General features: G+C 44.3%; 1 protein-coding gene and 1 long non-coding RNA gene across 4 annotated transcripts; one reads left to right on the forward strand and one right to left on the reverse strand.

Moving 5' to 3' along the window:
- The first annotated feature begins 15,867 nt into the window (after positions 1-15,867).
- Positions 15,868-46,181, forward strand: LOC142497881 (phospholipase A2 inhibitor and Ly6/PLAUR domain-containing protein-like). 2 transcript variants are annotated; one of them, XM_075606280.1, is made up of 5 exons: positions 15,868-15,994; positions 27,383-27,499; positions 27,863-28,009; positions 32,270-32,410; positions 44,981-46,181. In XM_075606280.1, exons 1-5 carry the CDS (start codon positions 15,943-15,945, stop codon positions 45,193-45,195), a joined length of 672 nt encoding a protein of 223 aa, XP_075462395.1. In that variant the 5' UTR covers positions 15,868-15,942; the 3' UTR covers positions 45,196-46,181. The 2 variants fall into 2 exon arrangements, with proteins under 2 accessions (XP_075462395.1, XP_075462396.1); XM_075606281.1 differs by lacking the exon at positions 44,981-46,181 and adding an exon at positions 32,694-33,458.
- Positions 37,084-52,904, reverse strand: LOC142497888 (uncharacterized). Of its 2 annotated transcripts, none has more exons than XR_012802346.1 (7): positions 52,021-52,904; positions 48,747-48,828; positions 47,160-47,407; positions 39,945-40,142; positions 39,289-39,433; positions 37,619-37,911; positions 37,084-37,290 (listed from the first exon to the last, which is right to left on the reverse strand). It is a non-coding gene; the product is annotated as an uncharacterized LOC142497888 (long non-coding RNA). The 2 variants fall into 2 exon arrangements; XR_012802345.1 differs by having other exon boundaries at positions 48,747-48,839.
- Between the last annotated feature and the right edge of the window lie 8,044 nt (positions 52,905-60,948).

The raw sequence follows: 60,948 nt of genomic DNA on the forward strand, positions 1-60,948 counted from the left end.
TACCAGCAGCTTACGCTTCACATGCCCATAGTCATCGGCATCCATGCCGGGAAGGTCCTGCACAGTTCTTTTGGCTTTGCCAGATAATAGTGGTCGTAGTTTGACCACCCAGTCCCTCTTTGGTATTCGGAACCGGCCACACTGATTCTCAAAATCGTTTAGAAATGAGTCCAAGTCATCCGTGCCATCAATGAACTTGCTAAAACTGTGGTGGTCCGGTCGGGCAAGGCCTTGTTCCCCGTTTACAAGGTGGGAGTGAGAGACCCTTCCAACTGCTACTGTGAGGAGCTGCAGCCTCTGTTCATAGCTGATCCCCTCTCCCCAGGTGGTGAGCAGTACACCGAGTCCAGTGGATGGCAGTCCGGCGGCTGCAGCCACGAACCCATCCGCACCCCCTGGCACCAAATCACCCACAACCAGGTGGTTACCTTCACCCTCCCCTTGTCCTTGCAGCCCCGGGGTTGGAGGGACCTCCTGCACTCCGGGCTGAGTACCATCCGCAGCCACAGCAGCTAATAGGGCTGCTCTGCCTCATACTCTTCTAAGTCCTCCTCCAGCTGACTCTTTGAATGACTGTCTGTCGTTAAGCCATATCCCGTACATCTCTCCATGACTTGCTCTCGGGTCCAGGAATGGAATCTCCCTGAGCGTTGACTCGTGGTGCCCTCAGGGTATGGGTCAAGAGACCAGTGAATTATCTCGTGCTTCTTTGGAAGTGTAAGTTGCCACTTGTCTGAGGAGCTCGCAAGCCAAGATGTCCTCACTATATTACAGAGGCCCGCAGGAAACTACAATATAGGCTCAATCAGTATCCCACATGCTGCCACTGTTACATACAAGCCTGTCACGATGGACTGACCTGATCAACAATTTTATATTTTGGGGAACTAGATTGAGCACACAAGTTGAGCAAAATAAACTGACATTTATTTCTTTAATAGACAGACACACGACAACCTTAGAATATACTTAACAAAACACTTACTGAGAGAGAACAGGATAAAATGTCCAGAAACGAAATAAAGCACCGGAATAATGTCTTTTAAAGTGCGGTCCTTTTGCAAGGTCCGCAAATTGCCAGCCCAATATGTCCTTGAATAGTGCAAAGTTCGTTCGGGTCCGTTGGGTTTCTTTTAGATAACCCCCAGCACTAACAAAAACCTTGAAGAAGAGTTATGTCCTTGGTTCCGATGAAATTAACTTGTTGCGTTCCGGGATCGCTGCTGCTGCTGTTCTTATCTGCTATTAGAACCGAGGTGGAAGTTCAATCACATTGTAAAAGAAAGACAAAGGGGATAGCTCGGGGGGCATGTATATAGAGTCTGATATCATATCTCCAACATACCCGCCCAATCCTCTTCGTGGGAAATTTCCCACTCACCAATCCCCAACTAGCCCACAGTTTGCAGAGTGGGCACTATAGGATTTCTGGTTGGTACACCTGACCTGGCTCACTAACCTGACAGCTTGGCTGCTTACCATATGGGTACTCCCCTTTTCCCTGGCGTCTCCCAGGCTGGGAGTTGTACTCAAGGTGTGAACTAGCTCCGATGACTAACAGGATATCCCATTTAGCAAGCACCCCGGCTAATTCACACTTTGGGGCTCTGGGGGCTTTCATATGCAACACTTCCCTATACCCATAGGCACTGCCTCAGCAGGGAGTCTCTGACCATTACACGCGGTATCCCCAGGCCTTCCCCACGAAAGATCAGAAAGCCATCACAGTGGCAAAAATATTATGGGAAAAGTACTTCATGCACTATGGTCTTCCCAACCGCCTTCACTCGGACCAAGGTCGAGACTTCGAGAGCACGTTGATACGAGAACTGCTCAAAATGCTGAACATCGCCAAATCACGAACGACCCCGTATCGCCCTGAAGGGGCTGCGCTTCCAGAACGATTTAATCGAACCTTACTGGACATGCTCGGAACTCTACAGAGTGCTCAGAAAACTGAATGGAGTCGACATGTAGAGGCCCTGGTGCATGCGTACAATTGTTCCCGACACGAGTCAACTGGATTCTCCCCATACTTCCTCATGTTTGGGCGAGAGGCGAGACTGCCAGTGTATGAACGTCTTAGAGTCTCGACGGATGGGATACACAATGCTACCCATTTCAAATATGTGCAAAGACTTAAAGACAGTTTGCAGCAGGCCTATCAACATGCTGAGAAGTCTACGGCTAATCTAAACGCTGGCAATAAAAGGCGATACGACCATAAGGTCAAATATCGGGAGTTTCGTCCTGGGGACTCTGTGTTGCTTCGGAATCTGGGAGTCCCGGGAAAACACAAATTGGAGAGACGGTGTATATGAAATAGAATCCCAGATGCCTGGCCTCCTGGTCTATCGCATCAAAGACACTGAAGGCCGAAGAAGGTATGGCACCGTAATCATCTTCTCCCCATTCCACAAGTGGGAGATGAGAAAGCAGAGATACTGGCCACACCGCTCAACGGTGAGTCCAACTTATCAGAGATGGGTCAAGAGACTGTCAATAACGAAACCCACTCTGAAACTCCTGAAGATCCTATGGAAGGACCCTCTCAAAGGGATTACTCCACAGAAGGGGCATCTCCCGGAGGAGCTATGGGTAAAGGGCCCTGTAGGCCAACGTCTACTAAGGTGGCACCAACATGCCAGCCTTTGGATCCAAAGAGCCCGTGCCTTGTGCCTAACAGAGACTGTTCAGAGACATTTCTCCCCTCAAGGGAAGAGGCTGAGCCTCAGGACTGTGTTTATTACTCCCCCCAGGGAGTCGCAGAAGAACAGCTCAGAAGGAGCCAAAGAGTCAGGTACCCTCCAACTCAGGTAACCTATTGTGACGGGAGCTTTGTGACAGGCTGTAATTTACACAAAATATATATAAATATTTATATACCTGGGTCTGAACTGGGACGAGACTTAGATATGATAAAAAATAATTTATTCCTTGATAAAGGTGAACACAACAAAATGTACAAATAACAGGCAAAATATGGACACTTACTTAAAGATGTGAAATGATGAAGCAGTCCCAGCTGGACTGGCAGTTCATACAGCAATCATCCCAAGACATTGCATAGCATTCCTCTCAGCAGTCAGGTAGCAATTCAGATGATATCAAGAAGACTTTGCATGAAGACAATGAGTAAGGGCTGACTCTGAATTATATATCATTTTAACCCTTCTCTTCCATTCATGGCGCCGAGCCATCTAGCAAAAGTCCTTTTGAAGCTCTTTGAAGCTGATTTTGGACTTCCAGTGTTTAGTGTGAAATCTCACACTTAAACTGGTCAGTTCCTTTGGTCCCTGGGCCAAGCATAAACAATTAGGCAATTTAGCCTTTGATGACCAGGCTATGTAAATTCTAGCCAGATGTCCTTCCTGCTCATTATCCTAACAGGGAGTTTGCAGTGTTCAGAAAACAACCAAAATTCCATAAAAACGGCAAATAACTTCATAACTTCAGTTCTACTTACTGGCAGGCGAATCATATTAATACATTGCGTCACACATGACGCTCCCACAGAAACTAAACATTACAATGTAATATTAAACTTAAGGGAGATATTAATATCTGGCTCTTAGTAGCTGGTAGATATGAAGTGTTTAGACTCACCAGGTGGGGCTTGGTGTCACGAATACACATATGTAACTCTTAGCATGTTCAGCCAAGGACATCTCATAATATTCTTATATTTAATAAGGTCACTCATTCTGATTTTCTCCTTGGGTAGCCCCACCCTTGCCCCATCAATAAACCCTTTGAAGCAGGGACCCCTGGGGGGGGGGGGGGGAATACCTTGGTTTGTAAGTGTGAGTTTTAACGCTCACAACCCACACAGTTCCTGGGTCCCGCATAAACAATTAGGTCATTAGCCTTTGATCAGGGCTATGTAAATTCTAGCAAGCTGTCCTGCTTGCATAGGCAATTGACCCAGCTCATAGGTGTCAAAACCATTTGGTCTGGTATGCATAACATTTGTTCCTCATGCATTACAAAGGGCAGGCAGAGACCCTAGCATCCTGCCTGTACACATTTTTTTTAAAACTGCAACAGAAAGGCACTTTATCAAAAATATATGTTTCCCTTATGACAAAGTTATATTTTTAATAGGTGTGTTCTTGGGGGGTTACCCTGAGGCTGCCCACCAAGAATCAGGGTGCTGGCTCACTCCGTTCCCAAATTACCAGTTTTCAGGGAACGGCTCCTGTTATTCAGTACTGCATATAATATTAACCCCTTAAGCCCCAGTGTGTGTGTTGCAGACACTGATATAACAATAAAACATGGGAGAACAGGGGAATATACATTTAGACGGTTGAAAAATGGAGCATGAAAAGGCGGGAAAAAGGGAACAACGGGCTATAATCACTATTTTAACATTAACCCTTTCCCTCCCGCAGCAACCCTAGTGTATGTGTGAGTGCAAACACCAGGATACCACAATACAGTTACACAGGGGGATAAGCATTTTCATGTCATAACAAGGGTTGAATCACATTTCTGGACCTCAGCCCAGTTAACCCCTTCTCTCTCTGGTGAGGTTAGAGGGTGGCCAATTGGGGTGTAACCCCTTTAATCCCAGGCCAAATCCTCACGAACGTCACACCTATGATCAAATTGGGGCACCCCATTGTGAGGCTCAGCAGTGGTCTCGGAGCAAGATCCAATCTGTGATTGTGATGCTCACAGAATTGTGCAATATCGTTTAGAGTCAATTCATGTGCTAAGTTATATGATTGAACTGCATTTTTATTATATAAATTCTGTACATGGTTGAGGTATGTATCCCAAGCAAGGTCGTTGGGGTTTTTACCAGGGGGAGGATGTAGCCAGGTCCCCTTGTCCCGCGACCCCCCCCCCCTCCTCTTACCTCCGCTGCCGAGGGTCACGCACAGACCCGTCGGCACTTCTGGAGGGTGGGGGCCAGTGCAGGGAGCTCTTTCGGCGTCTCAGAGTCCCCGGCGGCTCCCGAGCAGGGCGCCGTCATCTTCTATATAGTTGCGCATGCGCAACGGGTCGTAATAGCCGGCGGCCACTACAGAGGTTGGCGCATGCGCAAAGGAAGTGCGCGCGAGGCCCCCGCAAGGGAGAATAGCTCCCAAGAGTAGTCAGCCCCCAGGGTGCACAGGGGCAGAGTCAGGTGATGCCAGGTAGCCAATAGGGCTGTAGGATCTCCCTTCAAGGGAGATTGGATACATTTCGCGGGCTTGGAGCATGCTAGTCAGTTGGTGACCGGAGCAGCTAAGGGAAGGAGGTACAGTAGGGTGCAGGAGTCAGTGACTCCCTGCACTAGGCCAGCAGCCCCCTAGGCCCCAGATAAGCCCTGAGTCACCAGTAGCTGAGTGTTATAGGGACCGGCCCTAGGTTAGGGACCCTGCCCCATTAGCCGTTTGCTAGTTAGGGACACAGTGGACGCTGCGGTTCCTGCTGAGAGACTTGGGCTCAAGTCTTCGGCAATAAAGAGAGCTGCACTATCTTCAGGGTGGGATCGCCCCTGACGGATCACCACGTGGGTGGATCCTGGATGTCGTGCAGGAACTCGTCTGACCCTTTGTGAAATCCCGTTGCAGGCCCGAGCACTGGAGTGCTCGGCAGGTAACCCTTATCAACAAGTGCACCAATGATCCTATTAGCTTCACTAGTGACTGCGCAGTCACACATATCCTCTCTCTCTCTGAGTGCGGGACATTGTGTGGGAATTATTGGACACAGGGTGGGCTCACCCGGTGAAGGGGGGGGAGCGTCCTGCGAGACGCAGTAGTAGTGTCTCCTCTAGGGAGGGACACCTGTTGATGTTATATGCATAAGTACTTTCCTATACTCACCAGTAAAGTTATTAGTTGTTTTACATGCTGTTGGGTGATATATATATATATATATATATATATTGTCCTGCGAGGATCACTCCCCCTCTGGTGGGAGCCATCGCAGGTGGAGGCGCTGCACCGAGAACAAGGTTACTCCTATTATTATTATACGTGCCCCAGGCTCCCCGTGGCGGAGGCTTAGGCCCCCTGTGAGCCTACAGGTAAAGCACCACACCTGGTAACATTGGGTTCCCCGCACACTTATACTATATGCTCTTAGATGGGGTGGAATACCCGTTACATATTTGTTATAGAATTAGCACAGAAGCGGGAAACTAATAATAACATGCAGAAACATTTGGCAACGTGGTATTGCTTTGTTTGGTCACAGGTGCTATAGTGATATACAGTATAAGTCATGATAAGGGCCACCCCAGAACATACACTATACATCATGGCCATTTGATTATTTTTTAGGGACTGTCCACAATTGCCGACTATATTGATAGGGTGAAGCTTTCCCTTCCCCTTCATGTCCGGCTGCTTTAAATGACTTATCGTCACATTTAGTCTTACTGCATATATTCAATGGCTAATAATGATGTGATAAAGAAATGCAACAGGGGCATTTACATTAACATCACATACAGTAGCCACTAAAGTCTATAAAGGTTAATGCAGGGACTTAAGATTAGGCATTATTAGAGAACGAGAGAACTACCTCACTAAACACTAAACACTCCTCTATACAACACGGGGAGAGCTACCTGTGAAAACATCTGCTATAGAGATGAGGCCAGATTCATCTCCATCCTGCGCTGCACTTAGAGTGGTTTGGCCGCATCCCAAGTGCAGCCACGTGCCGCTCAGGGGGAATTTCCCATAAGGATTAAACACCACAGGGGTCCCTGCTTCTGAATGGGACTCTTGCTCTGTCAATTCTACTGGGTCACCTCCAGTATGAAAAACTGTACATAGTCTTTAATAGATGCAGAGGGTCTCAGGAGTTGAACCGCATTCATCGCAGGTATGGGGACCCCCTGATTCCCGAAGTACAGGTCTTTGTATTGGGTGCCAGTATCTCCTGTAAGTTTAAATGTCTCGCGACATGGCCCACCTTAAAGAGAAGGAAGCATCTGGTACCTGATACCTCCCTTTAAGGTGATGACATTTAATCACCTGAAATAGGGAAGGCATCACATGGTAAATCCACCAATTGGATTGGTGGATGTTCCATGTGATTCCATCAAGTTTCGTAGAGAGAAGCTCCCTGCCAAACTTAATGCCTAGATAGATGGTACACTCACCAATCGGATTGGTTGATGTACCATGTGTCTGTCAAATGTGACATTGCATGCCTTATATAAGGCCTATGTAATAGAAAAGCATCAGAGGGCACTGCAAATTTTTAACCTATTTATTAGCCGAATATTGGTACGACGTTTCGACCGACATTGGTCTTTATCAAGTGAGAAAGTGGCATGAAATCAACATCATATACTGTAGTTCTCTTTAGTAATTCACATAATCCCGATAATGCCCTCTGTTAATCATCCATTAATAAGCTCCATCCCTGCAGTTACTCATACTGAGCTGGATCCAATTTGAGATCTCTGCCTTCCGTTTTTTGGCTTTCCTGATTGGTCCATGTCTTGTCATGTGACGGCCATGTTCTCCTGATGTCACCATGTTGCTCGGCATTCTCGCGTTTTTTCCTTGGGATGTTTATCCATTGTCATGGTCACAGCTGCCTTGATTCCTTCTGTAAACAGACAAGACATGACCAATGACAAAACATGACGTGATAAGAACAATCAGACCAATCAAGAAGGTCAAAAAAAGGAAGGCAGAGAAATCAAATTGGATCCAGCTGATGTATGAGTAACTGCAGGGTGTGAGGTCTAGGGGAATACCTCCCTCTGGAGGGGTTCCCCCCGCGATGGGACTCACCGGCGCTCCTGGTGTGCCTCCACGTCGCCGCGGTGTGAGGTCCAGACGAGCACTTTCCCCTGGAGGGGTTTCCCCTGCGGCTATGATCACCGCCGCTCCTGCTGGGCCTCCACGCCGTCGCGGGCGGGATCTCCCCTCTCCTCCGCTTCCCGCGGCGGCTGCTGACTTCGCACATGCGCATGCACGGCAGGGGACCTTTGCATCCGCCCTCGGAGGTTGTTCCCGCCCCCAGCTGAGGCCGCGCACGTCTCTCCCGCGCAGCGCACACGCCTGATGCGCGTGCACTGCTCACAAGCTGCACATCTGATACACCTGTGGTAAGTCTCCCTACCAATCCCTACTGTATCTTCCCTGGGGCCGCTCCCTCGTTACTCCCCTTCTCCCTATTGGTCCTTCCTCCTACTTATACCTTGCTCAGCCATTCTTTCTTTGGCTGAGCATAGCTTTGTATGACCTGTATTTACCACGGTCGTGCCTGCCTCAGTTCCTGTCTCTTTGTCTCTTTAGTGTTCCCTTGTGTACCGACCGGCCTGGCTGTGGATCCACTTTCGTCTCCTGCCCTCGGCTTGTATCCTGACCTCCTGGACTTCTCTACCCTTCACCTTGGTTTACAGAATCCTACCTACTTCCCGGCTTTGGACCCCAGGCTCTCGGTACCACCTATCTTCTGGAACCTCCCTTCTCGTCTGGCGAGTATCTTACTTTACCTTATACTCCCAGACGGTTCCAGACGCCTATTTTCCAATTTCCAGGCGTGTCCCCGTAGCTGTGGGTGCAGTTTGTTACCCATCTCACCTCAGTTTCGGGGTCCCTCCTTGTCCGTGGTGAGCACAGCGTAACATTATGCTCAGCCCTACAGACATGGACAAAGAAGAGGTTTAGCAACCAAGCCCCTTGCAGCGCCTTCTCGAGCTAGAGGCGCAGCTTGCCTCCGTGACGCAGGAGATCGCTAGATTCTCCTCATCACAACTTTCCCCAGGCCCCTCTACCATGGCAGCTGCCGCATTTCCCTCTCCGGTTCTTCCCATGTCCATGGATCCTCATCTCCCGGCTCCCAACCGTTATGCAGGGGATCCCCACAAATGCAGAGGGTTCCTTAATCAATGCGAGGTGCAATTTGAACTATCTCCTTTGTGCTTCCCCACTGACCGTTTAAAGGTGACCTATATTATGTCTCGCTTGAGCAGAAAAGCTCTACCTGGACATCCCCCATTTGGAAGCGGGATCCTGCCATGGCGCATGATTATTCTCGCTTTCTTCGAGAATTCCGGTAAGTATTCGATACGCCTGGTCGTCAAATTACGGCAGATTCGTCTCTTTTTCATATTTCCCAGGGTTCCCGTCCTGTCACCGAGTATGCTTTGGACTTCCGGACCATCGCGGCGGAGACCTCCTGGAATGATGGCTCACTGTCGGCAGCCTTTTGGCAGGGACTATCAGAGGCCATCAAGGACCAGCTGGCCACTATGGAGAGACCCACCAGATTGGAGGATCTCATTGTGGTTTGCATCCGCGTGGACCAGCGGCTACGAGAGAGGAGACTTGAACGCGCTCTTCCTCGTACCAACTCCTTCCGGTCTCCCAGCCGCAGTCGTGCCCATTACGTTCCCCAGCCCGTGGATGAGCCCGAGCCTATGCAGCTCGGAAGTCATCAGTTATCCGCGGCTGAGAGACAGTGCCGACGAGAGGGTGGACTGTGCCATTACTTTGGTCACCCCGGTCATCTGCTGGTAACCTGCCCTTTGCGCCCGGGAAACGCCAGGACCCAATAAAGTATGAGAGGGTTTTGTTGGGTATAGTCTCTTCTCTTTCCACTCCAAAAGCACTGCCCACACGTATAATGCTGCCTATATCTCTATCCTGGAATAACTCCCTTATCCCCGCTTCTGCATTCATAGGTTCTGGGTCTCAGGGAAACTTCATTGACCAGAGTTTTGCCTATAGGAATGGGATTCCCTTCCGATCTAAGGCTGTTCCCGTTGGTCTGGAGGCCATAGACGGGCGTCCACTCCAACCAGCTTTTATTTCCCTGGAGATTTGTTCTTTATCCCTTTCCACGGAGGACGGTCACCAAGAAAGAATTATCTTGGACGTGATCCACACTCCATCGGTGGATGTGATTCTGGGACTTCCTTGGTTGCAACTACACAACCCACAACTGGATTGGGCTAATAAAGAACCCATACGATGGAGCCCCCAGTGTCTCAAGATGTCTTCCTCCCAAACAGATGTTAGCCGGAGTGGATTTATCCGCAGAGTACAAAACTTCTCTCCCAACGGTCTACTGGGACCAGGCGGACGTCTTCGATAAGGTACGTTCTGAGGTGTTACCTCCCCATACAGACTTTGATTGCCCTATTGACCTTCTTCCCGTGCTACCTTACCCAAGAGTCGTTCTTATCCCTATCCATACCAGAGTCCAAGGCCATGACTGCAATTTTTATCCACAATTCTTCATCTCCAGCTGGAGCTGGATTTTTTTTTGTTAAGAAAAAGGATGGTTCCTTGCGCCCCTTTATTGACTACAGAGGTCTTAACAAAATTACGATCAAGAATCGTTACCCCCTGCCACTCATCTCCGATCTCTTCGATCGTTTACAAGGGGCAACGATTTTTTCCAAAGTTGATCTCCGCGGAGCCTATGTCCTTGTCCACATCCGTCAGGGGGATCAGTGGAAAACCGCCTTTAACACCCGGGATGGGCATTATGAATACCTAGTCATGCCTTTCGGCCTGTGTAATGCCCCGGCGGTCTTCCAGGAGTTTGTCAACGAGATCTTCCGTGATCTCCTCGACAGCTTAGTTATCGTATACCTTGACAATATCCTTATTTTTTCCAAATCCCTCTCTGACTACATTCAGCACACCAAATTAGACCTGTCTCGCCTTCGGGAGAACAATCTCTATGCTAAGCTAGAGAAATGTTCTTTTCATCTTTCTTCCATTCCCTTTCTTGGATATATAATTTGCAGTACTGGCTTCACTATGGACCCAGTCAAACTCAAGGCTGTCTTAGAATGGCCACAACCCACTTCCCTGAAAGCCATACAGCGATTCTTGGGATTTGCGAATTATTATCGTAAATTCATCAAGAATTTTTCTTCCATCGTGGCCCCCTTTACTGCCCTTACCAAAAAGGGAGCTAACACAGCAGTTTGGTCTCCTGCCGCTCTCCAAGCCTTCGACTCTCTCAAAAAATCTTTTGCTTCTGCTCCTATTTTGCGTCATCTTGACCCCGGGCTTCCCTTTACTTTAGAGGTAGATGCATCCGATGTTGGTGCTGGTGCCATTCTCTCTCAGAGAAAGTCCCCACAGGCCAAACTTCATCCTTGTGGGTTCTTTTCAAAAAAAAAATATTCGGCAGAACGGAACTATGACGTCAGAAACAGAGAGCTCCTGGCCATTAAACTCGCCCTTCAGGAATGGAGACATCTCCTGGAGGGAACGGAGACCCCCATTTCGATCTTTACAGATCATAAAAACTTACTCTACATTGAGAGTGCACGTTGCCTTGGGGCACGTCAGGCTCGTTGGTCTCTTTTTTTTTCGAGATTTAATTATCTCATATCTTACATTCCGGGCTCAAAGAATCTAAAGGCAGACACACTTTCACGCCAATTCCTGTTTGAGGACAATTCCGAAGTTATTTCTGAGACAATCTTACCTTCCAAATATATAATTTCGGCTAACCCTTTTGATATCCTGGATCAGGTCATGGCAGCACAATCTAACCTCCCGAGGGGCCTTAAGGTGCCGATCGACCGTATGTATGCAGCTCCTCGATTCCGTAAGAAAATTCTTGAGTGGGGTCATTCTTCTAGGTCGGCCGGTCATCCAGGCATTAACAGAACTTCTGACCTAATTGGTCGTACCTTTTGGTGGCCAACCATGTTGCGGGACATTGCGGAGTATGTAAAGACTTGTCCAATATTGCCCGGGTTAAGACCATTCGTAAAAAGCCTTACGGTCTTCTACAACCCCTCCCTATACCTGAACGCCCATGGAGTCATCTCTCCATGGACTTTGTGGTGGAACTTCCAATCTCTAAAGGGATGAACACCATTTTGGTTGTTGTGGATCGTTTTTCCAAACAGGCCCATTTCGTCCCTCTCAAAGGCCTGCCCAATTCCACCACTCTGGCAGACATTTTTGTTAAGGAAATATTCCGCCTTCATGGAGTTCCTCTTTCCATCGTATCTGATCGAGGTACACAATTCGTCTCAAAATTTTGGCGGGCCTTCGCTCACAGGATGGATATCACCCTCCATTTTTCTTCCGGGTATCATCCCAAAACTAATGGGCAGACTGAGAGAACGAACCAGACTCTGGAGCAATACCTCCGATGCTTCATCGCAGACAGCCAGGACAATTGGGTGGATTTACTACCATGGGCAGAGTTCTCCCATAACTCTTTAAAGAACAGCTCCACGTTAAAATCCCCTTTTTTTCATTAATTATGGCTTTCACCCGGGTCAGTTGCCCATCACCCCAGTTTTTTCCAGGGTTCCAGCGGCCGATGACCGAATCAAGGATCTTCAGGAATCCTGGAAAAGGATCCAAGAGGCCTTGAGAAAGGCAACCCACAGACAAAAGGCACAGGCAGATCGTCATCGCCATCAGGCACCCGTCTTCAAACCAAGGGATAAGGTCTGGCTCTCCTCCAAGAACATTAGACTGAAGACTCCAAGCCACAAGCTGGCTCCCAGGTTCTTGGGACCATTCTCAGTAAAAGAACAGATCAATCCGGTGGCATATCGGCTGGAACTTCCTCCATCCATGAGGATACCCTCTGTGTTCCACGTGTCACTGCTGAAACCTGTGTTCCAGAGTTCACGGTTCCATAGGACACCGATTGACCCTGAACCAGTCATAGTTCAGGGGCAGGAGGAGTTTGAAGTCCAGTCCATTCTGGATTCCAGGAGGACCAGGGGTTCGGTGCAATACCTGATTCACTGGAAGGGTTTTGGGCCAGAGGAAAGATCTTGGGTACCCTACCATCAAATACATGCCCCCAGACTGCTGAGACTCTTTCACTCCAAATTTCCCCAAAAACCATATTGGAGTCGTCCTGAGTCTGCTCCTCAAGGGGGGGGTACTGTGAGGTCTAGGGGAATACCTTCCTCTTGAGGGGTTCCCCCCGCAACAGGACTCACCGCCGCTCCTGGTGTGCCTCCACGTCGCCACGGTTTGAGGTCCAGACGAGCACTTTCCCCTGGAGGGGTTTCCCCCGCGGCTATGATCACCGCCGCTACTGCTGGGCCTCCACGCCGTCGCGGGCGGGATCTCCCCTCTCCTCCGCTTCCCGCGGCGGCTGCTGACTTCGCACATACGTCCGCCCTCGGAGGTGTTCCCGCCCCCAGCTGAGACGCGCGGTGCACACGCCTGATGCGCGTGCAGCGCTCACAAGCTGCACATCTGATACACCTGTGGTAAGTCTCCCTACCAATCCCTATCTGCCCTGGGGCCGCTCCCTCGTTACTCCCTTCTCCCTATTGGTCCTTCCTCCTACTTATACCTTGCTCATTCATTCTTTGGCTGAGCTTAGCTTTGTATGACCTGTATATACCACGGTTGTGCCTGCCTCAGTTCCTGTCTCTTTGTCTCTTTAGTGTTCCCTTGTGTACCGACCGGCCTGGCTGTGGATCCACTTTCGTCTCCTGCCCTCGGCTTGTATCCTGACCTCCTGGACTTCTCTACCCCTTCACCTTGGTTTACAGAATCCTACCTACCTCCCGGCTCTGGACCCCAGGCTCTCGGTACCACCTATCTTCTGGAACCTCCCTTCTCATCTGGCGAGTATCTTACTTTACCTTATACTCCCAGACGGTTCCAGACACCTATTTTCCAATTTACAGGCGTGTCCCCGTAGCTGTGGGTGCAGTTTGTTACCCATCTCACCTCAGTTTCGGGGTCCCTCCTTGTCCGTGGTGAGCACAGCGTAACACAGGGATGGAGTTGATTAATGGATGATTAACATAGGACACTATGGGGATTATGTGGACTACTTAAGAGACACAATATGATGTTTATTTCAAGCCAATTTCTCACTTGATAAAGGCCTATGTAGGTCGAAACGTCGTAAAAATATTTGGGTAATACATACAGCCGCAGCCCCTTTTATTCTCCAACATCTCTGAATTTTTTCGGGGATTTTTTACGAATGCCACATACTTCACCGCATTCATGCCGCATTCACACCGCATTCACTCTCATGCATTCAATAATTCAAGCGCTAAAATACCGGAACATATTCCGGAACAAAAAAAATAAATACTGCATCTGCCGGCGGTTATCAGAGTTGCGCCAATACGGCCGCATTAGGATAAAGGCGGCCGCAGCTGTAGGTTAAAAATCCGCAGGGCACAGTGATGCTTTTCTATTTCATATACCTTGGATTACTTTTAGGATATCCCTGACTGCAGGAGCACCGGTAACTGTATTTCTTGACTTTTTATGGTGTGCAGCAAATTCCTCTATTTTGCCTATATAAGACTTGTCATGTCTCATTTGAGAGAAAGAAGATGGTGGGGCAACATTTGCTGGTCCTGTTTAAGAAAGAAGAGAAGAAAAGAAAGAAGATCTACTCATCGTGGCTCCTCTTCAAGAAATGGAGGATCGTGGAATTCTGCACAAATAGCTGCACTTCAAGCTGAGGATCATTGCTTCATGGGTCGAGTTGATTGGTGATACAGTTGAAAGAGAAGAATGAAAGCCTTCATCCCGGAAAGGGTAAGATACACATTCATTGTCTATAGGGTGCCCATTAATTGAGGGCATAGGTAACCACAGTGACAATTAATGGATTTATTGGCTAGTGTTTGGTTTTATTGTATTGTAATGTTAAAGCAAAACAGAGCAGAGAGGAAACAGTATATTTATAAGTAAAATATGAACAATCCCACAATGGGACTAAACAATACACAATAATGGTAAAAACGTATGCAGATACAACAATGAAACAAAGTACCTTGAAGACTTACCACTGGCTAGAAGTGTAAGAGTAGGGTAAGCAGATGATGATTGTTCCTTCGTCTGCAGAAAGCTACCGGGGAAATGTGTGAATTTAAGTCATTTGAATATACTTTGCTTATTTAAATTAGCACATTTTATGTATTGTATAAATTAGTGTTTTGGGAGGTATATGTCAATAAATAAATATTAAATAGACTATATGGGGCTTATGTACTATGGCAATTCTGGGATAAAAGTGTTGCGAATTGCATAATTGTGTTACTCAACTTTGCCCCAATTTATTAGGGGCTTTGCCCCAATTTATTAGGGGCTTTGCCCCAGAGTTACATTGAGAACTAATTATAATGAGAGGTATCAAATTCCCCACCAATGTGCGTCACAGTTTGTCCATTTTAAATTGTGCTAAAAATATCAGCCAGGTCGGGAGTCACTTAACTTTCTTACTTAAAACTCTGTGCCTTATGTAAGGAACTGGAGCAACATGTTTGAAACATATGAGGCAATTTTGGAGCAAAACTGGTTCAGTGCGTCCAAATAAGTTGTTCTATGCACTGATATATAGGCCCCAAGATCTCTCTTCCTCTCCGGAAGACGTCATTTTCCCGGGTCTGGATGGCAGTATGTCTAAGACATAACGGCACATTATTGGAAGCTAATATAATGCTATGTTACAATAACGTGACACTAAGCCCATCCATGCTAATAAGATATAGAACGTCTGTTGTTTTTGTATATTATTAGCTTTTGAGGGTACACCTTAACCTCAAGGGGGAAAATTGCTAGTGTTTTAGGTACTGTCCCGTTATGAGCCCTGATATAACGTAGCTTTGTGAATCTAACACTAAGCATGCAAGTTTTTTTCTCTCCACTAGTAAACCAGTTTTAAATAAGAATTTGTCTTCATTGGAACAAGGTAGATGTTTCCAAAGGTTTCTGCAAATGCTTATATCTAGCAAAAGATCTAAATTAATATCTAAATTTAAATGCAATCTCCTAATGGGTACTTGTTTTCTTGTCCAAGTTTAAGTTTCACAAGTTCATATTCATCATTTGTAACCTCCTCTGCATTTTTGTGGTCTCATTTGTGATCTCATTCCTCCCCCGCCTTATTTACCTAATGTATAAATAAAAGAACCTTTGACTAGAGTGTAACATTGAGGTCTCTGGCTGCATTAATATCACACCTATCTGCACTGACCTGTCCGGGAATCCTCTCACAATGAGATCCCTTCTGCAAGTTCTCTGTGTCCTCTCAGCTCTTGTAGCGACAGGTAAGTCTGTTTCTACTAAGAAGGGACATGCTACTGTGCCTGAATTTTCTTTCAAAGAGGATGAATTACTAGTAAGCAGTATATAAAATACGTAGTTAATCTCTTTGTTGTTGGAGCTGCACTTCAGAAGTATGGGTTGTGCTCCTTGCAACCATCAAGTTGGTGAGAACATTATTTTATAATCTGAGATTAGCATTTTCTGGCCTTATTGACAAGAGTAATATGTTATATGTAGGGAGCATTGAACAGCCGTGGCTAACACATTCCCTCCATTACAATGTATAGGAGATAATTATACATGAGTGTGCATAAAGGCAGATAATATATAACTGTGTATAGTGTATCTCAGGATGCAGGTGAGTTATTATTACCCATGTTATGGAAAGGAATGTAAGAGCCAGTCCTGTTACGGGATGCAACACATTCATTAAAGATCCCACCAGCAGTGAAAAGGTTAGTTTTGTTACCATCATAAACCATAAGGCCTCGTTCAGGGTGCAGGCTTCGGAGGGAGGGCGTGCTGCCGTGCGAGCTGCCGTGGGACACAAAGTATTCAAATTGAATACTGGTTGTCAGGGTAGCAGCTGCACTGTCTCCGAAGCCAGGAGTTGACGCTGGCTACAGTTTCAATAAACGAAAAAATCTTTTTTGAAGCTGCAGCAGCGTCACTGGGACCTCGGCAGCCAATGAAATCATTCTTGAGAATGATTTCATGACTGCAACTTGGATCCCTAACCTGCCATCTGTAGACCCGCCCCCTCCTCAACTCCTGAAAACGTCTGCTGGGGATGAACACACATCGCCCAGCAGACTGCCGCCCTCGCTCCCGAACGCCCTCCCTCCAACTCCTGCCTCTGGCACCCTGAACAAGGCCTAAGCCACCAAACAAGAACCAACACATGAGTTAGAGGTAATGGTGCACGAGATTGACAGGTGGGGAGAGAAGTCTTAGATACAGATATCTGTAGATATTGTTATGATGTATTTTGCATTAGTGTAGCAGCAAGGGGACATACGATAAATAGCACCCTTTATCTTTAATACATTTGACGCTCTGCTTTAACAGCTAAACACTTAATAAATGATCCCCAAGGTGTTGTTTCCAATAGATGGTTATGTACAAGGTGTGATATTAATCTACTGATTTCTTGGTGTGGTGGCAACAATACATTTGTATCTTAGAGACGCTTACTGTATATTATGAAACCTTGGGGAGAGGATACCCTGACTATACATCTCTAGTGATGGGTTGTCAGACTATGGAGGTGTCAATTTTCTTTTGAAGAAGCTGGAACCCATCTGTCTGTTTTACTGCAAATCCCTCTTTCATCAATATCTATCTTCCATTTTCTACAGTATGTCATCTTGCTCTTCAACCAGCCCCATTTCTCTCCATGCCCCTGTGTAACATTATTCTTCAGTTTGTCCTCGTGTTCTCCCACACTGTATGTTCAATATAATCTCCCCCCAATCCCTTTCTTTCCTACACTATATTATTTTCTGGCATTTGTATCTTTTTCTTTTTCACCTTGTCTCTTTTCATCTGTGTTCTTCCCCTTTCTGCTCTAAACAGAGGAGCCCCCTACTCCCCCTCCCCTTTCCCGCTTCCATTTCACATTTTCTCTTCTAAATAAAATTCTTCTCCCTCTTTCTATTCTTACCTTATCTGCCTTCTTCATGTTTCTGCTTCAACCCTCCCCCCCAATCTCTATCTCCCCCAATAATTTTCCTCGGATCACACTCCCTTCTACCTTCTCTCCTGTTAGTTGGCAATATTTTGTGTTTCTAAGTAATATTACCCGCTTTTTGGATGAGAAAGTACAAAACTTAACAGATGACACATCACGTCACACGTCAAGAGACGTATTTCAGTGCAATCAAGGGTAAAAGTCATCACAGAAAGAGAAGCAAACTACTGTATAGAACAAGTAAAGTGACCGGTATTGTGGTCTAAGATGATGAAGAATGTAACACAGTAGTGGAGAGGAAAGGTAGAATGTCTTACTGTATGGGCAGATGTGCTAGTAAGAGTAGGACAATGCCACAGTTCATTGGGCACAGTGTCCAGTTCTAGATGTATGGTCAATGGAAGTTGTGCATTGCATATGTAACTGGTACACACGCACAACATGTCACATTCACTGGGATTCTATAAAAAAAGGACTGAAGTGTACACGTGTGTATATCTGTGTGAGTAACAGTAATGAACTAAAGAATAAAGAAAGGCAACTTTATTACACTTCATTGCTCCTGCTAATAACATACCGATGTATAACGCACAATACTGTTGGGTAGGGGCTTCACGGAGTTCCCGTGAGGTTTGCCGACGTATTTGATCCCACATTTGCATGTTATCAAATAAACAACTCCCTCTGTTTTGCAGTTAATGAAATTACGCATGTTGTATTGTTTATTATTGCGCGATCCATTAAATTGTTTAGAGGGGTGTATGTATTTTCATGCCTTGCATGCGCCACATCTGTAGGTACCCATTACTTTATTGGTGTCCAGCCATGTTGTGCTGCTCTGATTCTGGTAATGGCTATGTACCAAGTGGTCTGCTAGATTGTGTGTTCATTTGTATGTAATAGACGCCTGGGGATTTAACACCTTACTAAGGTCATTATCCTCTAGAAGGATATGCCAGTGTTTGTTAATGGAGTCTCTGATCTCTCTCCATTGCTTGTTGTAAGTTCCAATCACCCTTATAAGCTGGGTACCCTCATTTTCCATTTTTTTTAGCATATAAGAGTGTTCTTCTGTCTGTGCGTTTTGCTCGTTTGTAGGCTTTGTTAACGCAGGAGCGGCTGTACTCCCTGTTCAGGAATTTATTTTTCATTATTGCGGACTGTTTCTCAAAGTCTTTAGACGTTCCTTCTAACTCGTAGGAATTGCCCCGTTGGTATCCCTTGTATTAGAGGCCGAGGGTGATGACTCGATGCCAGCAGAAGATTATTGGTCGCTGTGGTCTTTGTATGTACCGTGGTGTGGAGTAGGCCCAAAGTGTCCTTGTAGATATCAAGGTCTAGGAAAGTAATACATTCCTGGCTCATGTTGTATGTGAGTCTTAGGTTAAACCAGAACACACATAACCTATCTACAAAGGATAAAAACATCTCTCTGGTTCCACTCCACACCACCAGCACATCATCAATGTAGTGAGACCATAGGTCTACATATTGCGTGAACTCAGACATTGTGTCTGTAAAAACACCACATTCTTCCCACCAACCCAGGTACAGGTTGGCATACGTGGGGGCACATGTTGTGCCCATCGCTGTGCCCTGGAGTTGGTGGTAATACTTGTTCTTGAAAAGAAAGTAATTGTGTGTCAATACATATTTTAGAAGTTCAATTACAAATGCATTATGGTCACTATGTTCAACGCTTCTAGTTTTAAGGAAAGATTCCACCGCTGTGAGGCCCACCGGGTGCTGAATGCTTGTGTACAGGGATTCGACATCCAGGGACACCAAAAAGGTGTTTGGTGTCACCTGGACGCCGTCAATTTTCCTGAGAATGTCAGTCGTATCTTTTGTGTATGATGGCAGATTCACCACAAACGGTCTCAAAACTACATCCAGGTAAGTGCTGGCATGTTCACTCAGGGATTCCATACCCGATACTATTGGTCTACCCGGGGGATTTTTTGCGTCCTTGTGTAGTTTGGGTAAAGTATAGAATGTAGCTACTTTCAGTTTGTTTACCAGGATGTAGTTAAATTCTTGTTCAGTTATCACCTTCTTGGTGAGCCCTGATTTTAGGATAGACTGGAGTTCTTTATGGAAAATCTTAGTGGGATCCTCTTGTAGGATTTTGTAGCATGTTCTATCACTTAGAAGTCTAGAGTTTTCACGGACATACTTATTCTCGTCCATAACCACAATGTTTCCTCTCTTGTCGGAGGGTTTGATGATTACCTCCCTAATGTTGATAAGTTCTTGTAGGGCGATTTCCCCCCCCCCCCCAGTCATACTCTCTGTGCCTCCTCTAGGTAGTATTTGTTCAAGATCCTTAACTACCAGCTTGATGAAAACATCTACATTAGTATTGGAGCCTATATAAGGTATGAAATGACCTTTAGGCCTTAATGATGTAAAGGGGCCTTTGCCTAGCTCTCTGTTGCCCTCAATTTCTAGAGCTAAGAGGTTCCTATAGGCTTCCAAGTCTGTTTCATTAGCGGTTTCGAGGAAGTCGGGGGGTATGGTTAACTGCTCCTTTCTTTTAAACATTTTGTGTAAAGCTAATTTTCTACCAAAGAGATGGACGTCTTTGACCCAGTCAAAGAGGTTAAGATTACAGGATAGAGTGAAAGAGAGTCCTTTCTTTAAAACGAATTCCTGTGCAGATGTTAGTGTAGTGGCAGAAAGGTTCACTATCTGCAATTCATTCAGTATCTTCTCCTTCTCCTCGCCCTGCTCCTCCCTCTGTAACCCCAGACCTCTCGGTCTCTTAGGCAGTCTGTGTCCTCTCCTTGTCTTGCGCCTTGTCCGCTGCTGTTCCCACCCCCTTGGGCAGTTCGGGGTACCTCTAAAAAAGTCCCATCTGCTATTGGTCGTGCTAAAGTCTGTTTGAGGGGTGCAGATTCCTCATTCTCGGAATTTTCCCATTCTGTGGAGGTATCATGGTAGTCTTTAGTTTTATTATTTTTTGGAATTTTATATATTTTGCCTGTTTTGAAGTCGTCAGTATCTCTCATGAGTTTCCTATGTTTCCTTGCTTTGAAACTCTTTAGTAAACGTTTCAATGTTTTTTTTGAGTTAACTCTCAAGATCTTTGTAATCTGGATTATTTTCCCAAACATTGGTGTTATTGAGTTCTACATTCAGGTCTATAGTTTCCAGTGGCTGAGCGGGGTCATTCCACTTCTCTCCCCCTCCCCCCAGTTATTATACAGTCTGAACTTTTTGTTCTTTCCTATACACCAGGCTATAGTAGCCTGTTCCAGTCTCTTAGTCTCATAGTCTACAAGTAGTACAATAAGATCCTTGGAGCAGTTAGACAAAGTGTTTTCCCACTTTTTCTGGAAAACTTCATCATCGACCCTAAATGACGGGAATAGATTGATGCGTAGGCCTCTTGGTATCAATTCTTTAGTGATATAGTTTCTTAGGCTCAGTGTTTCCCATAATAGGCGCGTTTCTTTTTTATAACATCTTTGCAGATTGTTAAAAAATGACTTAATGTCAGCTGGGGGGGTTGTTACCCCTTCAGCAGAATCCTCTGAAAACAGCTGTTCTGCTTCCAGGAAGCGCTCTCTAAATTCTATCTTAGATGTGAGAAAACCTGTCATTCCTGAATTGGCGGGCTGGGGTATAGGAAAGAACAATAAGTTCAGACTGTATAATAACTGGGGGGAGGGAGAGAGAAGTGGAATGACACCGCTCAGCCACTGAAAACTATAGACCTGAATGTAGAACTCAATAACACCAATGTTTAGGAAAATAATCCAGATTACAAAGATCTTGAGAGTAAACTAAAAAAAAACATTGAATATCTTACTAAAGATATCAAAGCAAGGAAACATAGGAAACTCATGAGAGATACTGACGACTTCAAAAAGGCAAAATATATAAAATTCCAAAAAATAATAAAACTAAAGACTACCACGATACCTCCACAGAATGGGAAAATTCCGAGAATGAGGAATCTGCACCCCTCGAACAGACTTTAGCACGACCAATAGCAGACGGGACTTTTTTAGAGGTACCCCGAACTACCCAAGGGGGTGGGAACAGCAGAGGACGAGGCGCAAGACAAGGAGAGGACATGGACAGGCTAACAGACCGAGAGGTCTGGGGTTACAGAGGGAGGAGCAGGGCGAGGAGAAGGAGAAGATACTGAATGAATTGCAGATAGTGAACCTTTCTGCCACTACACTAACATCTGCACAGGAATTAGTTTTAAAGAAAGGACTCTCTTTCACTCTATCCTGTAATCTTAACCTCTTTGACTGGGTCAAAGACGTCCATCCCTTTGGTAGAAAATTAGCTTTACACAAAATGTTTAAAAGAAAGGAGCAGTTAACCATACCCCCCAACTTCCTCGAAACCACTAATGAAACAGACTTGGAAGCCTATAGGAACCTCTTAGCTCTAGAAATTGAGGGCAACAGAGAGCTAGGCAAAGGCCCCTTTACATCATTAAGGCCTAAAGGTCATTTCACACCTTATATAGGCTCCAATACTAATGTAGATGTTTTCATCAAGCTGGTAGTTAAGGATCTTGAACAAATACTACCTAGAGGAGGCACAGAGAGTATGACTGGGGGGGGGGGGGGGAAATCGCCCTACAAGAACTTATCAACCTTAGGGAGGTAATCATCAAACCCTCCGACAAGAGAGGAAACATTGTGGTTATGGACGAGAATAAGTATGTCCGTGAAAACTCTAGACTTCTAAGTGATAGAACATGCTACAAAATCCTACAAGAGGATCCCACTAAGATTTTCCATAAAAAACTCCAGTCTATCCTAAAATCAGGGCTCACCAAGAAGGTGATAACTGAACAAGAATTTAACTACATCCTGGTAAACAAACTGAAAGTAGCTACATTCTATACTTTACCCAAACTACACAAGGACGCAAAAAATCCCCCGGGTAGACAAATAGTATCGGGTATGGAATCCCTGAGTGAACATGCCAGCACTTACCTGGATGTAGTTTTGAGACCGTTTGTGGTGAATCTGCCATCATACACAAAAGATACGACTGACATTCTTAGGAAAATTGACGGCGTCCAGGTGACATCAAACACCTTTTTGGTGTCCCTGGATGTCGAATCCCTGTACACAAGCATTCAGCACTCGGTGGGCCTCACAGCGGTGGAATCTTTCCTTAAAACTAGAAGCGTTGAACATAGTGACCATAATGCATTTGTAATTGAACTTCTAAAATATGTATTGACACACAATTACTTTCTTTTCAAGAACAAGTATTACCACCAACTCCAGGGCAAAGCGATGGGCACAACATGTGCCCCCCACGTATGCCAACCTGTACCTGGGTTGGTGGGAAGAATGTGGTGTTTTTACAGACACAATGTCTGAGTTCACGCAATATGTAGACCTATGGTCTCGCTACATTGATGATGTGCTGGTGGTGAGGAGTGGAACCAGAGAGATGTTTTTATCCTTTGTAGATAGGTTAAACCAGAACTCACATAAACTAAGACTCACATACAACATGAGCCAGGAATGTATTATTTTCCTAGGCCTTGATATCTTCAAGGACACTTTGGGCCTACTCCACACCACGGTAAATACAAAGACCACAGCGACCAATAATCTTCTGCTGGCATCGAGTCATCACCCTCGGCCTCTAATACAAGGGATACCAACGGGGCAATTCCTACGAGTTAGAAGGAACGTCTAAAGACTTTGAGAAACAGTCCGCAATAATGAAAAATAAATTCCTGAACAGGGAGTACAGCCGCTCCTGCGTTAACAAAGCCTACAAACGAGCAAAACGCACAGACAGAAGAACACTCTGATATGCTAAAAAAATGGAAAATGAGGGTACCCAGCTTATAAGGGTGATTGGAACTTACAACAAGCAATGGAGAGAGATCAGAGACTCCATTAACAAACACTGGCATATACTCCTAGAGGATAATGACCTTAGTAAGGTGTTAAATCCCCAGGCGTCTATTACATACAAACGCCCACACAATCTGGCAGACCACTTGGTACATAGCCATTACCAGAATCAGAGCAGCACAACATGGCTGGACACCAATAAAGTAATGGGTACCTACAGATGTGGCGCATGCAAGGCATGCAAATACATACACCCCTCTAAACAATTTAATGGATCGTGCAATAAAAAACAATACAACATGCGTAATTTCATTAACTGCAAAACAGAGGGAGTTGTTTATTTGATAACATGCAAATGTGGGATCAAATACGCCGGCAAGACCTCACGTGAACTCCGAAGGAGGATACTGGAACACATAAGCACAATCAACACCAAAAAGATGTGCCTGTTGCCAGACATGTTAATTCGTTTCATGGGGGAGATGTCTCTAACCTATCTTTCCACTTGTCAAATTGGGGATACGTAAGGGCGATTTGGACACAGCTCTACTAAGAAAGGAGTCCCGATGGATATACACCCTGGGGACTTTATCTCCTGGGGGCCTAAATGAGGGTTTTGTCTATACCCCCTTTCTGTAAATCCGTCTCTTCCCTCTCCCCATATGCCAAACCCCATTACCATGCTTAAAGTTAATATCCAGCCTTCTCATACCATCTTATTAGGAAGGATTACTTCACTGTAGATTATAACATTACATTTAGGCACTTCATGTTAATGCCTATTGCAGTATGCCTGTTAATATCCTCCCATGGGGGTTTTCTTTGCCTTATATGTTCTTTTAAACCTTAACATGGGTCAATAGGACCCGTTTTTATAAAGTCTCCCTACACAACCACTCCCCCTTATGCGCGTCAAGACACACAGAGTCACGACGACGCTATCAGGTTGCCATGACAACTCCACCGGATATAAGGCTGCAGGAAGCTTTGACCCGCCGCCCTCGAAGAAGTTCCATAGCCAGGAACGAAACACGTGTCGGGTGCGACGTGCCGTGTGACGTCATCGGCGCGACCGACTAGGTAGCAGTCCGGTCAGTTTGCTATCACAGCGTGGAGTGCGATTTTCAGTTTTAGCTAATATTGATGTGGGCCAAATGCGGATCCCACTAGCTAGGAACAGGATTACCTGTGTCATGATCTGGTGAAGGATTCCTGTGTGATTGCATCCAGCGCTTCAGGTACTCTGCCAGTGATGTGTTCTGGGCTATGAGGGGTTCTATGACCAACTGCCTCGGTGTAACTGTGGCCTCTCATCATCAGCGTTATTTCTCACAAGGGAACTGACAAAGAGTGGGGCTTTTCCTTGACCCTATCTGTACCTGCATGCAGCAAAGCTAGACGTCTATACTGCTAGCAGGTAATAGATAACAGCAACACTATGGCTGTAGTGTCGGGTAACACGTTCAACACCTGTCTCTTACCTGAACAGGGGGCTCCATAGGGCCAATTACATTGACCCTCCTCTTCCCTGAGGGGGAAGTGGCACATCAGCACTTAGTTTGGCTCTGTGCACCTGCCCCACTTTTGAATCAGTGTGAACACCTTCATGAGTATATATACCATTCTTACCTGAGCAGATACCATCACTACCACAGGTCACTACTACTAAGCCTTCTGCCTGGAAAACTAATACAGTGTCTTAACCCAGGAACAGGCTTTTAGTTAGCACTTTGTTTTTGATATCATTAAAATTTAATTATTTTGATTCCCAATTTCTAGTGAGTGCATCTCTTGGGATTCTTTTCCTTGTTCTCCAGTATATACCTTTATCCCTGATAGCACCACTCCAGTCTCTACTCTCATATTCCAGTGGCTGAGCGGGGTCATTCCACTTCTCTCCCCCTCCCCCCAATTATTATAGAATCCTGTAAGTGCACATTCTTATGGGTTACTGATTTTATAAATAAATGTACCTAATTTTTTACTCAGTTACGTGCTATGGAGCTTGCGCTTTAGTTTGTTTTTTGTCCATATATATATATGAAATACACAAAAGAAAAAAAGAAAAGTGTCCCACTAAAAGCACTCAAGCAACAATAATAATGAAAAAATGTTTATTAATGGACATGGAAAACACTAAACAAATATAAATACAGGTATAAAACAATCCCCAGAGGGTCTCAACAGCTGTGAAAATATCAGGGTAATACTAAGATCCTAAGTAAATATAAAAAAAACAGGATCTTACTACTCAGGTGAAAAAAGAGAAATAACCTCCTGAGATATATATAAAGTAAAATAATATTATTACAACAGCTGTGTGCTGTGAACTATTAACTGCTACTAGTAATAGTTGGCAAAAACAGTAACACCTAGTACCAAAGAAACAAATAAATGACAACAATTCACCACTTATAAAATAAAGGAATCATTATATATAATTGCAGAAAATAATGAGTATAATGTCCTTGTATGGAGTCCTAGGATTGTAAGAAAGGCAAGAAATTTTGTGTCATTATTGCAGCAAGAGTTAACAGCCGATGACAGGGATCCAAGGGGAGTACACACAAAGACAAGCCCGACGCGGCGTTTCGCACCCTTTGCTTCTTCAAGGGGCTTAATAAAATGACATCCAGTTAGGGTTTAAATACACAAAATCAATTAGCGTTGACCAATGAGAATGTGAACAGAGAACATAAACAGCTGATTCATAAGGAGCAAAATTACACTGAATGCTAGTGAGATGGTCTGTCCAGCATGAGATGTAACCAAAGTTCCTATTGGTTTGTCAATGAGCACTGCTCCAATCAAAACCGCCCACTCCCCCTACCATCGCAGATGACCACAATAGAAATTTCTCTCCCACGAATTGTTCTCTCCCACATTCTTATGGGTTGCTGATTTTTAAAATAAATGTACCTCATTTTTTACTCAGTTACGTGCTATGGAGCTTGCGCTTTTGTTTGTTTTTTGTCTATATATATATATATATATATATATATATATATATATATATATATACTGTATATATATTATCTTTTGATTCTTTTTGAATAATATGAAACAATATACAGTAAATACAATAATTAAACATACATAGTAGAATGAATATATATATAAATGTAAATACAACTGTATGCTTATCTGCATGTCTTAGGCACGTCTGCAACCCCGCCTTTCACCATTATCACCCAGCACACAGCACTTCCACAGCAGCAAGGGATTCTGGGGAATGACATGCAAATGAGCACAAAGTGCCACTTTTTGCTTCAAAAACCATTTTTAACATGGTTCCCTATAGGCTTAAGCTTGCTGCATGGTCACAGCTTTGAGCACAGCCAGGGTATATATATACTATTTAAAACACTGAATACCATACTGTCAATCATCTACAGTATATACTATAAATCTACTGTAGCATGCAAAAAACTAAACTTATTAATAACTACCCTCCCATAACCCTTTACTCTCCCATAAAATACCCCCCACCCCACACCATTATTTAAGAATTCAGTAAGAATATGAGACTTGCCACCAAATACGCAAACTATATTTAAATGACAAATTGGCATATTTAAAGCACATTTTTAGTAACAAAATATTTAAACAAATTTTCGGGAGTATACAAAGAAATGGGAAAGTTTGCTGATTGAATTTTGACACATTCGCCAATCGCTAGTTGGGAAAATAGTAAGACAAATGGATGTAACATTTGATCAGTCTCTCTGTATAGTTACTAGTATTGTTATATACTAAAGAAAGTTCAGCCAGTGATGTTAATGATGAATATAAAGCCAACGACTCTGCCTCTTACTGAGCCTTCAACTAATGACAATGTATTTATCTTTCAGGTTATTCTCTGTCATGTACAGTGTGTGTGAGTTCCAGTGGTTCATCATGCACAGGCCCCTCTATAACCTGCCCTGATGATAACGTTTGCGAATCTTCGTTCACGGTGCTCACAGCAGGTATGTTGTATACTGTATGTCAATAACTTGAATGTACTAGTGAGGTTCTTTTATTGCAGAGGTAAGAAAGTTAGATGCATTTCATATCTGTCAGTGGGAGAGTGAAAGAGACAGAACATGTTAAGTTACAGGGAGATCTCTTTGAGAAAGAGGAGCGATCTCGCAGCCCTGTGACAGAATAATAATCTTATACGTGTCACAGCTCTGAGGAAATAGCCAGGGCCACATTCTATAAAGTACATCGCCATTATTCTGTGTGTTAACATTCATCTTGCGCAACAAGTGATTAACCCTCTCACTGCCAAATTTATTTGCTGTATCTATTTTGGTCAGTTAATAAGAATAATCTTTTCAAATCTACAGGCGGAATAGAAACTAAAATCTTTACCAGAAATTGTGAACCACAAACCAGGTGTGGACTGAAGGGGAGTTATACCCTTCCTGCATACAAAACCAAGATGGGCAGTTACTGTTGTGCCACTGACAACTGCACTCCAGGAATACCCACCTGTAAGTGCCTCATTGTCATTATTTACCTAAGTGTCTGTGCTACCTCAATAATCTATCTGTGCCAGACAGTATTTCTATCTTCTCTTCTGTGATACTTACACCACCTGTCTTTAGATACATTTTACTTTTACACACCAGAGCATGTCACCATGCAAAAGTCACATCTGTATTAATAACCCTGTACCTCGCTGTTTTTATTTCCTGTATGTTTATACCAGGTGACACAGGAGGCCAGTAATTTTAACACCTTTACCTTCTGGGAACAATTCACTAGGAAGGACACAATAGTGGAAAAAAATGGGGTTTATTCTGGTAAAACCAGCAGGCATATGTAACACATGGTCCCACCCCCCACCCCCCTCTGGGAGATTGCATTGCTGTATGGAGTGTGGTGGTGCATACCTGCTGGCTCACAGTAGATCTGAGTCTCCCGCATGGTGGTTGGGGATATCAGAACAGGCTTCTGGGATATAACTGATTTGTGTTCACGGTGACAGTGCCTCTATCACTTGCAGGATGAGGGGTGCAATCCCTGCAGGAGAACTTCTTAACTCTTCCCCCTGATAGATTGCAGTCTCAGGCAGGAAGGTATGGTAAACACTGGAACACTTTATTGCACTCTTCAACAATACAGCAACAGCCACTGAGCTTAGGGCCTTCACCCTCAGGATGTCCCTGGACCTTCACTCCCAGCCAAAGGGCACCAGGAGCAGTCGTAGCTCTTCCCTTACTCCCTGGTGGAGTAAGGGAAATAATCTCCCTCCACTCCCCTAAAGGAGGGCCACAGATTGGCAGAGCCCTGCACAATTGTTATGGGTAGACCAGCCTCTCTCAAGGGTAGAGGCAACTGACTATCTTTAGGAAGTGCAGCCCCTTAAGTACAGGAAAAGCAGGAAGCAGACCTGAGTCCCTGATTGGACACAAGGCCTGGTTGCAGCGCCTCCCCTGTAACTCACTGAAGCTGCATATGAGTGGGAAAACCCATGATTACTCCTGGCTTGCCTGTTCTTACCAGGGGTAATTGCCAGGAGGAGGGCAGACGGGTAGCAAAAAACAACCATTGTACACATCTACACATACAATGGAACACAAAATACAGGTAATACACGCTTAACTGGGGACTTTGGAGGAGTCTCTAGCCTCACTAGGTGCAGGGCACCTGCTTGAGGATGGCTTACCCTGTCCACTCCACGTCCAGGAACATCATAGTACTATCAACAGGTTAGATACCCTGCTGTGCATGCACAACTTGGCGGATATTGCCAAATTGCGCATGCACAGCACGGCCCATAGGCAGAGAAGGCTCGCAAGGGACTACAGACCCCAGGATGCATAGGGGCAAGGCACCACCTGACTCATGGCAGCCAATAGGGTTCAAGTGTTTCTTGCAGCAGGGAATAGATACATTTGGCGTGCTGGAACCGCGCATCAGTCTGGCTGGTACGCAGACAGGTGAGGGTGTATGTGTGCAGGGGTCTGTGACTCCTGCACTAGGCCAGACATCCCCCTAGGCCCCAGCTATGCCCCGACTCCCCTGCAAGCTTGTGGCTGCTACAGGGACCGGACATTAGGAAGGGACACTGCCCCAATAGCTGAGTAAGCATTAGGGATACAGCTGCAATGCTGCAAAGCTCTGGCAGTCTGTGGTCTGTTACCAGATCACACTGCAAAGGCATAGAAACTATCTTCGTGTGGGATTCTCCAGCTGGATACCACCCACACGGAGGCGGACTGATCGTGGAGGCGGAATCCATCGCCGGATCAGTGGATCCTGTTTATCTGTCGGCACGCCCGTGTGCTGGAGCACCCGGCAGGTACCTATAGGTACAAGTGCATCAACACACACCATAGAGTATAAGGGGTGTAAGGAGTATACAGTATAAGGGGTGAGGGATTATATCCTTGAGGACTCCAGGGTGGTTGGGTGTCCTAGGGCCCCGTCAGGTACTGTGGGAACTGTGGACAAGAGTGTGGGACACGTGACGGGTGGTTACGGCCGTGCGAGGCCTGGCGGGTAGCTGTAACCAGTAGCATACTATAGGGCCATAGTAAACTGTTATTTTATGTTACCCACGATGTGGTTATTGTGTGATCATATATGTATATATATAGGTCCTGTAACGGGTAATTCCACACAGTAGAATCCATTACAGGTGGAGGCGCTGAACAAAATCGTACCAGGATACACCCCAGGCTCCCTGCAGCGGAGGCTCAGACCTCCTGTGAGCCGCAGGTATTGTACCACACACACACAGTAGTAACATAACCTCCCAGAGTGTAGGGATACATGTGTTACAGCAGTATTTTTCAAATGGGCGAAACTGTCAAAATGCGTTTCCTGAGATTCCGCGGATTATCAGTGGGAGATGCCCGCTGCAGGGGGCAAGACCAAGGGCCCAGCAGCGGGATGCAGATGTTGGGCCCAACCTTTGGCCAGGCCCCCTGCACTCACTAGGACTGTGGTCCCGGCTCTCACCCCTTATTTCTGTGGTCCTTGTTGGACCCAAATATTTCTGTTCGTGGCTCAGATTACGGTAATTGAGATAAGGAAGCATAAGTGTATGGACAAGAATGTTACCAGTAGAATAACAGAGAAGGAGAAGAGTAACTTGTATGTTTTGCAGCAAGTAACAGCGGCGTGTTGCAAGAATAAGAATGTGAGAAGACAAGTATAAGGAGGAATTAAATGTGACACTAAATCAGTGTGCTAGTGGGACTGGGTAATTAGTAGAGATGGGCAGACTGGTTTGAATCCCCTTCCTGGATTTTCCTGGATTTTTTAGATCAAATCGGATTCCCACACCAGATACATCGATTTCCGCCATTAAATTCATTGTGCCCCCATTTTTTTTTCTGTCACTGTAAATCTGTCCTGCGGGTGCTGGATTTTAACATTGCCTCAGAAAGGATTCGCAATTCAGTATCGGTTGTGCGGGGGGGGGGGGGGGAGTTGAAGACTTCCATTATATAGCAGATAGTATCAGAGCAATTGCTCAAAAAATCCAGTGCTCAAGAGTTCCTCACTAGTCTGTGTTAACAGGGGACAGGGGTCTGCTGTGTAATCACATGCAGTAAACTCACCAAGAGAGTCAGTACTCACGGCTTGTAGAGCAGGCTGAAAACGGAGAAAGTTATGTTGTGTGAAATCCTTTATGCCTTGCAGTGCCCCGCTCTGTATATCCTATCCGGCCAAAATCTCGACTGGACCGTCACGCCAGGCACTGGTGCTGTCGGGTAGAGGGTATCCGTGTTCTCCTAACTTGTGGCTCCGTTCAGCGGTGGTCTCTCTGCACTTTGCGTCTCCGCTACTGGGTAAACCCTCACGGGACCTCCAACCTCTCTCTCTCGTATCAGACTGACGTCATCTCTTGCCGGGTCCAGCAATAAAATGTATTGCAGTAGCTTAGGTTGAAAAATTCAAATCTTTCACAAGTCCCCTGTTCTGCGTGCTCCCTGGTAAATGCAATCCAGTATATGAAACACCCCCATAGGGGAAAAAACCGGTGCACAGCTTCAGTTATGGGATGAATATATCAAAAGGGTTTATTATATAAAAAACATGGACAAAAACATACTGATATTGTCACTCAATATGTGTGAGTGACAATATCAGTATGTTTTTGTCCATGTTTTTAATATAATAAACCCTTTTGATATATTCATCCCATAACTGAAGCTGTGCACCGGGTTTTTCCCCTATGGGGGTGTTTCATATACTTCCATTATATATCCCTTCAAACGTCCACCCAAATAAGTTAGGGAGAACTGCCTGTGCTTAAGAAAGAGCAGCCCTGAGGTACTCTGGGTGTTATGCAAAGTATATTTAATGAGTCACATCCCTCACTTTGTAAGAGGCTGTCCATAAGAACTATACTGAGGTGACAAGCCTAAGGCACCCAGTGACTGGAATGAGCTAAACCAGCTGATGGATAGCACCACTGTCACAGCAAAACTTTGAGCTCAACTTCTCACTGAGCGCTCATACCTCTACAAAGCACTTTAACCACTTCTGGGATAGGGAAGAATACTGTATGTAATAAGCAGTCTTCGGACATGAGACACTTTCTGGTGCAGTAAATCACTAATTTATTTGAATAGGCTATAATATACTGTATACCAGCACCGAAGGCGTCTAATTGTAGAACACTGCTTAGTGTTTTGTTCATGATGCTTAATAATCCTGCCCATGAAGTGCTCACAAAATAAAGGCAGACTGGAATATTCATAGCATCTGATTCTCTTCCTTTTTCTCACTTAAAGTGCCAGCTGATAACAGTATAAAGAATGGAGCAACGTGTCCAACCTGCACCTCTGCAAACTCTGATTACTGTTACACTTCGTATACCATAGAGTGTACTGGGGATGAGGTGTGGTGTCTTCTCCAATCTACAATAACATCAGGTAATTCCACTATAGTCACATTGCACAGATATTCACTTACTGCACACACATTGCTCAGTGTCTCACTGCTCTAAGTTACACTATAATGTATGTATGGATATAGCACCAACAATGTACACAACACTTTACAAAAGAGACAATGCAGGGAAATATAATGCATAATTGCAACACAAAATCAGCCAATAGGAAATGATATTCCTGCCCTAGAGAGCTTACAATCTAAGGCACAGATATTTCCCACTGCTTACTTTACTGCAAAAACATTGTCCTCTTCTTGTTTTAGGATTACACTCTCACCATAATAACACAATTCTAATCTGGCTCACTGCCTCAGTAGACAGCAACGGAGAGAAAAGAAACCCCAATGAATGGACTCGTAGAAGTGTAATGAGTAAATTGAAAATGTGGGTTACATAGTTACATATAGTTACATAATAGATGAGGTTGAAAAAAGAGGTACGTACATCAAGTTCAAACTATGCTAAATCCTTATCCTATATCTATACTTACATATTGATCCAGAGGAGGGCAAACAAAAAACCCCAGAGTCATATCATCCAATAATATCTCATAAGGGGAAAAATAAATTCCTTCCTGACTCCAAGAATTGGCAATTGGATTAATTCCTGGATCAATATCCTTCCCATGTATACTTATTTGGTATATCCCTGAATACCTTTCCTATCTAAAAAGATGTCCAACCTTTTTTTGAACAAATCTATTGTATCTGCCATCACAGTCTCCATGGGTAATGAATTCCACATTTTAATTGCTCTTACTGTAAAGAACCCTTTCCTTTGTTGCTGGTGAAATCTCCTTTCCTCCAACCTTATGGGATGGCCCGAGTCCTTTGTACTGCCCGTGGGATGAATAGTTCTTTTGAAAGCTCCTTGTATTGTCCCTGAATATATTTGTATATAGTTATCATCAGTGTTCGACAAACCCATACATTTGCACACCCTGGGCGAGTGGATTTAACATTGTGGTGAGCTCCTATTGGCCCAAGCAGCACACGTGTGGTACTAGGTGGCGAGTAGATTTTTTTGTTCGGCGAGTAGATTTTTTTGTGATTTGTCGACCACTTGTTATCATATCCCCTCTTAGACGCATCTTTTCTAATGTGAATAAATCTAATTTAGCTAGCCTCTCTTCATAAGTTAGATTGTCAATCCCCTTTATTAATTTGGTGTCTCTTCTCTGCACTCTCTCTAGTTCCATAAAGTCTTTTCTAAGGATTGGTGCCCAAAATTGAACTCTATATTCAAGGTCTGGTCTTACTAATGCTTTGTAAAGGGGAATAATTATGTTTACTTCCCTTCCATCCATTGCCCGTTTGATGCAAGATAAGATCGTGTTTGGCTTTGCAGCTGCTTCATGATTTTGGGCACTGTAGGCGGACGCTCACAGAGGTATGCAAGGGAGACTGGTTATGGTGAAATTAAATAAGGCTTTTATTGCGCCTGTTTCCTTAACATCAGGAAACCATCCAAACAAGGGGTAAACAAAGCTTCTATTCACTTGGGAGTATTTCTAGGGAAATACTATGCAGTCCACAACTCCCTTTAGATAAGCATGTCTCCCAGCCCCAAACATATATCATGAAATGAGCAGATTTAAAAAGTCTTATAAATGAAAGTCTTATCTGTTCCTGGTGGTTTGGAGGGGAAATCTTCTCTGTTCCTGGTTGCTACCTTTTCCTTAGGGTTTTGTCAGCATTCAGGTTTAGAAGTTTCCCCTGTGTCTTGCAAGCAGCCTCTTCTGGTAGACTCAAGACGTCTGTCCCCATGTCAGTCTCACAAGTTGTGAGAGTAAGGGACAATCTCCCTTCCTCTCTCAAAAGACAGGCTTTTCTAAGCAATCTAATAAGGCAGGTGGTGTTTGTTAATTGACTACCAGCAGTTAACCACCACACTGCTGGATTAGAGGCATGTTACATGAACAGGGATAACTCCCCTGTTACAGGCACTATTGCTAAGCCTGCTGTCTACAGGCACTCCTAAATCCTTCTCCATCAAGGATTCCCCCAATTTATCCCCATTTAATTTGTAAGTCGCCTTTTTATTCTTGCATCCCAAATGCATAACCTTACATTAATCTGTATTAAACCACATCTGTCATTTACCTATCCACGTTTCCAGTCTCTCCAAGTCCTTCTGAAGAGAAAATACACCCTGCTCTGATTCTTTTACCTTACACAATTTAGTATCATCAGCAAAGATGGAGACTTTGCTCTCGATTTCAACCTCAAGGTCATTAATAAACAAGTTAAAAAGCAGGGGTCCCAGTACCGATCCCTGAGTTACTCTACTCACGACTTTAGCCCAACCTGAAAAAGTTTCATTTACAGTGGCGGCCGCCTTTAGCCTAAATCGGCTGTATCTGCGGCTCTCTGATAATCTCGGTCAGATGCGTTTTTTTTTAGTCCGGAGTGAATTGCGTTATTTTAGCGCTCGTGATATTAGCATTTTATTATCGCTGTCTGCAATACTGCAATGCCGTCTAAAAACTCAGGGGGGCATTCACGAGCTGTTATCTTGGAAGTCTAATACAGTACCTTCGCAGTTTAACCTACGTCAGTACACAGTCTGCGTGTGCACGCGCAGTAATTGTAAATTTGCATATTTACAGTATACATGTATTTGCAGTGCTGTACTGTATGTCTCATTTGAAAATTGTTGAAACGCATAGGCGTGTACAGTACTGTAACAGTGTCACATTTTGGCATATACAGTGCTCCCCCCTCGCTCGGACACACACAGGATAATTTACTAAACTGTAGGCTATTTCAACTTCTTATCTTATCTACAGTGCAGTACCATTCCTTTGAACGTGTGTTTTTCTGGTTTCAATCACATTCCTGCTTGACAGCAGATGATTACTGCGCATGCACCTGTAACTTCACCCCCCACTGCTTTCTTGAGTGAGTGACCAAAAAAAAAAATATTTTTTTTCTCCTCATTTTTTATTTTTATTTTCTCCACAAGCCTGCAAAAACCATCTTGATATTACGATATTCAATCTGTGCTGTAGCTTTTGACTGTGACCCTGTGCGTTTGACTGCACATGGTTGATTTGTGTGCTTTTTACGTACTGTATATGGGGGTGTAGGGATCATATTATTATGATGAACTGCCTTTTGAAATTAAAGTATGTCATTATCTTTGAACTTCATGCAGCTGTACCATGTAGACCCCTCCCCCACGTGCACACAAGGCTCGCTCAAGGATTTGAAACTCTTATCGACAGACACCTCCACAGAGTCATTCATTTTCTGAAGCTTGTCATTGTGTTTTTAATCAGTCCCTAGCCGAGCATCACCTCTCTATGCGCCTGCGTGTAATCCTCTTTGGGATGGGAGCTAGTTGATTACTGCGCATGCACCTGTAACTTCACCGACCACTGCTTGCTTGAGTGAGTGACCAAAAAAAAAAAATTATTATTATAAGAAAACTTCCTCCCAGACAACCTACCCTTGCCCGCAACCACAAGCACACCAGCTCACAGAAGAACACCTACATTCGCTCGCATCGATACGGTGCCCGGCATCATACTGCGCGATATGCTACCGGCACTCAGGGAGAAGTATAGGGTGATGAGTGCTGGTTTACACCACAAGTATGCCATGTTAATTTTTAAGCACCACATGTCCTACTTGGTGTACTGCGAGTGGGCCTTTTGTTCCAGTCCCCGAGGGCCGCAAACAGGCCCGGTTTTCAAGGTTGTCCTAAAAACCGGGCCTGTTTGCGGCCCTCGAGGACTGTAGTTGGCAGGAATGACTGACTGTTCTGCACACCATCCCACTGTAAATGTTTTGACTTGCCGTTCTTTAATAAAGGAGATGTTGCGTTTTGTATATTTTATGAATAAAGATTTTTTTTTAATAACAGGTAATACAATACTTTTGTGCTGAACTGTACTGTACATGTTTTGACCTGCTGTATTTAAATAAAGGAGATGTTTTGTGTTTTAACTTGTATTAATAAATAAATGGTTTTTATTTACTGTACACAAGACCTGCACAATTCCAGTCCCCGAGGGCCGCAAACAGGCCCGGTTTTCAAGGTTGTCCTGAAAACCGGGCCTGTTTGCGGCCCTCGCGGACTGGAGTTGTGCAGGCCTGACTGACTGTTCTGCACACTATCCTACTGTAAATGTTTTGACTTGCTGTACTTTAATAAAGGAGATGTTGCGTTTTGTATATTTTATGAATAAATAATTTTTTTAATAACCACACGTGACTGTAAACCATACTGACTGACTGTAAATGTTTTTACTTTCTGTACATAAATGTTTTCACTAGCAGTAAACCATACACCTGTGATGTTTGAACTGCTGTGCACTTAAAATGTTTTTACATTGTACTGTTTTGTAAATACATGTTTTTGTACTTACTCCATCAATAAAAGAACATGTTGATTTGTTTTAAATTGTTCCATTGGCTCCTTTGATACTGTAACAAAATACAGTGTTTCTAGAATCTACACTACTGTCCAGGCATACTGTGCTGTATACTGTAGGCATGCTCAGTACTGCACATCACAAGAGTATTAACAAAATAGAAGACACATACTGTACTGTACAGTACTGTATGTACTGGTACTGTATAGAAGACACATACTGTATGTACTGTAAAACATGTAGAATAAATGCATACTTTTCATTTTTTCGGGTTTATTATACAGTATATATATAAAAAAGTATTGTATACTGTACGGTCGGAAAATATCAGCATACTGTTTCAGGTATTCTATCCTAATCAATAACAACGGCCACTAAACTGTAGACTCCGGTACGTGGTTTTTTTAAATCCGATTCAGCAATGTGCAGGCATTGTTACACAAAGCGATATTCTCCATCGAAATCCCTCCATTTGCCGTTTTCTTTTCGGAGAAAAAAACAAAAAGAAAAGTTTTACTGTAATGGTCAGTCCCTAAAGAAGTTCCCAGTCAGTCCCACCAATAATTTTCTCGGGGGGCGTCTCCTGTTCACATGCGCCTACCGTCAATGTGATGACACGCATATGCGTTTCAAGAAGGTTCCAATGCGCATGCGTCTAGCGTTTCACCAATTGTTCAGTATCTGCAGTACTGTAGAAGCCGCTCAGCCAATGATATTGCTTACAGGAGAATCGCTTGACTTTTGAATCGCACCGATATTGATATTTTCAAAATAAAAAAAAACAGAAAAAAATACGGCAACATTACTCACCATAGAATTTCCCATTCAGCTGGTGCCGGCGCCGGCGCCAGGCCACTGCCAGTCCAGTATTCTTGATCATACACGTTGACAGTTGGCAGCGGGACTACTACACCTGTAGTCAGCTGATGAGGCTGGAAATCGCTTAGGTACATGCAAGCTTGCTCGAAAGTGCAAGCAAAATCCGGCTCAGGCTGCAGGTATCCGTGCGTGGACAGACAGCAAGGGTGCTGGTGGTGGCACATTGCTTGCCAACGACTGTCGTTACTTAGTTGGTTTTAACACGACCTTTCGCCTTTTGCCGTCTGCATGATCATAGATACAGGAAAAACCCAGTGATACACACCAATACGCTCCAATAAATTCGGGATCAATACGATAAAAACATGGATTGCTACATAACTTTTTCCTTATTGCACGCTTCCACACATGAGGAGCTGGCGAAAATTTGTAAAAGTCATAGTTTTCGATAAAATACTGATAAATTTGAACAACTGTTGCCATCTTATCATCTGTTGCATTAATCGCGGCCCATATTAAATATGCGTACGTTCTGTCGGGTTTTTGGAACACGGTCTGCATTTGTACACTCATGGCGGCGGGTCTCTGGAGAATAACAGAAACTGGTCTTTGTCTTTCTTTAATATGAAAAGCCTAAATTGATACATTATTGTAACCTCTTCCTTCAGTCCCAAGGCCAATTTACAATAGCCCACTGTGGTATCTTTTTTAAACAAAACACCTGCACGTCGACACATTACTGAAGCGCATGCGCATTACAATTCATGAATATCTGCTATCTGGCGGACATGCGAAGAATTGCAACCTATTTAATCCGAACCATTCTCAATAAACGCATCAACCGCGCATCAACCGCGCATCAACCGCGGCTGAGAACGCAACATGAATGCGGCATGCAACCGGTGAAGTACGTAGCATTCGGGAAAAAATCCCGGGAAAATGCGGTGATGTTTTAGAATAAAAGGGGCCGCGGCTGTATGACAACCCTCTGTTGTCTGTCCTTTAACCAGTTTTCAATCCAGGTGCATATATTATTACTGAGTCCAATTTTCTTTATTTTGTAAACCAACCTCTTGTGTGAAAACGTATCAAAAGACAGGATGTTATGACCAATAGCAACTAAAGTCGTGCATTAATAAGGTTGAAAGGTTCTAAGGGCTGGTCATGGATATTTATACCAGTTCCTTTCATAACTAATTTTAATATTATTGATTATTAAAGGGCATTTAACCCACATTTTCAATTTACTCATTACACTTCAACGAGTGCATTCATTGGGGTTTCTTTTCTCTCCATTGCTCTCTATCAATTGCATCCCCATTTGCACCATTCAATACTATTACAACACTGAAGATTAATTAATGTTTGATTAGGCTGATGCGGGGGCTCTCTCCCTTCTTACACTACCCTATTAATATCACTACCTCAGTATAATGCACAGAAACGCTATACTACCCTATGTTTTCATTATAGCTGCACCACTCCCTGCGTCACTGTTATACAGTATTAGCAACACTGCAAATGTAGATTGTGTTCTTTAAACATCTTTAAATACTGCACAATACTCGGTAGGTATAGGTGTTATTAGCATCTAACATCTCCAAAGGTACAACATAAAATAAAAACATCAATGATAGATAGGAGAATAAACTCCCTAATACCGTGCTCAGCTTGGTGGGAATCTTTGCAAAGATTATGTGCAGATATTGTATGAAGATGATGTTCTAATATCCAGGAGGGAACAATCTTCTATGGTATGTATACCGTTTAATCCATGAGATTAACCCCTTCCTGTGTCTGCGGGACCTGTATCTCCAGATACAAGAACAACAAACATAAGAAAAGGGGCACACTAGAGGGAGAGGTACCCTTATTCATTACAACATACTCTAAACAATCAAACATCATACGATCAATCCTTAATAAACATTGGAATATACTAAAATTAGACAGAGATTTGGACAAAGTTACAAAATTGAATCCAAAAATAGTATACCGGAAAGCCAAAACATTGGGATATCATCTCTCACCTAGTATGTATAGAGACAGATTGGCCACAGAAAGAAAACTACCAAAGGGATTTCACAAATGTGGAACCTGTAATTTCTGTAAATTCGCACTTCCAATAAAATCAGTAAGGAACATATACACTGGACGTAAGTATAGGATCAATTCATTTCTAACATGTAATTCCAAATTCGTTATTTATATTCTTAGATGTGCATGTGGGTGCAATTATATTGGAAGAACTACAAGACCACTTAAGATAAGAATAAGGGAACACATCAGAACTATAAAGAAGAAGGATGACAATTACCCAGTAGCCAGACACTTTAAGAACCTTGATCAAGGTTCAGTAGATAATCTAACATTCAGTGCACTCGAACATATATCCATACATCCGAGAGGAGGAGATAGAGAATCACTCCTCAATCGTCGAGAAATGCACTGGATATATACCTTGGGAACACTGGCTCCCAATGGTATGAACATTGACTGGGAATTGAAACATTTCCTGAAATGATACAAAACAAATAATAAAAAAGTCTAGATTAGAATGTATCCAATGACAAGCATTATACTGCTTATTTGTATCTTCCCTATCAATTATTGTCATAACATACCACTATATAAAAACAATATATGTGATATACATGGAATTAACTATATAGGTTATTATGAAATATGTGATATACATGGATACAATATAAATAAATATATAGGTTACCATGAAATGCAACTATATAGGTTACCATGAAATGCATATACACAGGTATATAAGTGGGGGAGAGAAGAAACATATGTATATTTTGTCGGTTCTAGGTTCGCACAGTAAGCATAATATATTAGGAACATTTACTGTCATATACCTTTAAGATCATTTAGATTTCACTTAAACAACTGGCTATTCCTTTATAGCCTTACTAACCCACAACTCATACAGTGGGTTGTTATAACAGTCTTGTTATAAATAATATGTACATAGATGTATTTCTTTCCCCACTGTATTTTCCTCCATACCTCCGTTTCAATTTGATAGATCGTTTTTGCAACACAATATCTATATTGTTTTTAATATGCTTCAAACGCTACTGTCTGTACTGTTGTTGCTTTTTAACTTGTTACTAAGACTGCTGCGGCTGCTCCGCTGATCTGAGCCGCCCCCTGCACGTAATACGTTAGTTCATTCATTCTATTGGTTGCATGACACAGCCAATCAGATTGCAGCTTGGCGATTTCGCGCCAAAAAATTATGAAACAGTGATCAGCTGGTAGCGGAGGGGAGAGAGCTATATCAGCGGGACACTTGCAGCGTTACTTGGTTCTCTTTGACAAAGGGCGAAAGCCTGAAACGCATTAGAGAAGTTTGTCTATCCACCACCATGATGTTGATCGTGGAATAAAGGATTTTTACTTACCCTGGTGTTCAGCCCCTGCATCCATTCCGCTGTGCTCTGCTCCTACCTCTTTGAGGATCTCAACATAAAATAAAAACATCTGTATGAACCCTTTATTAAAATAGGCTTTTTTTTTGTTTTAATCCATTATTGATTACGTTTTTTTTTTTTTTATATATCAAACCTTATAATAAGTCTTATAGCTTATTTGCTTTGTACAGTTGTGTGAAAAAGAAAGTACACACTTTGAATTCTATGGTTTACATATCAGGACATAATAACAATCATCTGTTCCTTAGCAATTCTTAACATTTTGTAAATACAACCTCAGATGAACAACAACACATGACATATTACATAGTGTCATGATTTATTTAACAAAAATAAAGCCAAAATGGAGAACCATGTGTGAGAAACTAAGTAAACTTTATGATACAATAGCTTGTAGAACCACCTTTAGCAGCAATAACTTGAAGTAATCGTTTTCTGTATGACTTTATCAGTCTCTCACATCGTTGTGGAAGAATTATGGCCCACTCTTCTTTACAACGTTGCTTTAGTTCATTGAGGTTTGTGGGCATTTGTTTATGCACAGCTCTCTTAAGGTCTAGCCACAGCATTTCAATCGGGTTGAGGTCTGGACTTTGACTGGGCCATTGCAACACCTTGATTCTTTACTTTTTCAGCCATTCTGTTGTAGATTTGCTGATGTGCTTGGGATCATTGTCCTGTTGCATGACCCAATTTCGGCCAAGCTTTAGCTGTCAGACAGATGGCCTCACATTTGACTCTAGAATACTTTGGTATACAGAGGAGTTCATGATCGCTTCAATGACTGCAAGGTTCCCAGGTCCTGTGGCTGCAAAACAAACCCAAATCATCACCCCTCCACCACCGTGCTTGACAGTTGGTGTTTGTGCTGATACTGTATGCTGTGTTTGGTTTTTGCGAAACGTGGCGCTGTGCATTATGGCCAAACATCTCCACTTTGGTCTCGTCTGTCCAAAGGACATTGTTCCACAAGTCTTGTGGTTTGTTCAGATGGATGCAACTTTGCAAACCTAAGCCGTGCTGCCATGTTCTTTTTAGAGAGAAGATGCTTTGTCCTGGCAACCCTTCCAAATAAACCATACTTCTCCAGTCTTTTTCTAATTGTACTGTCATGAACTTTAACATTTAACATGCTAACTGAGGCCTGCAGAGTCCGAGATGTAACTCTTGTTTTTTTGCAATTTCACTGAGCGTTGCACGGTCTGACCTTGGGGTGAATTTGCTGGGATCTCCACTCCTGGGAAGATTGGCAACTGTCTTGAATGTTTTCCACTTTTGAATAATCTTTCTCACTGTGGACTTTAAATTGCTTGGAAATGGATGGCCTACCCTTCCCAGATTGATGGGCAGCAACAATTGCTTCTCTAAGATCATTGCTGATGTCTTTCCTCCTTGGCATTGAGTTAACACACACCTGAATGCTCCAAACCAGCAAACTGCTAAAACTTCAGCTTTTATAGAGGTGGTCACACTTGCTGATGATCAATTAATCAAGGGCATTTGATTAGCAGCACCTGTCTGCTACTTAGCATCTTAATTCCTTTGGAAGCAGTAAGGGTGTACTTAGTTTTTCACACATGGCTTCTCCATTTTGGCTTTATTTTTGTTAAATAAATCATGACGCGGTGTACTTTGTCATGTGTTGTTGTTTATCTTATTGTTATTATGTCCTGATATGTAAAACCATAGAATTCAAAGAGGGCGTACTTTCTTTTTCACACAACTGATTACTGTAACTGTGTAGCCTAATATTACTTTACTGGTATGCAGAGAAGAGTCATATATTTTGGTGCAGTTCCCAAACATAAAATGCTGTCTTAATACATACATTCCAGTGTAAGTTGTGTCAGGTGAGGGCCAATTTACATAGTTACATAATTGATGAGGTTAAAAAAAGACGTAGGTCCATCAAGTTCAAACTATGCTAAATTTAGATAACAGATACGTTATCCTATATCTATACTTACTTATTGATCAAGAGGAAGGCAAACAAAAAACCCCATTAAGGGGAAAAATGAATTCCTTCCTGACTCCAAGAATTGGCAATCGGTTTAATCCCTGGATCAACATCCTTCCCATGTATACTTATTTGGTATATCCCTGTATACCTTTCCCATATAAAAAGATGTCCAACCTTTTTTTGAACAAATCTATTGTATCTGCCATCACAGTCTCCATGGGCAATGAATTCCACATTTTAACTGCCCTTACTGTAAAGAACCCTTTCCTTTGTTGCTGGTGAAATTTCCTTTCCTCCAACCTTAGGGATGGCCCGAGTCCTTTGTACTGCCCGTGGGATGAATAGTTCTTTTGAAAGCTCCTTGTATTGTCCCTGAATATATTTGTATATAGTTATCATATCCTCTCTTAGACGCCTCTTTTCTAATGTAAATAAATCTAATTTAGCTAGCCTCTCCTCATAAGTTAGAATGTCCATCCCCTTTATTAATTTGGTGGCTCTTCTATGCACTCTCTCTAGTTCCATAATGCATTTTCTTAGGATTGATGCCCAAAATTGTACTCCATATTCAAGGTGTGGTCTTACTAATGGTTTGTAAAGGGGCATAATTATGTTCACTTCCCTTCCATCCATTGCCCGTTTGATGCATGATAAGATCTTGTTTGCCTTTGCAGCTACTGCATGACATTGGGCACTATTGCTAAGCCTGCTGTCTACAAGCACTCCTAAATCCTTCTCCATCAAGGATTCCCCCAATATATCTCCATTTAATTTGTAAGTCGCCTTTTTATTCTTGCATCCCAAATGCATAACCTTACATTTATCTGTATTAAACCTCATCTGCCATTTACCTGCCCACGTTTCCAGTCTCTCCAAGTCCTTCTGAAGAGAAATTACATCCTGCTTGTATGGACAAGTCAGTGCGGTCAGTCAAAGTAATCTTTTTCTGCACTGTACTTTCAATCTGTTGTTGCCCGAAGGGCCAGTGATGCTTTGAAAATGAATACTTGTAACTGTATGTACAGTAGCACTGTTTCCCCCCTTCTGGGAAATTTCACAGACAATTCTACCTAATGTGTGGTGCAATACCTCTTAGGGTCAGGAGAGCTGAGCTGATCTGCGATGTAATGAAGATGGGACAGGCTTTCGTTCGTCTCTCGGTGTTCACAGCGCCTCCAGCCGTAGTGGGTTCCAGGGTGTCCGGAAATCAGCCCCCACTACTGCATACTTCTCCCTCCTGCCCAAGGACTGATACTTTAGAAAGGAGTGTGATATCAATGGTCTTAATTCAGTATGGTCACAACAGGACTTCCTCTCTCTTCAAGAGCAGGACTCTCACTAACTTGGTCACACCCTCCTAGGAGACTCAAGAAGCGGCGGGCTCATGGTTTATACCTATCCCTGATAGGCTTAAACAGGACATGAGTCACCACCTTACTTCTATCACTCATAAGAAGGGCATAGGGGGGTCAAGAGCCCATAGATTTAACCTGTTACTGCCTGCAGCTAACAGGACTGACATAACAGGGATTACATGGGGAAAGAAAGGCATAATGGGACATACCCTGTTACATGTAAATGATACAGTGAAGATTGTCTATGCAGCGTTATTACAATGTATCCCCAGTGTAGTTAGTAACACTTATGCTGTGACCTTACTGTACAATGTAATTGTAATGCTGGGAGAAAAAGAACAGTTACAATGTGCAGTAAAACTCACGTGTAAATGCATCAAGCTGTCACTGTGCCTTATAATCAGAGTAACACTCGTGTTTTATCTGTAGTGTGTAATTACTCAGTAACCTCAGTGTAGAATAATACAAGCAGTGAGCAGTATGGATCAGATGTACTCCCCCTGCTCACTCCACTGAGGTTCAGCTGCAAGAATACTGTAAATGCATTTCTCTGGAGTTACACTGTACTTACTCATGTTTTTCTCCTTAGGATCCATATCAAGCACAGTGGCCCAACGGGGTTGTGCCACTGCAACTATCTGCAACCATGGTTACCATTCTGCGAGCAACATCGGTAACCAATCTGCGAGCAGCAATGGTTTAACCACAGAAGTGATAATTAAATGCTCCAATGGAAATATTGGTCTCCACCCAGGCTTTTTCTTTCCAGCTGCTGCTCTTCTGCTGATGAAACTCTTATCTTAGTACAATCCTAAAGCAGCCTATAATATGTATTCCCCCATTTACGTAATGCAGAGTATATGAGAACTTCTGTATTAGGTGAAACCTTTTTTTATTTGGATTTACAATAGATATTATAAAACCTACTTATATTGTTTTATTTTCTGTGTACATATAGATTCAGATTATTAGGTGTTTCTGTGTACATATAGAATCAGATTATTAGATGTTTCTGTGTACATATAGATTCAGATTATTATGTGTTTCTGTGTACATATAGATTCAGATTATTAGGTGTTTCTGTGTACATATAGATTCAGATTATTAGGTGTTTCTGTGTACATATAGAATCAGATTATTAGATGTTTCTGTGTACATATAGATTCAGATTATTAGGTGTTTCTGTGTACATATAGATTCAGATTATTAGGTGTTTCTGTGTACATATAGAATCAGATTATTAGATGTTTCTGTGTACATATAGAATCAGATTATTAGATGTTTCTGTGTACATATAAATTCAGATTATTAGGTTGTTTCTGTGTACATATAGATTCAGATTATTAGGTGTTTCTGTGTACATATAGATTCAGATTATTAGGTGTTTCTGTGTACATATAGATTCAGATTATTAGGTGTTTCTGTGTACATATAGAATCAGATTATTAGATGTTTCTGTGTACATATAGAATCAGATTATTAGATGTTTCTGTGTACATATAAATTCAGATTATTAGGTTGTTTCTGTGTACATATAGATTCAGATTATTAGGTTTTTTTGTGTACATGTGTATAAGGATTCAGATTTTTTTGCTATTTCAACTGCAATTAATTCTTGTGATTTCAAAAATACATAGACTTTAAATTGAAATATTTTAAATAACAGTTATTTTCAACATTGTAAGAACTGTGGAACTGCTTTAAAATGTATTGTGAGCAGGGCCGCCAACAGAAATCTTGGGGTCAAGGACAAACATTTTTGACATAATTTGTACTTAAAAGTTCTCTTGAGTTATTGGAAAAATGAAAAATAAATATTATATTACAATGCAATCTGTTTATTTTAATATTTGTATTAAGTTACCTCAAAACTTGTTAGATACAGGTCTGGGGGAGGGAGGTATGGGCCTAGGGGGAAAGGGGAAGGTATTGGTCTAGGGGAGAAGTTTGGGCCTCCGAAGAAGGGGGAGGGGCAAGAAGAGAAGGTATATACCTGGGGGGAAGTAAATATATGGGCATGGGGGAGGGGGTGAAAGGGATGTGCCTGGGGGTGTGTGTATAGGTATGGGGCTGGGCGGGGAGGTGGAAAGGTATGGGCATGGGGAGAGAAGGAAAATTATGGGCCTGGTGTGGGGGTAATTTATGGGCCGGGGCAAGGTATAGACAGAGGAGTGTAAGTGGTATAGAACTAGCAGACAGGAGGATATTATGGGCCTGGGGTGGTAGAAGATATTGGCCTGGGAGTGGGGAGGGGGGGGGGTAGAAGGTATGTGCCTGTGGGGGAATAAGGTATATGCCTGTGTGGAGAAAGTATGGGCCTGGCAGGGTTGAAGGTTTGGGCCTGGGGGGGTATAAAGTATGGGCCTGGGGGGGACAGTTATGGGCCTGTAGATGGGGTGTTAAAAAAGGGCCTGGGGGGGGGAGGAAAGGTATGGGCCTGGGGGGGTGGAAAATTATGGACCTGGGTTAGGGGAGTGATGGAGGAAAAGTATGGACCTGGGGAGGTGGAAAGGTATGGCAACAGGGGGAGGAGGAAAGTTATGGCAACAGGGGGAGGAGGAAAGGTATGGATTTGGGAGGAGAAGGAAAAGTATGTGCCTGACGGGAGGAGGAAAGTTATGGCAACAGGGGGAGGAGGAAAGGTCTGGATTTTGGGGGAGAAGAAAAAGTATGTGCCTTGTGGGGGATAAATTGTGGGGCAGGGGTAGGGTTAAAGTATGGAAAGAGGCGTGTAATGAGAATAGGACTATCAGACAGGGAGAAATTACCTTGAGAGCTGGATCCTGGAGGTTCAAGGAGGGATCTTCAGACAGCCCATGCAGAGGCTTTCACAAGGCATGTGGCGGGCTTTCGAGGGGCTGCTGATGGCCCACGGTGGGTGGTCCTTTTTGCGTTCACCTTGGGGTCTTGCTGCCACCAGTAGCCCACAGAGAGGCCTGCGGAGGATGCAGGTAGGTTTGGGGGTGGTGGTGGGGAGGTTGGGAAACACACACACACTTTAATCCTGTTTAAGCAGCTGCAATGCCAAAATATTATAGTTACTGTAGGTTTTGCCAGGCTTTTTTAATTAACAGCTTTCTATATTTATTGGATAATGAAAAGTAAAACATTTGCAATTACCAAATATTTGTAAGAGAACCTTGGGTTACCTGCCACTGAACCCTGTGGGTTCCACAGAACACAGGTGTAGCAATGGTCCCGTCCGGTCCTCATTTCCCCGTTTCCCCCTCCCATTGCCTTCCCTGTAGTGAGGGTAGTGGTGGGTGGCGACGGGCTGGCCGGCAACTCCCTTTTCAGGGCGCTGCCAAGTTCATGTGCTCACGCATGCGTGGAGGCTCGCGCATGCGCAGAACTGTTGCGGCGCCCATTATTAGCAGTGAGGTATGGCAGAGGTGGCGATCCATAGCAAAGAGCTTCCAAGAGTCGCGCATGCGAAGTAGAGATCGCACACGCGGCAACAATGAGATAAGGCTCCACAAGAGACTACAGCCCCCAGAAGGCCTAGGGACATGTAGACACGTGATGCCAGTAAGCCAATCGCGCTGCAGAGATATCCTGCAGGGAGAGTTACATTTCGCGTGCTGGCACCAGGAAGTCAGTTGGAGCCAGGACGCGGATAGGAGAGGGTGGATAGGTGCAAGGGTCTGTGATCGCCTGCACTTGGACAGAGACCACCTAGGCCCCAGATAGGCCATCCCTTCCCGATAGAGCTTACAAACTAAATGTGTCATCCATCCTGCACTTACCCGACAAGGAGCACAGAGTGTATCTATTTTCCATTGATTAGTGTTAGCTGTGTTTCTCAGCCATTTCTAACCCATGTCCCCTTTTGATAAACATAAAAATCTCACCCCCCTTCAAACCTGCCTCCCAATCGTTTTATTTACATTTTAAATATCGCGACTAAAAACAAAGCATTTTCTAAATTTAGCAAAAATAAATATTTCGATATTCACATTTTTTTTTACATTAAAAAACCATGAATTTCTTCAGTTGCTATCAGTGGGACAATGTGCGCAGTGAGGCTGCGCGCTCGCCACAAGCTTTGGGATACTGGGCGCTGTGGAATATAGAGCACAACGGAAAAAAGTATTTAGTTATGTATTTATTTTGTATTTGACTACATCCGCCAGAGAAGGGCTTTGCTGGTACTGAGTTCTGAGAATTTTAATAATCTGTGATAACAAACCAGAAACACGAGAAAGCAAACACTTCAATGTGCTGAAATATGTTCAGACTTTTATATTAAATCCCAGACCTCTCCTTGTGCGCACTATACATACGGCACTGTATTTTATGGTGTATTTTTTTTACTAAAATACTAATATTTATTTTGAAATAAAAAAGGAACTCACCGAAAAACAGAAAACTAATGCCATAGCGGTGTCCCACGTGGCTGGTTAGTGGTACAGCGGCACCGTCCACACACGCCAAACTCTACAGTGTAACTCACAGAGGAAGGAAAGATATTAGGCCCCCTACTGCGCGTCATAAGATGATGCAATAACCTGCATACTTTCTATAGTAAGAAAGCAATAGGTATCAGGGTTTTATTTTTCGTTTTCCAAAAAAAAGTTATATTATACAGTAATATTGATTAAAAATGTTAGGGGGTGCAATAGAGAGACAGTTCTCAATCAAAGAGAAATGTTTTGGATTTATACCCTCGGGTCATTATACATACCGATTGGGAATTAAAACATTTTTTGACATAAATTATTTATTATTGGAATATATCTGGATCATGACTATTATAAAAAATGTAAGGTTATGTTCTTGCCTCCACTGCCCCATGTGTTACTACAGTATTTATTAGTATCATTGTTCTCGTTCCCATTTCAGCACCTTGTGTTTGTCTCATTAATATTATGTATCTCATATTATAGGCTAAAGCAGTAAAATTCCGGGCATTATTGAAAACCCTGCTCTCTGATTGGTTAAAATTCCGGGCATTATCCAATCAGTAATGCCCTGAATTTCAGCAGCTTGCAAAATGCAGTTTTCAATCTGTTTATTTTCAGCCAATCAGCTTTCAGAACAGCTGAGTCAGGGCAGGGGATTGGTTTGAATTAAGTAAAAGCTCTGAGACATGACAGGGGATTGGTCAAAAAGTATCAGCCACAGTTTGACTCCTCCCCCTCGCGAGCTGACTGAGATTTTCAGAGCAGATTCAGTTGAATTGGGGGGGGGGGGGGGGGAGAGAGAGGCTGCAAAGAAGTAAGTGTGTTCTGTATAGAGGTGCAGTGTTGTGTGTGTGTGTGTGTGTGGGGGGGGGGGGTGTAGAGGTGTTGTGTTGTGCTGTGTTGTGCTGTGTTGTGTAGAGCTGGGGGGGAGAGTGCAAAGTTTAGTAAGTGGCTGCATTTTTTATTGTGGCTGCAGTGTGTGTGTGTTGTGCTGTTGTATGGGTAGCAGCAGTTTGGGTGAGTGTAGAGATGATGTGTGTGTGTGTGTGTGTGTGTGTGTGTGTGTGTGTATATAGAGCTACCGTGTGTGTGTTTGTGTGTGTATAGAGCTCCAGTGTGTGTGTGTGTGTGTCAGTAGCAGTGTTTATGGGTGTAGCATGTGTGTGTAGCAGCAGAGTTTTTGTGTGTGTAGAGCTGCTGCGTGTGTAGAGCTGCTGCTGTGTGTGTAGAGGTGCTGTGTAGTGAGTGTAGAGGATGTGCTGTGTTGTGTGTCTAGAGCTCCAGTGTGTGTGTGTGTAGAGGCACTGTGTTGTGTGTGGTGTGCTGTTTTGTGTGTGTGTGTGTGTGTATGTGTGTGTGTGTGTGTAGCAGTAGTTTGTGTGTGAGCTGCTGTGTGTGTGTACACAGAGGGGGCGGCAGTGTGTGGATATACTGTAGATATCTGCAGTGTAAGAGGATATAGAGTTGGTTTCATGTATTTACCATTTTATTTTAATAAAAAAATCTATTTAACTATACAACAGTGTCTATTATTTATGAAAAAAGCCTACATTTAGCCTATAATAGTAATTATCCCCTCAGATCTGGGCATTACTGGCCAATAATGCCCTGGCTGGGTTAAAGTCCCTCGGCTTCGCCTCGGGCCTTCAACTCTTCCAGCCAGGGCATTATTGGCCAGTAATGCCCTGTTCTTCAGGGATTATTACTTAATTAATGATCAATCATTTTATTCATGCTAAACCCTTGTAGATAAGATTTTTCTTATTCATCTTGGTAATTATTGTCATACTTAAATGCTTAATAGTTATGATATATTCTTGCAGCGATATGTATGAGTTACAGAGGTTGGACAGTGGTATTTGATTGTTACAAGTGTTAGATAGATTTATGTATCTTTATGTATGATTAGATGATTTATTATATTCTTTTCACCATATTAACACCTGTTCCATTATATGTGTTCAAATAATATGAGACACTTGCTTTAAGTCCACTTCAGGTACTCCATTACGCACTTTTCTATTGCTATTAACTTTTTAACCCTTTGTATGTAGCCGTTCCATTTAGCTGTTTCTGGGTTCTGTATGACATGCTATTTGTGTTCGTTGCTCCATCAGAAGAGAAGTATGTCCCTTTCCCCCCTCCGTAGGATGCATAAAATGTAAACCTTTGTTTACCTATTCACCAGCCAATCAGTATGCAGGATTTTGCCAATATGTCACTTCCGGTGGGGAGAGACAGACCACAAGAATGGATGCTAGCAGTAGAGATGTATACTCTGATGAAGCGCTGTCTACAGCGTGAAACGCGTAAGAGTGGCAAGAGGGAAAGAGATAGGGGAGGGAAAGAGATAGGGGAAGGAAAGAGATAGGGGAAGGAAAGAGAGAGGGGAGGGAAAAAGATAGGGGAGGGAAAGATAGGAGGTGGAGGGAGGGAAAGAGATAGGAGGGGGAGGGAGGGAAAGAGATAGGAGGGGGAGGGAGGGAAATAGATAGGAGAGGGAGGGAGGGAAAGAGATAGGAGAGGGAGGGCAGAAGGAGGGAGAGAGAGAGAGGCTAGAGGGAGGGAGAGGCAAGAGGGAGATGGGCAAGGGAGGGAGGAGAGAGTGGAAGGGAGAGGAGGACGAGCCCCAAGTTACTTATTTAGCTTCCCAAACATACCTTAAAACAACTAACTGAGAGACATCTGTGCACAAAAATATACAGTATGCTAGTTAAAATCATCACAATACTGTATATTTCTTCTGGCAACTTGAGATTGTTTAGTTTCTTGCAATTTCCTCTGTAACTGCTTTGTCTCATGTGATATTTTTCATTATTTAAGTAATAATCCCAGAAGAACAGGGGGGAGGAGAGGGAGGGTGGCGGGGAGGGTGGCGGGGAGGGAGGAAAGAGTGGGTGTGGGGGAGGAGAGGGGGAGGGGATGAGAAGAGAGAGAGGTGATGGGGGAGGGTGAGGGGTGAGGAGAGAGTGGAGGGGGGAGGAGAGTGGAGGGGGAGGAGAGAGGTGAGGGGAGGAGAGAGGGGAGGGGGGAGAGAGAGGTGAGGGGGGAGGAGAGAGAGGTGAGAGGGAGGGGAGAAGGGGGAGGGGAGAAGGGGGAGGAGAGAGAGGTGAGGGGGGTTAAAAGAGGGTAAGGGGGAGAAGTGGGGTGAAGTGGATGGAGATGGGGGAGAGAAGTGGAGGAACAGTGATAAACTACAACGAAATAAAAAGGAAATACAAATTACCTTAGCACGAGCTACAGATGTGGTGAGAATTATTACTTTGTTGTAAGTAACAAAGTTACCAGTTGGGACAGGCAGCTTCTGACAGCACTAGCAATTGTGTGTGTGAGAGAGAGAGAGGGAGAGACTGCATGTGCTGCCGAGCTGAGCTGTGTGAGGAGAGGTGCTGTGAGAGAGGGAGAGACTGCATGTGCTGCCGCACTGAGCTGTGTGAGGACAGGGGCTGTGAGAGAGAGAGAGACTGCATATGCTGCCGAGCTTAGTGAGGAGAGGGGCTGTGAGAGAGGGAGAGACTGCGTATGCTGCCGAGCTGAGTGAGGAGAGGACAGGTGCTGTGAGAGAGGGAGAGACTGCATGTGCTGCCGAGCTGAGCTGTGTGAGGAGAGGTGCTGTGAGAGAGGGACAGACTGCATGTGCTGCCGAGCTGAGCTGTGTGAGGAGAGGTGCTGTGAGAGAGAGAGACTGCATATGCTGCCGAGCTTAGTGAGGAGAGGGGCTGTGAGAGAGGGAGAGACTGCGTATGCTGCCGAGCTGAGTGAGGAGAGGACAGGTGCTGTGAGAGAGGGAGAGACTGCATGTGCTGCCGAGCTGAGCTGTGTGAGGAGAGGGGCTGTGAGAGAGGGAGAGACTGCATATGCTGCCGAGCTGAGTGAGGAGAGGGGCTGTGAGAGAGGGAGAGACTGCATATGCTGCCGAGCTTAGTGAGGAGAGGGGCTGTGAGAGAGGGAGAGACTGCATGTGCTGCCGAGCTGAGCTGTGTGAGGAGAGGGGCTGTGAGAGAGGGAGAGACTGCATGTGCTGCCGGGCTGAGTGAGGAGAGGGGCTGTGAGAGAGGGAGAGACTGCATGTGCTGCCGAGCTGAGTGTGGAGAGGAGTGAGGTGCTGCCAGACCTTGGAGCAGGAGAGGTATTTACAGTTAAGTTTTAAAATTGGCGTTTTATTCTCAGCGCGCTCTCCCTGCGTCTCTGAAAGGTGAATTGGTAAGTTGCCAAAAATTCCGGGCATAACTGAATGAAAAATGCCCTGAATTCTAACCAATCAGAGAGAAGGGATTTCAATAATGCCCGGAATGTGTGCGTGTGTGTGCGCGCGTGCTCATGTATCTATTTGAGTGCTGGAGGGGTCAGGGTAACTGAGTTTCACGGACCCTCTGTCCCATAACCTCTTTCATTTGCCATCACATGACAAATTGCGGACGGTTGCGCAAAAAAAACGCTTTTTCCACAAAGAATTTGAAAGAAACGTTTTAAAACTGTTGAACCAAGGGTACATTTTTCAAGTGAAATGAAATCTTCATCAGATTTCTAAGCTTCCATACTGATCTTTATGTTTACAAATATAATAATCATTTGAGGACCTAATTTGGTCAGATTTGCCTATCTCTACCATACACAGCATACATTTTTCCATTACACCACAAAATGGATTCTTGAATCCCATGTGACCTTCCTACAAGAGGTGGGTGTCATTCCCTATAACAGACACATCCTTAACTGGGCTGCATCCCATGCACCCACCTCCCTCTCTCACTTCCTTGTTGCAGACAGAAGGTAAAGTGTGGGAGTGTGGCTGATTGAAGGAGTGAGAGGGTGGGATTTGAGTGTGGGGGATGCAACTTGTTTAAATGTGCAGTGGACAACACTGTTGTCATGGAGATGTCTTCAGCTGTCCCCTGAGCTGTATTTTACCTGCAGCCCAGGGCCTTCAAAAGCCTTCTCACGAATGGGGGTGGGAGGGGGAGATAATGCACTCATCCACAGCGAGCTGGTCAGTGCATTTTTCTAGCTATGTATATACAGATGTAGCAGGTGTTATTAGCGGGACACACACAATGTACCTGTGGGAGTATTCTGCACTCACCCCAATTTACTAAGCATTGCATACAGCTTTGTTATCAATAAACTGGCACGTCAAACTCTATTTAAATTGTGCTTGTGTGCGTATATGTACTTAGCTCAAATCTCCATCTGCTTCAGCTGCATCCCCCCAAAAAATGTTTTCATTTGTATTGGTGACCGAAATGGACTGCACTAGGCTTAGAAACGGTTAATGGGATGTATTATAAAACAATATTTCTGTGCGCCACAAAATAAAAGTGCATCAAAATCGTCTGTCAAGTTCAACTCCTACATATGACTGTAGGGGTAAATATGGCTGCTGTTAATAAAGGTCAAGCCTTTACCCCTACCTGTCAATAATACCGTTGCACTCTGTTATGTGCCTGTATATCCAAGTATTATGTCTTGGGCTCACTCAGTCAGGCTGCTACGCGATTTGTGCGCACTTATGTGAGTGCGCACGTTCGGCACTCTTGTAGGTTTGACAATGAGGGTTGTCAAACAAGAAACAACTACCGGAGGTGAAGTACAGCGGTGTCACTGCTGCACCCGAAGGAGACAACTGAAGTTGTAATTTCAAGCGGCAGCCGCGTCACGTGTACTTCGCCAGCCAATCACAAACACACACACTTTGTTTCTTTTTTTAAATTAAATGGATGAAGTAAGTCCCGCTTCCAAGTTCCATCATTCAGTCTGCTGGGGATGAGCACACATCGCCCAGCAGACAGGGGTGCGCAATCGCGGTGCGCAGATACAACGTAGTGTAGTAGGCTGTCTGAGCTCAGCTTTAGGCCGAGTCCATGGTCCCTGCTGGCGTGCTGAGGCGCAGGGAAAGCGGGTGCTTTCCCTGGCCTTGCGGTTGCTTACCGCAAGCGCTCTCAGCAGCTTTCAGGGGGCGGTCCGGGGGCGGGCGCGTCACTGGCCGGGGGCAGGCCAGTGACGTCACGGAGCTGGTTCGCCCTCATTGGGCGAACCGCTCACGTGACCGGCCTGTCTCGCCGGCAAGCGGGGGAATTTTAAATTCCCCCAAGACCTGCGCTTCCGCAAGCGCGCGGAAGCGCAGGTGAGCCCCTACTAAAGCCGCTCTAATTGCGGCTGTAGGGGCTCAGTGCTGAGCGGGAGCGCACGTCAGCACGCTTCCGCAAGCACGCAGGGAACATGTCCGGGGCCTTAGCCTGGTTCCAGCATCTCAGGGACCGGGGTTAACGTTATGTTCAGTTGGGAAGTTGCAAAGCTGTCTGCGACCTTTCCCTGTAACAGTTTTATGTAACTAATGTTATGTTTCATTTCTACCCACCAATCAGGGACTGGGCACTTAGACAGAACCTGGCCCTCAATATTGCAATATGGTGCATTAAGTGTATGAAAAGGGGAGGAGTGAGACCCCTCGTTGGCTTCAGCTCAGCTTTGGTTGTTAGTTCTTATTCTTGGCTGAGAGAAGTAGCTGTAGTGCCAGTTCCTGTACTGTTCCAGGATGGAAATCCAGACTGGTCAGGCCCAAGACCAGTTTCAGTAAGCACTGCAGTGGAGGATAACAGGGGAAATCTCCTTAGGAAGGTCCCTGCAACCAGACCTGCTAGTCTAGTTGCAGGGACCTCCCTAAGGAGATTTCCTTACCCAGCTGTGGATACCCAGTTGTGAGTATGTGTGTTGTCTGTTTAAATCTCAGCTGTGGATACTTTTTTCCATTAAATTAATTTTATAAACTCTTGTGTTTCTGTCTGGCGAGTTGATCCCTGGTATCAGTCCTTGTGTCCCGTGGCACTACATAAGCCCCAAGATTCTAAAGTTAATGATTTAAGGACAGACGTGAGGAGATACTGTAATAGGAGGAGCATAAACAGGGAAACTGCAGAGCTGGTATGAGCCAGTCTTTTAGGCAGTTACGACAGAGCTGGAATGAAGCAGCACAATGCCAGCAATTAGCGAAGCAGACAGGCTGTCCAATCAGGGTGAGACTATTGATACAGCATACAGCTTTTTTCTCAATAAATTGGCTCTATTTAAATTGTGCTTGTGTGCGTATATGTACTAAGCTCAAATCTCCATCTTCTCCTGCTGCATCCCAAAAAAATGGTTTCCTTTGTTTCGGTGACCAAAATGGACAGATGTAAATGCGATGTACTGTATTATAAAACAATAATTCTGTGCACCGCAAAATAAAAGCACTGTAATTCTGTAAGCACTGCAGTGGAGGAAAGCAGGGGATCCCTTTCAGCTGCAGTTTCCTTGCGCCCTAATGTTAAACGAATGTGGTCCCTTCTGTACCAGGGAAATGTGTGAGTTTAAGTCATTTGAATATACTTTGCTTATTTAAATTAGCACATTTTATGTGTTGTATTAATGAGTGTTTTTGGAAGGTATATAAGTCAATATATAATTAAATAGACTATATGGGGCTTATGTACTAATGCAATTCTGGGACAAAATTGTTACAAATGGCATAATTGTGTTACTCATCTTTGCACCTATTTATTAGGGGCTTTGCCCCAGAGTTACATAGAGAACTAATTATAATGAGAGGTATCAAATTCCCCACCAATGTGCGTCACTGTTTGTCCATTTTAAATTGTGCTAAAAATATCAGCCAGGTCGGGAGTCACTTAACTTTCTTACTTAAAACTCTGTGCCTTATGTAAGGAACTGGAGCAACACGTTTGAACATATGAGGCAATTTTGGAGCAAAACTGGTTCAGTGCTCCAAATAAGTTGTTCTATGCATTGATATACAATATAGACCCCAAGATCTCTCTTCCTCTCCAGAAGACGGAATTTTCCCAGTACTGGATGGCAGTAAGGCTAGGACATAACGGCAACTTGGAACTACAGTAATGTAAAGCAGTGCTACAACAACGTGACACTAAGCCCATCCATGCTAATAAGATATACAGTGCTGCGGAGGTTGTTTTTGTATATTATTAGCTTTGAGGGTACACCTTAACCTCAAGGGGGAAAAATTGCTAGTGTTTTAGGTACTGTCCCGTTATGAGGCCTGATGTAACGTAGCTTTGTGAATCTAACACTACAGAATAGAGCACGTGAGTTTTAAATAAGAATTTGTCTTCAGTGGAACAAGGTGAATATTTCCAAAGGTTTCTGCAAATGCCCTTATCTAGCAAAATATCTAAATTAGTATCTATATTTGCCTGTGTAGCCAGGTCACCTGTTTTCCCCTTCGCCCTCCTAGGGCGCCTCCGTGGCCAGGAGAGATGCCGGGTGCTGCCGGAGGCCAGCGGCAGACCCGACGGCCATCCCAAGGGTGGGGGCCGTTGCAGGGAGCGGTGCGCTGTCTCCGCGAGCGGGCCGGTTGCCGGGGACGCGATCGGGCCGTTGCTAAGGCCGCGGTCGCGTCTCTAAGGTCCCGGCGGCCGGCGAAGAGAGCGCCGCCATTACTCCACCACTCGCGCATGCGCAGGAGTCGCGCGAGAGTAGGGACAGTGAGAGGGATGTTGCGGCGGCCATTAGGGGTTAGTGCAGGTGTAGGAAAGGCACGCATGCGGCCCCAATGTTATTACAGGCGCTCAGGGACTACAATTCCCATAGTGCTTAGCGAGGGAGGCACCAGGTGCCTCATAGGAGCCAATAGGGCTGTAGGACTGCCAGGAGGAGAAGTGGATACATTTGGCGGGCTTGCAGCTACGTGGGCAGTCAGAGGAAGGAGCAGACAAGGGAAGGAGGTAGGGTACAGGAGCGAGGGACTCCCTGTACTAGGCCAGCACCCCCTTGGCCCAAGATAGCCCTGAGTCCCCCAGTAGTGTGAGTGTTGCCAGGGATAGCCCTCAGGATAGGGAACCTGTCACTTACTTTAGTTAGCAACTGGGGAACAGAAGGGAAGTTAGGGACAACTGGGGGGTTTCATAGCGGTAACCAGTCCGGTGAGCCATAGCCCAGGGTCCTGTTGTAAGTTAGTGGCACGAGACAGCTGGGGGGTTCATAGCGGTAACCAGTCCGGGGAGCCATAGCCCAGGGTCCGTGTTGCGAGTGGCGAGGCGAGGGGGGGGTTCATAGCGGTAACCAATCCGGGGAGCCATTGCCCAGGCCAGCGTTGCGCGTAGTACGAGGCAACTGGGGGGGGGGTTCATAGCGGTAACCAGTCCGGGGATCCATGGCCCAGGGCCCGTATTATGAGTAGGGTGGGTACAAGACCTACCTATATAGGATAGGCAACCCCGAATGCCCTAGGAGATTGACCCTTAAGCCACTTAAGGATGCTGTGCTATAGGGACGGCCTGTAGTGCAGGGTGTGTCACGTTGCTGTATCGTTAGAGAGGGACTCAGCGGATGCTGCGGTTCCAGTGACGGAGTTCGGACCCACGTTGGGAGTCAACAGAGAATATCGCCAGGATAGAATCAGACGGATTCATCACGCGTCTGACCCTTTGTGAAGCGTTGCTGATCCGAGCACTGGAGTGCTCGGCAGGTATCTACAGTTCTAAGTGCACCACCGGGCCCTTAGCTTAATAGTGACTGCGCAGTCACCCATTGATTCTCTGCAAGAGTGCGGGACATTTGGTGGGGTTCTTTGGACACTGGGTGGGATCACCTAGTGTTGGGGAATCGTCCTGCGAGACGTTACGGTTAGTGTCTCCTCCTGAGAGGGACACAGGTTATGTTATGAATGTGATGTGTCGTATTACATGTTAGTAAAGTCCTTAGTTATTATACCCCATTGTGTATGTGATCATTGTGTTTGTCCTGCGAGGATCCACTCCCCCTCTGGTGGGAGCCATCGCAGGTGGAGGCGCTGCACCTATTGAGTAAGTGGTTACCCCTAGTATAATTGCCCCAGGTTCCCCGTGGCGGAAGCTCAGCCCTCCTGCGAGCCAACAGGTAATGCACCACTGCATGTTCTACTCACCCACACTATATATGAGATTGGGTGGGGTGGAATACCCGTTACACCTGTAATCTCTTAATGGGTAATTGTTTTATTATCCACGTTTAAGTTCCACAAGATCCTATTCATCATTTGTAACCTCCTCTTCATATTTATGATCTCATTCCTCCCCCGCCTTATCTACTTAATGTATAAATAACAGAACCTCTGCCTAGAGTGTAACATTGAGGTCTCTGGCTGCATTGATATCACACCTATCTGCAGTGACCTGTCTGGGAATCCTCTCACAATGAGATCCCTTCTGCAAGTTCTCTGTGTCCTCTCAGCTCTTGTAGGGACAGGTAAGTCTGTTTCCACTAAGAAGGGATGTGCTACTGTGCCTGAATTTTCATTCAAAGAGGATGAATTACTAGTAAGCAGTATATAAAATATGTAGTTAGTCTCTTTGTTGTTGGAGCTGCTCTTCAGAAGTATGGTTTTTGCTCCTTGCAACCATCTAGTTGGTCAAAATATTATTTTATAACCTGAGATTAGCATTTTCTGGCCTTATTGACAAGAGTAATATGTTATATGTAGGGAACAGCCGTGGCTAACACATTCCCTCCATTACAATGTATAGGAGATAATTATACCTGAGTGTGCATAAAGGCAGATAATATATAATTGTGTATAGTGTATCTCAGGATGCAGGTGAGTTATTATTACCCATGTTATGGAAAGGAATGTAAGAGCCAGTCCTGTTACGGGGATGCAACACATTCATTAAAGATCCCACCAGCAGTGAAAAGGTTAGTTTTGTTACCATCATAAACCATAAGGCCTCGTTCAGGGTGCAGGCTTCGGAGGGAGGGCGTGCTGCCATGCGAGCTGCCGTGGGACACAAAATATTAAAATTGAATACTGGTTGTCAGGGTAGCAGCTGCCCTGTCTCCGAAGCCAGGAGTTGATGCTGGCTACAGTTTCAATAAACGAAAAAATTGTTTTTTGAAGCTGCAGCAGCGTCACTGGGACCTTGGCAGCCAATGAAATCATTCTTGAAAATGATTTCATGACTACAACTTGGATCCCTAACCTGCCGTCTGTAGCCCCGCCCCCTCCCCGCCTCCTGAAACAGTCTGCTGGGGATGAACACACATCGCCCAGCAAACTGCCGCCCTCCCTCACGAACGCCCTCCCTCCAACTCCTGCCTCTGGCACCCTGAACGAGGCCTAAGCCACCAAACAAGAACCAACACATGAGTTAGAGGTAATGGTGCACGAGATTGACAGGTGGGGAGAGAAGTCTTAAATACAGATACAGATATCTGTAGATATTGTTATGATGTATTTTGCATTAGTGTAGCAGCAAAGGGACATTTGATAAATAGTACCCTTTATCTTTAATATATTTGACGCTCTGCTTTAACAGCTAAACACTTAATAAATGATCCCCAAGGTGTGGTTTCCAAGAGATGGTTATGTAGAAGGTGTGATATTAATCTACTGATTTCTTGGTGTGGTGGCAACAATACATTTGGATCTGTGTTTTAGAGGAACTTACTGTATATTAATTATGAAACCTTGGGGAGAGGATACCCTGACTATACATCTCTAGTGATGGGTTGTCAGACTATGGTGGTGTCAATTTTCTTTTGAAGATGCTGCAACCCATCGTTCTGGGCAAATCCCTCCTTCATCAATATCTATCTTCCTTTTTCTACAGTATGTCATCTTGCTCTTCACCCAGCCCCATTTCTCTCCATGCCCCTGTGTAACATTATTCTTCAGTTTGTCCTCATGTTCTGCCACACTGTATGTTCAATATAATCTCCCCCCAATCCCTTTCTTTCCTACACTATATTATTTTCAGGTGTTTGTATCTTTTTCACCTTGTCTCTTTTCATCTGTGTTCTTCCCCTTTCTGCTCTACACAGAAGAGCCCCCTACTCCCCCTCCCTTTTCCCGCTTCCATTTCACATTTTCTCTTCTAAATAAAATTCTTCTCCCTCTTTCTATTCTTACCTTATCTGCCTTCTTCATGTTTCTGCTTCAACCCCCCCCCCCCCAATCTCTTTCTCCCCAATCATTTTCCTCGGATCACACTCCCTTCTACCTTCTCTCCTGTTAGTTGGCAATATTTTGTGTTTCTAAGTAATATTACCCGCTTTTTGGATGAGAAAGTACAAAACTTAACAGATGACACATCACGTCACACGTCAAGAGACGTATTTCAGTGCAATCAAGGGTAAAAGTCATCAAAGAAAGAGAAGCAAACTA

This window comes from Ascaphus truei, chromosome 6 (genome assembly GCF_040206685.1).
Source record: "Ascaphus truei isolate aAscTru1 chromosome 6, aAscTru1.hap1, whole genome shotgun sequence".
Lineage (NCBI taxonomy): Eukaryota > Metazoa > Chordata > Amphibia > Anura > Ascaphidae > Ascaphus > Ascaphus truei.

Coding starts and splice junctions, on each gene's coding strand:
- LOC142497881 (XM_075606280.1), top strand. CDS start 15,943: ATGAGATCCCTTCTGCAAGTTCTCTGTGTCCTCTCAGCTCTTGTAGCG. Junction 15,995..27,382: donor CTCAGCTCTTGTAGCGACAG/GTAAGTCTGTTT, acceptor TTTATCTTTCAG/GTTATTCTCTGTCATGTACA. Junction 28,010..32,269: donor CACTCCAGGAATACCCACCT/GTAAGTGCCTCA, acceptor TCTCACTTAAAG/TGCCAGCTGATAACAGTATA.